General features: G+C 39.1%; 1 non-coding gene and 1 pseudogene across 1 annotated transcript; one reads left to right on the forward strand and one right to left on the reverse strand.

The window, feature by feature from the left end:
- Window positions 1-19,432: 19,432 nt before the first annotated feature.
- On the forward strand, window positions 19,433-19,616 carry LOC116472132 (U2 spliceosomal RNA). The gene has a single exon (XR_004249033.1). It is a non-coding gene; the product is annotated as a U2 spliceosomal RNA (small nuclear RNA).
- A 2,836-nt stretch (window positions 19,617-22,452) lies between these two features.
- LOC116470524 (histone H3.3C-like) lies at window positions 22,453-22,924 on the reverse strand (annotated as a pseudogene).
- Between the last annotated feature and the right edge of the window lie 49,165 nt (window positions 22,925-72,089).

Here is a 72,089-nt window from a genome sequence, read left to right on the forward strand (position 1 = left end):
AGTCTTTACATAGATCAGAAGTTTTGTTCTTTGTTTTGAAATATTTCTTCCACTTGATTAGCACACCATTGATTGGATTCTCAACTGCTTCTTCCCTCTCTTTCCATTTTTTACTGGATGATTTAACTTAAAAACAATGCTTCATAGTCACAGAAAGTCTTATTTATGCTTTAAAAGAATCCTCTTGAGTGGATGCTTATTTATTTGTTTATTATTATTTTAGTTAAAGTTGTCTTTTGTCTCCTCAGCAATGACTATACTAGAAGCTGACCCAATTCTGTCTATTCTTGTTACCACAATGAGACACCACTTTACACCCACTAGGATGGCTAGAATATAAAAGTCAGATAACAAGTGCTGATGAGGTTTTGGAGAAATTGGAACCTTCACACACTGTGTTGGGAATGAAAAACAGTGCAGTCACTTTGGAAAATGTCTGGTAGTTCCTCAAATGATTAAACATAGACTTACCATATGACCCAGTAATTACACCCCTAAGTAGCAACCCAAATAGCAACAACCCAAATGTCCGTCAGCTGTAAATGATAAACAAAATGTGATACATCCATACAATGGAATATTATTTGGCCATAAAAAAGAATGAAGTACTAACACTTGCTATACCTGGGCAACAGAGCAAGACCTCATCTCTACAAATTTTTTTAAATTAATTGAGTGTGGTGGTGCACACCTGTAGTCCTAGTTACTCAGGAGGCTAAGGTAAGAGGATTGTTTGAGCCCAGGAGTTCAAGGCTGCAATGAGCCATGATCACATCACTGCACTCCAGCCTGAGCAACCAAGTGAGACCTTGTCTCAAAAAGAAACTTGCTATAGCACAGATTACTTTGAAAACATTATGCTAAATGTGAAAGAATCCAGTCACAGAAGACCATGTTATATGATTCTAATTATACAAAACATCTGGAATCAGCAAATCTATAAACATAGAAAGTACATTAGCAGTGCATAAAGATGGATGTATTCGTCTGTTTACATTGCTATAAAGGAATACCTGAGACTGGGTAATTTATAAAGAAAAGAGGTTTATTTTGGCTCATGATTCTGCAGGCTGTACAGGAAGCATGACGCCAGTATCTGCTTCTGGTGAGGGCCTCAGGAAGTTTTCACTTACTACAGAAGACGAAAGTGGAGCAGGCATGTCACATTGTGAGAGAGGGAGCAAGGGGGTGGGGGTACTGCGCTCTTAAACAACCAGCTCTTACATGAACTCAGACTGAAAACTCATTCGTTATCATGAGGACAACACTGAGCTGTTCATGAGGGATCCGCCCTCATAACCCAAACACTTCCCATTAGGCCCACCTCCAACGTTAGAGGTCACATTTCAATATGAGATTTAGAGGGGACAAACATCCCAAGCATATCATTTGACCCCCAGGGCCCCAAATCTCATGTTTTTCTCACACAGCAAAATATAATCATCCCTTCCTAATGGTTCCCAAAAGTCTTCACTCCAGCATCACTCAAAAGTGCAAGGTCCAAAGTCTCATTTGAGACTCAAGGCAGGTTTCTTCTACTTATGAGTCTGTAAGACCAAAAACAGTTCTTTATATCCAAGATACAATGGTGGTACAGGCATTGGGTAAACAATGTGGGTCTGGAGTATAAAGGATGGGGGACAAAACCAAATAGCAAAAGGGCACAGGTTTTTTTTTGAGATGGTGAAAATGTTCTGAAATTGACTGTGGCCATGGTTGCATCTGAATATAATAAAAACCATTGGGTTGTACACTTCAAGTAAGTTATATGGTATGTTTATCTCTCAATAAAGCTGCTAAAAGCTATGTTATTCTGAAAAAAAAGAATAATATTGCTAATGATATTGCATAAGAACAAAGATTAAAATAGCTCTAAGCCTGTATAACCAATAAAAGGCAAGCAATATTACTAAGTCTTATACAATAGGCAAAATTATATATAAAGTGCCCCAATTTATTATAAACTATATATATACATATAGCTGTATATATAAAACACATAAAAATCAATCTCTACTATAACTTAAATTTGAGCTAAATATACAGTTGCAAGTTAGCAAATAATAAAACAGAATGCCCAGTTAAATTTTACTTCTACTTGCCTATATGTATACATTTAGAGAAATGAAAAATATTACATAAGACATACTTTACTATAAAAAGAATTTGTTATCTGAAACAAATAATAACCACCTAAATTACATATCCATTTTTAAAATTTTATCACCCTAATGGCTCTCCTTAACAGCTCTTTGTTTTCCAGAATTTACTTATAAAACTCCTTGTGGTTATAATCTATACTCCATTTCCATTTTAACATGTCATCTTTTTTTTTTTTTACAGTGGTCCCATCCAACTAGTTTTATTCTTTTGTGCATTTAACATTTACCAATGACAAAACATGCTCATTATGAGCTGGTATTCTAGGCATGTACTGGCCTAAAATTAAAATCCCAGTAAGTGCTCTTGAAATTTAATTTGTTGAAGAACATACCATCTTTGGTGACATAACTTGCTTTTCTATTCTTGAGGATTATACTGCATCTTGATCAATGACTTTTAAAATGTTGTCCGATGTCAAAAAAGAGCATTGCTATGAAGTTTTATTCCCTTCCTCTTCAACAATACACGTGATGATACCTCTTGTTCCCATGTCAAAAGTGTATTTAGTAATATCTCTATAAAAGAATCAAATTCTTCAAGGGATGGTATCAATTTCAAAACACAGTTATAGTAAGTGCCATAATAATGAACTAATCCAAGTTGGAATTTCTTTTCTTGTTCAAAGTAATGTTGCCACTTTTAAAAACAACTTTTGTAGCTACTCAGGAGGCTGAGGCAGGCGAATGGCTTGAGCTCCCAGAAGGCAGAGGTTGCAGTGAGCTGTGATTGCATCACTGCACTGTAGCCTGGGTGACAGAGTAAGGCCGTGTCTCAAGAAAAGTAAATAAATAAAAACAAAATAAAATTAAAACAACTTTGATAATTAAAGGAATAAATTTTTCAAGTCATTCTCTAATGCATTTAATAATTTCCTTAAACAACTACTTCAAAAACATTGTTCTTTCAATTTGCATAATCTTCTTGCTAAAGGAATTGCAAAATATGAAAAAGAAATAAGTAGCCTTTACTTAATAAACTATTAAGTACTCAACAAGAATTTGGGGGGGGTCGTTCCTTCAGAATTAAAGTATGATTTCATACTGAGGATTCTCCCAAATACGTTCATTAAAAAGAGCCGATAGGTATTGAATCTGATAGAATGGAAAAATGCTGCTTGTAACTACAGTAAGTCCTCACTTTAGGTCCTCCAGAGGTTCTTAGAAACTGTGACTAAGTGAAATTGCATATAATGAAACTAATTCCCCATAGGCTGATTGGTATAAACAAGAGTAGTTTCTATGGCATGTTTCTGGTCACAAAAACATCATCAAATTTCTGAATAAAGACCCAAAACGCTTCTAATACTAAACATTGAAATAAATGTGAGCTATACATACTATTAGGAAAGATTAATACAAACAAGATAATTATTTACCCAATTGTTCCAGTTTAGAGTCAAGGGTGGCTGGAGCCTATCCCGGCAGCTCAGGGCATAGGTGGGAACTCACGCTGGCCAGGATGCCAACTCACTGCAGGGTGCTCTCACACACACCCCTACTGTGACAATTTAGATAACTTTTTTCATCAATGTTACAAGGGAATGATGTCGAACAAAACGATGTTATTTGAGGACCTGCTGCATAAATGCTGAAGTAAGAGAAGAATTTCATAACAATGTCATGACAATATCAGTAGAAGGAACATCATATGCTATTTGAACAGCATTATGCAGAATACAGGCAGGACAGCCAACATCTTCTATAGAATCATCCATGCTTTGCTTCAACTTTGACTCCACATTTTCTGTACCTGTACGCATACATTTACATGGTCCCCACCAAAAGCAATACAATTTATCTCATGAATTCCTAGCTCACTAATAAAGTCCACTAAAATTTTCCATTGTGCCTGAAGTCTCCTCTGGGAGATTTTACTCACAATAGTCTTATAAACAATCCTTTTTCACAGGAAAAATACTGCACAAGAGATAAGAAATTTTTTTCTGATCGTGATTATTTTATTCACACTTGGCTATGCCACAAAAGATGAGGCATTAGATCTTTGATAATGTGGAGAGTAAATGCAGCTATTATATTTTTTATTATTGCTGTAGATTTTGTCCTGGCACTTAAATATTTGCTTGCAGTTTTGGAATCGAAAAATGCTCTGGTAGCAGTACCTTCAAATAGTCATTTGAGCTTTAAGATTGATGATGACATACACTAGGGAAAGCCATTACAATTTCTGTTGCCCAGGCTGGTCTCAAATTCCTAGTTCAAGAGTTCCTACTGCTTTTGTCTCCCAGAATGCTGGGATTACAGGCATGAGCCACATCTGGCCTATAGCTGACTTTTTTTTTTGTGCTGAATGAACAACTTCATTACACAAAGAGCTTGAAGATAACTTGTAAGACACAGTAAGAACTTTGCTTGTAAAATAGTCTGCTGGAGCAAAGCCAGAGTTGATCTTACATAGGTTTTCAGAATCCTGACATTCAGGGACTGCCGGGCTTTCAGAAGTGAAGTGCCTAGAGACTGAAGGATTTTCAGCTACCTTAGTGTGGTCACTGGAGGAAGGCTGCTGTTGACTGGCTGACTCTGGAGCAATGGTACTGGAGGGAGGCCCTTGCTGATTGGCTGTTGTCTGTGAGTGTGGGGCATCTCAAATAACTGAGACTGATTGGCTCTCAGATGCTTTGGGCTCTTATGGATTTGCTCCATTTCAAAATCTTGTAGGGAGGCTGTTTTCTGACTGATTGATGATGAGAAGCATGGCCATAGGAGTGAAGCAATGGCTGTTTGGCTGATTTTCAGAGCCTGTGTGTCGATACAAAGTCATCTGGGAATGAACAATGCTTACTCATTTACAACTTGGAAATGTGGCCAAAAAAATAGTCTTTTACTTTCTTAAATATGAAAAATAAGTACTTTTAATTCTCAGTTTAGTCTTTTGGTCCTCTCTTAGCCAAATCTGCAGAAGAGACAATGAGGGATTGTCCAGATGTTTATTTCCAAAAGAATGATTTTTAGCTGCTGTTGTTATTTAAGTAATTTAAGTACTAATTATGGGGGCAGAAAAATAGCACTAGCTGCTGAATTTTTCTAATTTATTGGGGGAAAAAGCCGAATACAGGGCATTTAATGTATTCTGACAAAGTCAATACGGGACACTGGATATGCCCTGTATGCAAAGAATGCCTGGCAACCCTCCCCAAATACAATATTCTAGTTGTCACAAACATTAAATGTTTTATGTAACAGTAATAAGATTTTCTTTGTAAAGTTTTTTTAAAAATATCATTTGAATGACCTTGGTTTCTCTAAAAATATCAAATTAAATAGAGCTTATTCCTTTTTTTCTGTCTCTCATTTATTCTCCTCAAATTACATAGAAACCTTGAAGATCTATTCTGTTAAGGGGCACTTAGTTTTTCTTTTACTCATTGTGTTGCCGATGATGGTAATAATTTTCCACTAAAAATTCTTAAAATAAGGTCTGACTTAGCATATAACCCTTTTGCATTTGCTTACCTGTTTTGCTTTATTCAAAGCAATTGTGAGATCCTCTGTGAGATCAATTACCATTACCAGGAATGTAGTTAAGGGCTAGTTGTGCATTTTTAAAACAACAAGTTGAAAATTTCATATTTCTTTAGACGTGGCTTAATACAATTTGCAAATCCTAAAGCAAAAGTATTTTTAAGGGGACTTTAAGAAATCTCTCACAGGTCTCCTAATAGAGGTCAAATATAGTTATAATACTGATAAATGTTCTGGACAAATCAGCCCATCCGCTTTCTCTTGGGTACACAAAGCAGTGGGCAGCAGCTGTTTGACTCCCTAGATGGGACCTGGGGATAAAATGACAAAGCAGTGCTACCACATGGCTGTCAGCTTCCAAAGTGGGTGGGAAAACCTCTCACCCAGAAGGCAATGGTTGGAACACCTCCTCTTGGCCACAAGTCCCATCCCACCCCGCATTGGAAGTTATACATCTTTTATCTGTTTATGTCCCTGGAGGCAAGCTGTAGGCAACTGCAGTGGAATCCACAGACCTGTATATACAGAACCACAGATACAAAGATAAGAACACAACTACCAGTCACCAAACATTTGAGGAACACTGTGAAAGTGAGGCACCAAGCTCAACAAACAAGGAAACTCAAACAGGGTAAATAGAACAAACAGAAAAGACTCCAAAATAGTTGTAATTAATACCCTCAGTGTGATAGAAGAGGGACACTGCATATTCATAGGCAACAAGATAGGCAATTAGAAAAAATATTATATAATTTTGGGATTTTTTGGTCTTTATTTTTTGATCACAGAAACTGCAAAACTCAGTAAATAACCCTAATATAAGAATGGACAAATGTAAACATTAATTAGAAGATCTACCTATTCCAAAATTGACCACATAGTTGGAAGTAAAGCTCTCCTCAGCAAATGTAAAAGAACAGAAATTATAACAAACTGTCTCTCAGACCACAGTGCAATCAAACTAGAACTCAGGATTAAGAAACTCACTCAAAACCACTCAACTATATGGAAACTGAACAATCTGCTCCTGAGTGACCACGGGGTACATAACGAAATGAAGGCGGAAATAAAGATGTTCTTTGAAACCAACGAGAACAAAGACACAACATACCAGAATCTCTGGGACACATTCAAAGCAGTGTGTAGAGGGAAATTTATAGCACTAAATGCCCACAAGAGAAAGCAGGAAAGATCCAAAATTGACACCCTAACATCACAACTAAAAGAACTAGAAGAGCAAGAGCAAACACATTCAAAAGCTAGCAGAAGGCAAGAAATAATTAAAATCAGAGCAGAAGTGAAGGAAATAGAGACACAAAAAACCCTTCAAAAAATTAACGAATCCAAGAGTTGGTTTTTTGAAAAGTTCAACAAAATCGATAGACCACTAGCAAGACTAATAAAGAAGAAAAGGGAGAAGAATCAAATAGACACAGTAAAAAATGATAAAGGGGATATCAGCACCGATCCCACAGAAATACAAACTACCATCAGAGAATACTACGAACACCTCTATGCAAATAAACTAGAAAATCTAGAAGAAATGGATAAATTCCTCGACACATACACCCTCCCAAGACTAAACCAGGAAGAAGTTGAATCTCTGAATAGACCAATAACAGGCTCTGAAATTGTGGCAATAATCAATAGCTTACCAACCAAAAAGAGTCCAGGACCAGATGGATTTACAGCCGAATTCTACCAGAGGTACAAGGAGGAGCTGTTACCATTCCTTCTGAAATCATTCCAATCAATAGAAAAAGAGGGAATCCTTCCTAACTCATTTTATGAGGCCAGCATCATCCTGTTACCAAAGCCGGGCAGAGACACAACCAAAAAAGAGAATTTTAGACCAATATCCTTGATGAACATTGATGCAAAAATCCTCAATAAAATACTGGCAAACTGAATCCAGCAGCACATCAAAAAGCTTATCCACCATGATCAAGTGGGCTTCATCCCTGGGATGCAAGGCTGGTTCAACATACGCAAATCAATAAATGTAATCCAGCATATAAACAGAACCAAAGACAAAAACCACATGATTATCTCAATAGATGCAGAAAAGGCCTTTGACAAAATTCAACAACGCTCCATGCTAAAAACTCTCAATAAATTAGGTATTGATGGGACGTATCTCAAAATAATAAGAGCTATCTATGACAAACCCTCAGCCAATATCATACTGAATGGGCAAAAACTGGAAGCATTCCCTTTGAAAACTGCCACAAGACAGGGATGCCCTCTCTCACCACTCCTATTCAACATAGTGTTGGAAGTTCTGGTCAGGGCAATTAGGCAGGAGAAGGAAATAAAGGGTATTCAATTAGGAAAAGAGGAAGTGAAATTGTCCTTGTTGGCAGATGACATGATTGTATATCTAGAAAACCCCATTGTCTCAGCCCCAAATCTCCTTAAGCTGATAAGCAACTTCAGCAAAGTCTCAGGATGCAAAATCAATGTACAAAAATCACAAGCATTCTTATACACCAATAACAGATGAACAGAGGGCCAAATTATGAGTGAACTCCCATTCACAACTGCTTCAAAGAGAATAAAATACCTAGGAATCCAACTTACAAGGGGCGTGAAGGACCTCTTCAAGGAGAACTACAAACCACTGCTCAATGAAATAAAAGAGGATACAAACAAATGGAAGAACATTCCATGCTCATGGGTTGGAAGAATCAATATCATGAAAATGGCCGTACTGCCCAAGGTAATTTATAGATTCAATGCCATCCCCATCAAGCTACCAATGACTTTCTTCACAGAATTGGAAAAAACTACTTTGAAGTTCATATGGAACCAAGAAAGAGCCCGCATTGCCAAGTCAATCCTAAGCCAAAAGAACAAAGCTGGAGGCATCACACTACCTGACTTCAAACTATACTACAAGGCTACAGTAACCAAAACAGCATGGTACTGGTACCAAAACAGAGATATAGATCAATGGAACAGAACAGAGCCCTCAGAAATAACGCTGCATATCTACAACTATCTGATCTTTGACAAACCTGACAAAAACAAGAAATGGGGAAAGGATTCCCTATTTAATAAATGGTGCTGGGAAAACTGGCTAGCCATATGTAGAAAGCTGAAACTGGATCCCTTCCTTACACCTTATACAAAAATTAATTCAAGATGGATTAAAGACTTACATGTTAGACCTAAAAACATAAAAACCCTAGAAGAAAACCTAGGCAATACCATTCAGGACATAGGCATGGGCAAGGACTTCATGTCTAAAACACCAAAAGCAATGGCAACAAAAGCCAAAATTGACAAATGGGATCTCATTAAACTAAAGAGCTTCTGCACAGCAAAAGAAACTACCATCAGAGTGAACAGGCAACCTACAGAATGGGAGAAAATTTTTGCAACCTACTCATCTGACAAAGGGCTAATATCCAGAATCTACAATGAACTCAAACAAGTTTACAAAAAAAAACCAAACAACCCCATTAAAAAGTGGGCAAAGGACATGAACACACACTTCTCAAAAGAAGACATTTATGCAGCCAAAAAACACATGCAAAAATGCTCATCATCACTGGCCATCAGAGAAATGCAAACCAAAACCACAATGAGATACCATCTCACACCAGTTAGAATGGCCATCATTAAAAAGTCAGGAAACAACAGGTGCTGGAGAGGATGTGGAGAAATAGGAACACTTTTACACTGTTGGTGGGACTGTAAACTAGTTCAACCATTGTGGAAGTCAGTGTGGCGATTCCTCAGGGATCTCGAACTAGAAATACCATTTGACCCAGCCATCCCATTACTGGGTATATACCCAAAGGACTATAAATCATGCTGCTCTAAAGATACATGCACACGTATGTTTACTGCGGTACTATTCACAATAGCAAAGACTTGGAACCAATCCAAATGTCCAACAACGATAGACTGGATTAAGAAAATGTGGCACATATACACCATGGAATACTATGCAGCCATAAAAAATGATGAGTTCATGTCCTTTGTAGGGACATGGATGAAACTGGAAATCATCATTCTCAGTAAACTATCGCAAGGTCAAAAAACCAAACACTGCATGTTCTCACTCATAGGTGGGAATTGAACAATGAGAACACATGGACACAGGAAGGGGAACATCGCACTCCGGGGACTGTTGTGGGGTTGGAGGAGTGGGGAGGGATAGCATTAGAAGATTCACCTAATGCTAAATGACGAGTTAATGGCTGCAGCACACCAACATGGCACATGGATACATATGTAACAAACCTGCACATTGTGCACATGTACCCTAAAACTTAAAGTACAATAAAAATAAAAGAAGATGTAGACGAAGAATTTTCTCATAATCTAGCACAATCCAGAAATTCTAATGTCCACCTCAGAGGAGGAGAGGAAGGGAGGGAGAAGAAAGGGAGGGAAGTAACGAGGGAGTGAGAGAGATCAGAGGTAACGGAAAGAAGAAAAGAATGAAAGACAGAAAAAGGGACAAAGGAAGGAAGGATAAAAGGGAGGGAGAAAGGAAGAGAGGCAGGAAGGAAGGAAGAAAAAGGAAGACAGGTTTCCCACATCTAAAGAAAGACAAGTCTTCGAATGAAGGACCCCAATGGGTAAGGGCCCCAAAGGGCCCTAATGGGTAGGATTTTTGAAAAGCACCCATTAGACACATTCAAATTGTATTTTACTATCCATGGATAAAGAGAAAATCCTAAAAGCATCCAGTAAGAAAAAAATCATGATACCTCCAAAGAAACAAAAATCACATTAACTTTGGATTTCTCATCATTAGCTCTGAATGTGAGAAGATAATGGAGTAATAACTTTGAAATCCTGGAAGACAATTTTGAGACTAAAATTTTTGGAGAAGCTAGATTAGCACAAATTCAATTATTTAAGTACAATTAAAACACCTTTAGTCATGGAAGTATTCAAAGCTTTGCCAGCCACAGATTTTTTTTTTTCTGAAAGTATTACTCAGGAATATAATCCAGCAAGACAGAAAATGAATCTAAGAGAGAAAATATTTAGCTTACAGAAGCAATAATAAGCTAAGAAACTGCTAAAGCATATAGTTATGTCTAAATAATCACTCATGCATAATGTAAAAAAATCTAATATCAATATGGAAATAAAATCAAAGACCATTTCAACTAGATGATAAATATGAAGGATTCAGAAGTAAGTGAATACATGCTAAAATGTTTGTTTTGTGTAGGTTGACAAAAAATATAGATTATATCTAGACACAGATAGGTAAACAGAATTTTTTAGGTGAATTGCAACTTTTAGGGTAACCAAAAAAAATGAATGTAGGACTTGTAACTTTCAAATAAATAAGAAAAGAGTGGGCAAAAAAAAATAATGCAACAAAAGAAAAGAGAGGAAAAAACAAGAAAATGATAAAAAGAAAATAGTAAAAGTGAGGCAAGAATAAGAAAAGCCATATCAGATTGACAATTATATAAATTGGTTATATTTCCCCATTAAAAGACAGACATGCTGAGTAGGAAAAAAGAAAAAAATCCAGCTACCTCCTCTTTTGTAAGAGACATAAAGAAAAAAAAGAGAAAAAAAGTACAAGAAAATACTAAACATATGAACAAACCATTAGTATTAATTATTAATGGACAGAATCATTCAATGGGACAAAAGAAATATTTCGTATTGGTGAAAGATATAATTCACCAAAATTATAAAACAATGTAGCTTCTTAATACATAAAGGAAAAATGGATAGAAAACAGATGATTTGACAAATCCACAGTGGTAACATATTTTAATGCTCTTTTCTTGGATCAGAGAGAGAAAAATTAGTAAAGCTATACAAGATTTGAATAACCCAGTTGTAAGCTTGACCATAGGTAATTTGCATTCGTTTCAAATACATGTGGGATATTTATAAAAATTTAACATGCATGAAGCCTCAAAGGGAAATCTCATTTTCTAACCACAATATAATAGGAACAGAAATGAACAAAAAAAAGATTGTCAAAAATAAAAACAAAGAAACAGTAAACTTGAAAGTTAAAAAATTAAAAAAATACTTTTCTAAGTAATCTTGGGTTAAAGTAGAAATAAAAACAAATATTTGCCACTGGTTAAAGATCAATGCTAATGTAAGCACATGTTATCACACTTGTGAGATTGGACTACTGAGAAAAAGTTATGAAAACTGTGTCAGAAATAGTGTGACGAGACAGCAATCTCTGATTCTCTTTGATCTGCCTTTTCCTCATTATTGTGGAGAGTCTTTTTCGAAAAATATTGCATGGTAATGATACTATGAAGTTGTGAAAGATGGGTTATATAAATGAGAGAGAGGGGCATGTTTACCTTTTAGGCATGAATAATGGGTGAGTCTCAAGCAGGGGTGTCCCATATTCTGGCTTCCCTGGGCCACACTGGAAGAAGAATTGTCTTGAGCCACGCAGGAAATACACTGACACTAAAGATAGCTGATAAGCTTGAAAAAAATAGCAAACAAAATCTCGTAATATGTTAAGAAAGCTTACAAATTTGTGTTGGGCCGCATTCAAAGCCCTCCTGGGCTACATGTGGGCTGTGGTCCCTGGGCTGAACAAGCTTGGTCTAGAGCAAATAGGTTTTACCAGCCTTGGCTTTGAGGGACTAATAGGAGTTGGTGAGCTTGGGCAAGTGCTAAGTGCTTTGGCTCCTTGTAGAATGTCCTACAAGCTTTCAGGATATGGAAGTCTTAGAGACGGAAGGATTAAGGGAGCTCAAGAGAAGTGGAGACTCATGGGGAGGATTTTGTATGGAATAAAAAGCAACTCAATGAGGAGAAATATTTTCCAGAATGTCCTCCTCTGCATTCCAAGCTGTTTATGATCAGCTGTGAGTAAGATTACATTCTTTCTGGTTATGTCCTCTACCCATAAATTTTTCCAGATATTGCAGGGCATGAAGGGAAGGATATAGAAGAAAGACTGAAAATAACAAACTAAGCATATCACTCAGGTGATGCTAAAAATAACAAACCCAAAGCAGGCTTGGCGTGATGGCTCATGCCTGTAGTCACTTTGGGAGGCCAAGGCGGGGGGATCCCTTGAGCCCTGGAGTTCGAGATAAGCCTGGGAAACATGGCAAAAACTGCAAAACCTGGTCTCTACAAAAAAGACAAAAATTAGCCGGGTGTGGTGGCATGCGCCTGTAGTCCCAGCTACTTGGGAGGCTGAGGAGGGAGATCTCTTGAGCCTAGGAGTTCGAGGCTGCAGTGAGCCAAGGTCACATCACTGCACTCCAGCCTGGGTGACAGACTGAGACTATGTCTCCAAAAAGGAGAAAAAAAAAAAAAGAATTAAAAGGAAAAAAGAAGATCCTTTTGTAGTTGGTGCAATAAATCTCTCTTTCTTTCTCTCCATACGTGTGTGTGTGTGTGTATGTGTTTGTGTGTGTGTTTACATATATACATAAAATCTCCTGCTAGCTCTGTTCTCTGGTAGAATCCTAACCAAAACATCTGTTCACTATGTGATGGGCACTAAATATTCAATGATAAACACAATAAAGATAGAATTTACAGTTTAATATTGAGAGAACAATAAATAGACAAGTACTTTGCAAGTTGTGGTGTGGGCTAAGAAGGAAAATAAACAGGTGTTATTGAGAGGAAATTACAGGAAGGGACTTAATTTAGATTGGGTGGCCAGGGACCTCTCTAGGTAGATGACATATAGGCTAAGGTGTGGGAAGGCACCAACTTCTAAAAAAATGTAAGGATAAGGGGGTCCCATGTAGAGGGAATAATATATGTGAATGAGTGCTTGACATGTTCTTGGAACTTCCAGAATACTAAAATATGTCCTGATCTCTCCCTTCAACACCCAGCTCTATACCTAATTATCTACTTGACATATCCACATTTATTTGTATAATTCGTTTTTTCTCTGTCTCCCATCCACTAAAATGAAAGTTCCATTAAGCAGGGATTTTGCCTGTTTTGTTTCTCTGCTCTGTCTTTAGAGTGTTGAAAAGTTCCTGGTACTTGGTAGGTCCTCATCAATATTGAATGAATGAATGAATGAACAGTTAGGAACAATTGCAGGAGTCCAGGCATAAGATGATAGTGGCTTGACTCAAGTGAAGGTGGTAGAGATAGAAACAGGTCAACACGTTTGAGGTATATTTTGGAGTTCAGCACTAGTACGTAGATGACAAATGGAGCGTATAAAGAAAAGGAAGATATTAAGAGTGACTCATGGGTTTCCAGCTTGAACAGCTAGGTGGATGGTTGGGCCTTTAACAGAAATGGGACAGCCTATAGGGTAAACATATTGATGTTTCCAGGACCTAGCCTACAAGATTTCTGGCTATTTGATAAATGAATGAATGAAATGGTGAATTTAATCACCGTCGTTGTGTTTAGGCAAAGAACAACTACCTTAATGTGTTTTTCTTTCATACGTTTTCATGATATCTTTGGATACTTCTAGAAGTTTTTTTTTTTTTTTTTTTTGATGCCAGAAAGTAAATATATTAGTAGTAGAATGAAGAACTGTGTTTGGATGACTTAAGGGCCCTTTGGCTGTAGTGAAATCTGCAGGACAGGAATATTCCTTATGCTAGCAATAACACACGTTCTTGGTGCAATAACCATACGGTGGACCTGCGTGTATCACAAGAAGTGGGTTTCTCTTTTCTTGATCTCTTTCTCTGTTTTAAGTCAGATAGTTTTACTTCAAAGTTTAAAATTTCATCTTACTGAAATGCTTTAGTTTTGTAAACTATCCAAGATATTTTTTGCTTTGGAATGGTTTTTCTCAAATAATGCGGCATGGATTATTATTATTTGGGGGATAGAGCCCTGGAGTGAGAACTTGTTAAAAAGTGCACGCTCCTAGATCCTAGTCCAAACTTAAGGAATCAGCAACTTTGGGGGTAGAAACCAAATCAGCATTTTAACTATGCCTCCTAAATGATTGTTAAGCACACTAAAAGTTGAGAACCACTGCTATAGGAGTATAAAAATAGATACACATTTAGAATAAAAATCCAAAGCATAGTTTAATTTTATTTTATTTCTGTTTTTTTAATATAAATTTATGACTTTCAAAACCAGCACTTCTGAAAGTATGGACAAGGGGATGCTTAGGGACCCCCCCAAGTCCTTTTCATAGAGTCCACAAGATCAAAACTGCTTTTGTAATAATACTGAAAAGTTATTTGACTTTTTCCTATTCATTCTCTCATGAATGTGCAGTGGAATTTTCCAGAGGCTAAATGACAAATGCTATCATAACAAACCAAATGCAGAAGCAGATAGGAGGATCCAGCTTTCTTCTATTAAGCATACATTGAAGAGATTATCAGAAGTGTAAAAACGCCACTCCACTCATTACCTTTTTCATTCTAGAAAATATAGCTATTTTTCATTAAAAGATGTTAACATTTAATGAATCTGTTATTTTAAAATAAATATTTTTAGAAATTACATAATTTTAGTTTCCATTACAGTGAATATCAATAGATATAATCCACATAAACAAAAGCTCTTTGGGATGTTCCATAATTTTTAAGAGGGCAAAGTTGTCCTGAGTCCAAAAGTTTGAGAATTTTTGTCCTAGATTTGTTTTTTTTCTCTAAAGAATCCTAAGGGATCTTAGTGGAAACTCTTTTCTGGTTCCTGATCAGCTGCACATTCTGAATCCTTGTGGTTTGTGACCAAACGACTGGTTGACCAAGTGAGCAAATATGCTGTTGAGACTTTGGTGAAGCCCTTTATCTATTCTAAACAGTGATGGTTTCCATGAAGATTAAGTAAAAAACTAGAAAAACAAGCTCTTTAGAATTTCATTCAAGTAGCCAAGTCTAGACAACACCAAAAAAGGAGCAGATAGGGTATTATTAAAACAAAGATGTTTTAGGCATGTGTAATATGACACAGTAAAAACAGCATTGTCCTTGAAGTAAGCTTTCCTGAGTAAATCAATCGTCTCTGGGCCTCAGTTTTTTTCATATAGGGTTTATATTGGAATCTAACATTTATTTATTTATTCATTCATACATACATTTGTTTATTTTATTCTACAAATATTTATTAAATATATTCTTAGCTCCAGACACATTGTTAAGCACTGGAGAAATAGAGGTAAATGACCTAATGTCTGACCCTGAGGTGTTCATAGTCTATAGGAAGCTAAATCTATTTAAAATTTATTTAAATTTACTCTAAAATAGGTCTGCAGTTCTACAACATTTTCTCTATTTCCCCAGTTTAATATTTCTTCACAGCACTCATCATGACCTGACATCTTATGTATGTATGTATATATTTCCTTTGGAGAGAGGGTACTAATTGTCTCAGTAAACTATATATTCTAGGAGGACAGGGCTTTTGTCTTGCTAGTCTTTTCCTGGCACGTGGTTGACACTTGGTAAGAATTTTTTGAGTAGACGAACGAAAATAGGGGGAAAAAGGAGGGCTAAATACATATATGGGGAAAGAGAGAGGAAAAAAGGAAAGAAAAGGAAAAAGAGAAAGAAAACACTTAGGAAAACAAATCAATATATTTATTGATTAAAGAAGGATGAGTTGAAGTTAGGTGAAGTATTAGAGAGCTGGAAAGAAAGAGCATTCCATGCAGAAGGAGGTGCATGTACAAAGACTAAAAATGTAGAATAACATGGGGCTGTAAGTTGTTCAATATAGAGAGCTGCAATGTGTGATCAGTAGGGCAGGGAGAGGGATAGAAGAGATGGGCAGCTGTAACGTTCTGTGAATCTATGAAGGAAAGGATGTGAAGGAGTGAGCGACTTTGTCCATGCCTCCACTTCATGGCCTAAGCAATGTGGACTTCTCTGTGGACTGGTCAGATAGATGTATGGTCAGTGTGGGAAAGCTTTTAGTTATTATCCAACAGTATTGATGGTAGAATTATTATGATTATGGTTAATGTATACTGAGTTCCCAGTAAGTGAAAAGAATCAACATGTATTTTCTCAGTTTCAAACAACCTAATGAGGTAGAGACTATTATTAATTCCTATTTCATAGTTGAGGAACTTGGTGTTCAGAGGGGTTATGGGACTTGCCCAAAGTCAGTGGCAAAGTGGTAGCCAGTCTCCAAGAAGGCCATCAATAACTTTTACCTCCTGATATTCCTGCCCATGTGCAGCATACTCCCATAATGAAAGCAGAGCTGGTCTGCATGTGCTGTGAAATATGGTGGAAGTGATGGCGTGTGAGTTCAGAGGTCAGATCACAAACAACATTTCAGCTTCAACCTTGACCTTTAGAATTGCTCACTCTGAGGGAATCTCAGGGGCTGGCCTAAGGTAGCTTCTCTTTTTCTAGGCAGGGTAATTTGTCTGGGTTCAGGAATTAAAGGTAGAGTAAGGAATGGAAAGCCACTCTTGGAGTTCATGATAAGAATCCTGGAGCAGAGGCAGTAGCAGTAGGCTTCTATTTTTCTAGAGAAGCAGCAGAACTCACTTTAGGGGCCCGACAGCCCTATATAAGCTTTGGGGAATGATGGAGAAGGAGCTGTGTTCAGAGCGTGGCATAAAGTGAACTGAACAGAAAACTACTTGGAAAATGGGAGTTTCCTCCTAGGAAGTTTAGGCTTTGGACTTCCAGAGTGGTATGAGATGATACTGTTCATTATGTATTTATTATGTATTTGCGATGAGACTGTTAATTAATAGGACACTGGAGGATTTGGGAAGGACTGGGATTGCCTTTGCAAAGTCACCTAACGTGTGTCTGGCTTACAGTAAATATCTACATAGGCTTGTTGGATGTGAATCTGCTCATTTGGTCTATATCTGAGATACCAGTTCAAACAAAAACTTATCTAGGATATAAGTCAAAACAACAGGCCTGTCAAACCAAATTGTTCAATTCTCTCTTTTTAAAATCTCTCAATTTTTACACTAAATATTCAGTTGAACTAAAGAGTCAGAAGGAATAAACATGTGTAGACCATCTGGTTTGTGCGAAGCACTGTGCCAGGTACTTTTACATGCACTGTCACCTGCTCCTCCTTGCTGCAATCCTCTCCATATGGGTTTGCTTTGCTCATTTAGCCCAAATAGAAGCCCCACGCGACTTCTGCCTAGTCTTCCCGTGCTGGTCACAGTTGGGGAAGTTCTGCCACTGCAGAGGAGCCAGTCAGCTGGCTCTGAGCCTGTATTTCATAGCCTCACTGTCACAAGGCTGCTAGGTAAGAACTACTGTTTTTCTGATCTATAGTGATTTGCACTTCTCCTCAGTAACTATATTTATGCTTAAAACAATTAATGCCCTCCGTTTAGCCTGTATCTTTCCTCTTACGGAGCTGTAGTGCAAATTAATCTCACCTGACGTAACATTTCATTTAAGGGAGAGGCTGGGCGAAAGTTTTGTAGTTGAGAAACCGAAATAAAGAGGGACTAATACCAAACTACAATTATTTCTTACATTTTTCAATTTTTAAAAATGTCCCAGACCAATGTTTCTTAAATCTAGGAGCTATATTAACCTTGTAAAGGGAAAAAAATTTCATGAAGTCTCAAAACTATGTCTACTTACTTCAGTGGGAAAAATACTACTTTATGGAACAAAAGTCTTATTCTACAAGCAAAGTTTTTCAAATATGAATTGTCAGTGCAAATAATCTTTATAACAGGTGAAGTTATTTTTGTACTATCTTTAAAATGAAAAATTAACATTTAAAATTCCTCACAAAATTTCCAAGTCCCTGAGAATGCAGCCAAGCCTGCCCCACCTAGTTTGAGAAAATCTATACCAGCCACAAGTTTATTTCTATATTATATATTCCCAATTATATATGAGGTCTTTGGAGGCCCTGGCAGTGTAAGGCACCACACCTCTCCTTCTCTTTTTTGAGATGGAGTCTCACTCCATCACCCAGGCTGGAGTGCAGTGGCGTGATCTTGGCTCATTGCAACCTCAGCCTCCCAGGTTCAAGCGATCCTACTGCCTCACCCTCTTGATTAGCTGGGACAACAGGTGTGTACCACCACGCCCAGTTAATTTTTCAGTCTGGTCTCGAACTCCTGACCTCATGTGAGCTGCCCGCCTCGGCCTCCTAAAGTGCTGGGATTATAAGCATGAGCCACCACACCCTGAACACCTATTTCCTTCTGTATGGATTTAAAGGGAAAAAAAAATCAAAGCATATTTCTTTTAATTTGTTCGTGCAATACGTAGTTATCTGCATTCCATTTGTCTGGGTTTGCTGTGTGTGAATAGCTGATGTCATTAGTACCAACAAGGTCTACGAGTTTGTTTTGCACATTCTTTAAGCCCCACTTGTATTCTCAAGTGTCAGGCTCTCTCTGGGGTGGGCTGATGACCATTCTTCCACCTGGAGATGCGCATTTCATCCAGCTACTGGCAGCTGCAAGGGTTTCAAGGCCTAGGAAAAGCTTAGTCCTCTGAGACTGCTGCTTACCCAGAAATACAAGTCATACTTGTGTGATATCTGGTTGCTTGCCATATGGTGTCTCAAGGGGTCTGGGATCATTTATTGCAAGAATTCAGTGGTATCATGTGACAGTGCTCAGGGTCTAAGACAGGCACACAAGAAACACACTACTACTGCATGGCCTTCTTTACCAGCATGTGGAAATGTTGCAAACCATGGGAAGGCGTGGATTAACCCCATAAAGGGGCAAAGCAAGGAAAGAACTGACTGGGATTCCCAACAATCTTGGAGTTCAAAGGACCCATTGTAGGGCTGTTCTGGAGTGTTGGACGGGATGATAATTATTAATAGTTCCATTTGGTTCCTGTAAAAACAATCACTTCAAAAACATTGATTATTAAAAGTCTCATAGAAAATTTATTTTTACCACTTCTCCGCCTGGGTAAGATCAAGTGTAGTATCTATTTATATCAGTTTAATATCTGATACATCCTCTATCGGAGGATAATATATTGAATGGATTTTTGGAGCTAGGAGATGGACTAGTAACTTGCCCCACTCCACCCGTTGACCTGGTATTACAGTACCTCCAGGAATGTTGCATCCTCTTTGGGGTATAGAATGGTTGCAACAAAAAGTAGATCAAGGCTGAGTGTGGTGGTTGATGCTAGAATGTAAGTGTAGACATTCATACTCAGACTGACTGTCTCCACTATCTAATACCCAGGTGGCCCTGGACTAATTTCTAATCTCACTCTACTTCCATTTTTTTCTGTAAATGGGGATTCTATTAATAATGCCTGCTTTCATAAAGCTGTTGTGAGAATTAAATAAGGCAATACAAGCAAAGGTTTAAACAGTGCCTGCCATATAGTAACTACACCCACATTTTGGCTATTGTTACTATTACTGCTATACTTAATTGATTCTAAGACTCACATTTTTCTCTTTCATTTTTAACTGCTTTCTAATTGGGATATATCTCGTAGCTGATGATATGACATGCTTAATGGACAACGCTTTTTATTGTCTTCGTGACTTTGGTGGTTTGATGCAATCAGTCTGAACAGCTGTGCAGTTAGCTTTGCACTGTTTGCAGCCTAGGTCAGAGGCTCTATCCCTTGGGCTATGTGGTATTTTGAACTTGCTGATTACTGCTGTTTATGAAGGCTTTATCCACAGGCCAATAGCTGTCTTTATGAAGACAGACCCGACAAATGCATGGGGTCCACAGTTGCCTTCAGAAGATAGCCATGAGGGGGCTGGTGAGCAAGCAGACACTGGCCTTCCTCTCCTCAACAAAGCTACTGTCCCCCAGTGGGGGCTTTGCTGAGCTGGCTGCTGCCTGTCCTTGGATTACACAGGCATAAATGCTCTGGCCTCTTGGGCTTCTGGACAGATTCTAGTGGGCCTCAAAGGGCTTCATACTGAAAAAGCTAAGGCAGTAGTCCATTTGTAAGGGGGTAGGGGAAAGTCTTTGGACATACTTTAAAAACAGCACACTTTTGGTGCTTTTAAAATGCAATGCAGCTGAAGGGTATTTGTGTGTGTGTGTGTGTGTGTGTGTGCGCGTGCATGTGTGTATGTTGCAGGAAGTTTCAGTTAAGAGTGCCAGACCCTGGGAGGGAGCACTAGATGGGCTGCTCCAATTTCATTCTGCATCCAGGACCAAAGAGTGAGCTGTGAAAGAGCTAACCTTAAATTCATAGGATTTGTACACAGATTCAAGGATCACTCCTCATTGTGTGATCTCAAGATGTCCCAGATTAGAATGCAGAGTTCTCAGGACTACTGACCTGGCAATAAGAGATAGTAGAAACAGCCTCTATGAGCAAAGACAGAAAAAGCCAGACCAGAAAAGAGTATGAATGCTGTGTAACTTGGCGGTGCCTACGTTCAGTTGAATATTGGGGTGCTAGTGAAGGAAGACGTGTGCTCCAATGGAGAACTATGAAACTATGTCACATCTAGACTAGCATAATACACCCTTCATGGTTATCTAATTTCTATTCTATGGGAGCTATTGTCTAACTCTTTAAGTAGGAAAATAACTGATACCAATCAAAATACTTTCTTTGTATTTTGAAATTTTTTTGAAATGATATTTTTTCTGGTGGAGGAACAATACTCCCTCATCTTCTCACCACCCCATGCCCATGCAGAAGCCAGTTTTGCATCCAAATGAGCATTCACATCAACATTTCTTAGTCTATAAAAATTTGTACTTCTATGACTTCTCCTTTGAACCAGTTGCCTGGTTTCTCCACATAATTAATGGGTTACATAACATCTTTAACATGTGCTCATTTTCTATCTATATGAGAGTCATGATTTTGCTTTTTAAAATGTCTTTGAACAGTAGAAACATGGGATTCAAAGAACAAAGAACAATTTAGGAAGTTTTGAATATACTGGATGGGAAAGAAACGGAACTCAAATAAGACTGGGAATGTCCCTAGGTCAGCTCTCTGGGCTTTGCTCAAAGCAGCAGTATCTTAAATGCTCTTTTCTGAGAGGTGACAATATGCGTGGGAGTATTTCTCTCCCCATCTGAAAAGTTAATGGTTCCAAAAATAAACTCTTGCCAAGAGCCATTTCCTAGTTATTGTTAAGCTCCCAGATCATGGCCTATGGACAAGTGGCATAAACTCTGGCATACTGGTGCAGCTCAAACCAAGAAAGTATCTTCTTCCACTCTGCTGCCGAATCTCTGCTGCGGTCTTTGCCAACTGTCTTTGGTTTAGACTAAGTACTGAGTTGGAAGAATATAATTTTGTTCTGGGATAACTGCCCTAGGGACTGGGGATGGAGCAATTTTCTAAATTTGGTAAATGTGGGACCAGTGCTATTAAGTACTACTAATTAACTCTGAACTTTTTCCAAGGGTGGTTCATGAAAGATTTAGCATGAAGTAATACTATGTCTTGAGAACTACACTAATTCTGGTATGGGACAGCTTAAGCTGTAACTGCTGAAAGAATCACATTATCCAAGATGGAGAATCTCTCTCTGAAAACTGAACAAGATAAGAGATTGAGAGGGGCAAATTATGAATTGGTATGTCTTTGGACATTAACACTGAATGGCAAGGGAAACTGATTCTGGACTTTTAATTCCATTGGACAATAATGTTTTTAGAGTCAACTTGTAAGCAGGCTTAGTTGCTCTTGTGAACTCTATTTTTCTTGAGACAGAGTATTGCTCTGCTGCCAGGCTGGGGTGCAGTGGTGTGATCATTGCTCACTATGATTTCAAACTTCTGGGCTCAAGCTCAAGCAGTCCTACATGTATGCACTACCAAACCTGGTAATTTTTTTCCAGAAAAAAAATTAACAGGTTTATTTATAATTATTACAAAGTAGAACTGCTGAAACTTGTTCACTGAAACATTTTGACTTGCATTAACGCTTTACGTCCCTGCATTTATATTAAAAATTCACAAGAACTACCAATAAAAGCAAGAAGATAATTTTTTTTTTGAGAATGAAATGTTTCCCATCATAGTGGGTTCTTGAGCACATTCTCCACGTGTGCAACATGCTAGCTGGATGTCTTTTGGCATAATTGTTACACGTTTGGCATGGATAGTGCACAGGTTGGTGTCTTCAAAAAGGCCAACCAGATAGGCCAGACTTGCCTCCTGCAAAGCACCAATAGCTGCGCTCTGGAGTCCAGATCTGTTTCAAAGTCCTGAGCAATTTCTCCACCAGATGCTGGAAGGGAAGTTTGCGAATCGGAAGTTCAGTGGACTTCTGATAATGTCTAATTTCTGAGTGCCACAGAACCGGCCTGTAACAATGAGGCTTCTTCACCCTTCCGGTAGAGGGCGCACTCTTGCAGGCGGCTTTTGTAGCCACTTGCTTTCTGGGTGCTTCACCACCGGTGGATTTGCAGGCAGTCTGCTTTGTAAGAGCCATGGTATAGAGACCCCCTTACTTACCCCCCTTCTCCTTAGGCTGGAGGTCAGTGAGCGAGAGGTGGTGCTGGCGTTGGAGAGCAACGGCCCACACCTGGTAATTTTTAAAAATTGTTTGTAGAGATGGGATCTTGCTGTATTTCCCAGTCTGGTCTCAGACTCCTGGCCTCAAACAATTCTTGTGAACTGTTAATGGAAGAGAGTTTATATTCGTATTTCTATGCTTGCTGACAATTTTTGTTGGACTATCTTAATATTGAACCTCTAATAGACTATGCTGGCGCAGGAGGCTGCTCAGGACTTGTAATGAGAAACAGAAGAGACAGTCAACTTTTGGAATTGGGTAGAAAGTGGCTTTGGACTTAATTTATCTACTGTACTGTTCCGATGCATTTAACACTCTTCTGGGGGCAAAATCAAAACTGCTCTCTGGTAGTTCCAGGATGATATTCAAAGGGGGAGTTGTTGGTATTGCAGAAGCACCCATGAGGTAGGAGCATGGACCTAGACTGAGAGCCTGCTGATATTTTCCCCCAATGGAGCAGCTGCACCCAAGGGTTAATGGTTAATAAAAAACACAACTAGACAACATGTTTAGGAAACTCTCCTGATGTTTCTTTCCATGTGAAGGACATTGATTATATAACACTGTGTTCACTCCTTTACTTATAAACCCATGAGTTTGGAGGAGAAGTTGGGCATACAAAGTGTAAACTCTTCACTTTTCTTTCCTTCTGACACTGAACTGCCCTACAAAGGATATGTGTCTTCCACCTCTACGTGGAGATGGTGGCCTTGACTAGCACTGCTGGGAGTGGAATCTCTAATTCTGGTTCCAATATCAGGCAGCTTGCTGGTCTACAGATATAAGCTTCCTTCTCCAGTATCAGTTTTATCAATAGTAAAGGTAGTATTTCAATTTTACATCTGTTTCTTTTCTTTTTCTTCTTTTTTTTTTTTTCTTGCTCTGTCACCTAGGCTGGAGTGCAGCAGTGTGATCACTGCTCACTGTAGCCTTGACTTCCTGAGCCCAAACAATCCTTCCACCTTAGCCTCCCAAGTAACTGGGAGCACAGGCATGCTTCACTACCCCAGCTAATTTTTAAATTTTTTGTAGAGAAGAACCAACCCATGCTGGTTCTGAACTCCTGGGCTGAAGCCATCTTGCCGTCTTTCTACCTTGGCCCCTCAAAGTTTTGGGATTATAGGCATGAGCCACCTTACCCAGCCTTGTTCTTTTGATCTTATTTTAAAACTCAACAAGAAGAGAGGTGTCATTTTGGGGCTTCTCTCATGTATCAACATTGTGCATTACTATTTTTCACAGTAAAATAAATGTATGTTATTTTAAATTATCAGCTTAGTTTGGTGGCTCATGCATGTAATCCCAGCTGTTTGGGAGGCAGAGGCAGGAGAATCACTTGAGACCAGGAGTTCAAGACCAGCCCAGTCAACATAGCCAGGCCCTGTATCTATCAAAAAACCTTTAAAAAAAAAAACTAGCACATACTGGTAGTCCCAGCTACTTGGGAGGCTGAGATTGCAGGATCGTTTGAACTAAGCAGTTCAAGGCTGCAGTGAGCTACAATGGTGCCTCTCCATTTCAGCGTGGGTGACAGAGAGAAATCCTGTCTCTTAAAAAAATAAATAAAATAAAAATAAGCAAAATGACCTCTTAATAGGTCAATATAAATTAATCACATTCCATGTCAATTTTATATGCTTTAAACTAATCCCAGAGCCAGTGTGTATACATACACACACACAATAGTTTTCAGCATTTGAATGAGAGCTAATTTACATAGGGAGATATTTTAATAATTTATTCAAGAAAGATAACAGTTTGTGAAAAAAATAAACCTTGTATAAGGTCCCCAGGAGAGGAATTTAAGCTAAATTGATCTAAATTATAATAATTCTATTGGAGTCTCTGTCTCCAAAGATATCATTCACCAAATAACTTCCCCCATAGCAGGATACAACAAATTTCAAATACATACCCACAGTCACACAAGTGCAAGTATAAAAAAATTTTAGTTACATATTCAAAACACTAACAAGCTTCTCAGATTTTTGTTTCTTTCAGCTATTTGATCTACCTTTATTCTCCCACATTCCTGAAGGGAACATATATTCTATATATCTGTATAGCTATAAATCTATGTGTGTATGTGTATATGTATATGTATAGATATAAATGTATGCATATTAATATATATTTATATTTATAATGCACATATAACATATATTTATTCCCTCTTGTCTTCACAATTAATACTTGGATATTACCTTTACATTGGTAGTTATAGATACATTCTTTTTATAATCAGAAAAGAATTTGTGTGTAAAATCTTCAAGTGTTATCCATGTAGATAATAAGGGAAGTAGGATCGCTCAACAATGCACAGCAAAAATCTTAGCTATCCAGATCTTCAAATAAGTCTCAGATCTGGGGTCTCAGGCCCCATTGGCCTGGGGCCACCATGAAAGTAGTACATGGATTTACTGGCTGTCATCTGTCTTCTCTGTTGTGGGATTTTGAGACCTTTCCAAGTCCCTGGGCTGTCTCATGTGTGGCTCACACACAGTATTTTCAGCTGTTATCAAATGTACATATGTTGGGGGCTACCCTCTCCAAGCCTCTTGGACAGATTGCAGATGGAGGTGGTGTAGAAGAGTACAGGAGGAGAGGGAGGAAATGGACCAGGTAGCAGTAACAACTATAATTTCTCAGAAATGCCCTTCTCTCATTCAGTGGCTACTCTCCTGTCACCTTGTATTAGTCTGTTCTCACGCTGCTATAAAGAACTGACCAAGCATGGGTAATTTATAAAGAACAGAGGTTTAATTGACTCAAAGTTCTGCATGGCTGGGGAGGCCTCAGGAAACTTACAATCATGATGGAAGGGGAAGCAAACACATCCTTCACATGGTGGCAGGAGAGAGAAGTGCTGAGCAAAGTGGGAAAGCCCCTTATAAAACCATCAGATATCTGGGAACTCACTCACTGTCACGAGAACAGCATGGGGGATCTGCCCCCATGATCTAATCACCTCACACGAGGTATCTTCCCCAACATGTGAGGGTTACAATTCAACATGAGGTTTGGGTGGGGACACAGAGCTAGACCGTATCACACCTTCTCTTGTAAATCTTTCCTTTTCTTTAGAGGAGGTCCGTCTCAAGGAGCTCTGAAGTCCCTCTCCATGGGCTTTCTTGTTGTGATTACATAGCTGTGAATCCTAGGCCAGGCCTAGCTGGGGTTCAAGCTAAGCCCACCATTATGTTTTCTGATTGGCTGAGTTTCAAATACTGAGACATTTATCCTTTGAAAAACAAAACAAAATTTTAAAAAACAGTTTGGATAGAAATGGAGTTCACTCTTCATTAGGGCTTTAAATGATACCTGAACGTGAATCAAACTTTCTCTAATGATCCAGGGTCAACCTTATGAACATGATAGTTGGCACTGTTCTATGACACAGCTATTTCCTGCTATTGAGCTTTGTAACTGTTTGCTACAACTCCTAAAATGCTATACTTTTGGGGATGCTCTGTCTTCTATTCATGGTTATAGTGTCTTGCTATAGTCAATGTCCTTGTGAGTTAAAAATTAGGAAAGCAATATTGATAAATTTGGTGTAAATAAGAGTAAACTGGCTCTTCTGAGAGTTACTGGAGTTTTCCCATGAATATAACGTATACCCTCAAGAGAATTTGGGAATCTTTATTTTGGCTGCTCTGATGCCTTTGTGATTCGGCTTTTAGGTCACAGCTGATTTCCCGTCTATGACTCTGCATCCTGATTTCTCCAAGGCAACCATAATGTCCTGGAGTAATATAGTGATAGTTTCTGCTTTCATTCTCAAAGGTGTTGCAAACTGGATAATAGATTAACTGGTCACTCTACAGATGAGTGATAGTACCCGCAGGTTTAAAAACTGTAATAGTTTCTTCTCTAAGTGATCTATGTATCAGGATTGTACTCAGGTTCACCAAAAATGAAAAAGAAAACATGAAAATGTACAGTAGAGCTTTATTCTAAAGATTTCCAGATTTGCTTGCCTAATAGAAATCTGAGATGGAATGAGGAAATCTAATATTAAGTACCTACTGTTTACCTTGACCTATGCCAAACACATTCGCATTTATCAAATTTATTTAATCCTCAAAATAGATATAATTCTCTTCTATGTAAAAGGGAGTCAAGTCTCCAAGAATTAGCTTACAAACCTTGAGGTTGACATAAGGAGAAAAGAGAGATGGTTTTAAACCACAGACGGACTTATTTCAAATTCTTTTTTTTCCATTCCTAACTACAATGTTCATTATTATCATACAATATGCTGGAGAACCTCTTCTTGGTAACATTATAACATTGTCTTCACAGTTGGTTAAAAGGAAGAGGTAGGATAGGAAAAAGAACTTAATCTAATTCGGAAATGTTTGGAACGCCTTGGTTTGGAGAAGTTGCTGAATATAATGTCATAGCTTTAGTTTAATTGTAAAGGGTACCTGGCTGATTACTGCTGTAGTTTCTGAGGTCTGTGGCTTTGAACATTTATAACCACGTAATGAGTCAAACGAATGGAAAATCATGGGGGAAACTGTAACTTTAACCATTCTGGGTATATCTGGGAATGCAGCCCTTCATTTTAAAAAGTGAAGGCTTACAGCACAAAATAGTAGGATTCTGAGAAATGTGTGACAGCACCCACCCCATCCATAATCATTTAAAAAAACTGTCTATATGTTAGGGCCCAAGTCTGCCATTTTGATTTATGTATACTCTTTTTTGCTTATGTGTTTAATTTTTCTTTTCTTTCCCTGATTTCCTGTAGGTTACAAGAACATTTTTTGAAAGTCCATATTTATTTATCTGGGATTTTTGAGTCTAATTCTCTTTATAGTCTTTTTTAAAGGTTGTTCAAGTTATTATTTTATACCTACATAAATTATCACAGTGTATTGGTGTTAAGATTAACCAGTTCAAGTGAAGTATAGAACACTTAACCCCACTTAAGTCTCCTTTACCTACTCCCATTTATAATATAATTGTCTTAAATACTTCCTTTATGTACATTGAGAAACATATTGTTAAATTAAGGTTGGCCTATAGCTGTCTCCTTATGTTTTAAGTACTGCCTAAAGCCATCTTAGTGCATAATAAACTGTAACCCAACTTGATGTGTAAATAGACTGTAAACTACTTTAACAAATAGCTGAGGCTCAGCCAATCACAGCAGCTTAACTTCAGCCAATCATAGAAAGCCAGCTGTTCAAACCAGTTTCAAATATGGTAAATGCCCACCTTTAACCAATCCCACTGTTTCTGTACTTCACACCTTCTGTTTTCTGTATATCATTTTTTTTCCTATTTATAAATGTTATCTCACTGTATGGCAACCCTGGAGTCTCTCTGAACAGTTTTTGTCTTTGATTTTTAGAAGTTTGATTATGACGTGTCTTGGTGGGCTTTCATTTATGTTTATCCTATTTTGAATCTTGCAGTTTCTTGACTTTGTAGGTTTATACTTCTTGCCAAATTGGGATATTTTGCAGCTATTATTTTTTGAGTGCTTTTTTATTCTCATGATTTCTCCTCTCCTTCTAGGACTGCAATGACATGGAGTTAGATCTTTTCGTAAGGGTCCATTGGAACTTTAGGCTCTGTTGATTTTTGTTCAGCCTGTATTCTATCTGTAGTTCACATTAGATAATTTCTGTTGCTCTATCTTCAAGTTCATGGATTCTTTCCTCTTTCTTTTTCATCATGCCGTTGATCCCATCCATTAAAATTTTAATTTATATTATTGCATTTTTCAGTTTTAAAATTTCCATTTAGTTCTTTTTTTTTGCGGAGATTTTCTATTTTTTTCATATGTACTTGTAAATTTTACTGAAGCCGTTTTATACTAGCTGTTTTAAAACTCTTGTCTGATGATTTAAACAATATTCCTGTCATCTTTTTGTTGGCATCTGCTAGGGTTTGAATTTGTCCCCTAAAGTTCATGTGTTGGGAACTAGGTTCCTCAATGTGGCAGTGTTGTGAAGTTATATGGTTTGGCTCTGTGTCCCTACCCAAATCTCATCTTGAATTGTAATTCCCACGTGTTGAGGGAGGGACTTGATGGAGGTCATTGAATCATGGGGGCAGTTTTTCCCATGCTGTTCTCATGATAGTGAGTGACTTCTCAAAAGACCTGATGGTTTAAAAGTGTGTGGTGGTTCCTCTCTGTCTCTCTTTTGCTGCCACGTAAGATGTGCCTAGCTTTCCCTTTGCCTTCTGCCATGATTGTAAGTTTCCTGAGTCCTCTCCACCCATGCAGAACTGTGAGTCAAATAAAACTCTTTTCCTTATAAATTAACCAGTCTCAGGTAGTTCTTTTTTTTTTTTTTTTTTTGAGATAGAGTCTCACTGTGTCACCCAGGCTAGAGTGCAGTGGCATGATCTCAGCTCACTGCAACTTCTGCCTCCTAGCTACAAGTGATCCTCCCACCTCAGCCTCCCAAGTAGCTGGGACTACAGGCATGTGCCACCATGCCCAGCTAATTTTTTGTATTTTTAGTAGAGACGGGGTTTCACCATGTTGGCCAGGCTGGTCTTGAACTCCTGATCTCAAGTGATCTGCCCACCTCAGCCTCCCAAAGTGCTGAGATTACAGGCATGAACCACCATCCCCAGCCACAGGTAGTTCTTTATAGCAGTGTAAAAATAGACTAATACAGAAAATTGGTATTTGGAGTTGGGTACTGCTATAAAGAGAACTGAAAATGTGGAAATGACTTTGGAATTTGTAACTGGGTAATGGGCACAGGTTGGAATAGTTTGGATGGCTCAGAAGAAGACAGGAGGATGTAGGAAAGTTTGGAACTTTGTAGAGACTTGTTGAATGGTTTTGACCAAAATGGTTTCAGTGACATGGGCAATGAAATCCAGGCTGAGGTGGTCTTAGATGGAGATGAGGAACTTAGGGGGAACTGGAGTAAAGGTTACTCTTGCTGTGCTTTAGCAAAGAGACTGGCAACATTTTGCCCCTGCCCTAGAGATCTGTGAAACTTTGAATTTGAGAGAGATGATTTAGGGTATCTGACAGAAGAAGTTTCTCAGCAGCAAAGCATTCAAGATGTGATCTGGCTGTTTCTAAAAGCATATAGTCATATGCATTCACAAGGAGATAATCAGAAATTGGAACTTATGTTTAAAAGGGAAGAAGAACACAAAAGTTTGGGAAATTTGCAGCCTGATCATGTGGTAGAACAGAAAAACCCATTTTCTGGGGAGAGCCGTAAACTTTTGGCTGCAGAAATTTGCATAACTAAAATGAAACTGAATGTTAACAGCCAAGACAATGGGGAAAAAGTCTCCAGGGCATTTCAGAGATCTTCACAGCAACCCCTCCTATCAAAGACCTGGAGGCTTAGGAGAGAAAAATGGTTTTGTGGGCCATGCTCAGGGTCCTGCTGCTCTGTGCAGCCCTGGGACATGATGCCCTGTGTCCCAGCCACTCCAGCTCCAGCCATGGCTAAAAGGGGCCAAGATACAGCTTGGGCCATGACTGTAGAGGGTGCAAGCCCCAACCCTTGGTGACTTCCATGTGTTGTTGTATCTGAGGGTGCACAGAAGCCCAGAGTGGAGATTTGGAAACCTCTACCTAGATTTCAGAGGATGTATGGAGATGCCTGGATGTCCAGGCGGAAGTCTGCTGCAGGAGCTGAGCTCTCATGGAGAACCTCCACTAAGGCAATGCTGAGGGGTAATGTTGGGTTGGAGCCCCCATATAGAGTCCGCACTGGGGCACTGACTAGTGGAGCTGTGAAAAAAGGGTCACCATCCTCCAGCCCCAGAATGGTAGATCCATTGACAGCTTGCACTGTGTGCCTGGAAAAGCTTCAGGCACTCAACACCAGCCTGTGAAAGCAGCTGGGGGGGCTTTACCCTGCAGAGCCACGGGGGTGGAGCTGCCTACAGCCTTGGGAGCTCACCCCTTGCATAAGCATGCCCTGGATGTGAGGCATGGAGTCACAGGAGATTATTTCAGACCTTTAAGATTTAATGGCTGTCCTGATGGGTTTCAGATTTGCATGAGGACTGTAGTCCCTTCATGTTGGCAAATTTCTCCCATTTGAAATGGGAACATTTACCCAATGTTGTTGTATCTGAGATGAGACTTTGGACTTTTGCCTTATCTCAGATGAGACTTTGGACTTTTGGGTTAACCCTGGAATGAATTAAGACTTTGGGGGACTGTTGGGAAGCCATGATTGTGTTTTGAAATGTGAGAAGGACATGAAATTTGGGAGGAGGCAGGGGCAGAATGATGGTTTGTCTCTGTGTCTCCACCCAAATCTCATCTTGAATTGTAATGCCCAGGGAGGGCCCTGGTGGGAGGTGACTGGATCATGGGGGTGGGTTTCCCCATGTTGTTCTTGTGATAATGAAGGATTTCTCTTAAGATCTGATTGTTTAAAAGTGTATGGCAGTTCCTCTCTCTTTCTCTCTCTCTCCTGATGCCATGTAAGACATGCCTTGTTTCCCTTTTGCCTTCTGCCATGATTGTAAGTTTCCTGAGGCCTCCCCAGCCATATGGAACTGTGAGTCAGTTAAACCTCTTTTTTAAAATAAATTTCACAATCTCAGCTAGTTCTTCATAGCAGTGTGAAAATAGACTAACATAGGTAATTTTTTTTTTTTTTTTTTTTTTTTTGAGACAGAGTCTCACTATGTCACCCAGGCTGGAGTGCAGTAGTGTGATCTTGGCTCACTGCAAGCTCTACCTCCTGGGTTCATGCCATTCTCCTGCCTCAGCCTACTGAGTAGCTGGGACTACAGGAGCCCACCACCATGCCTTGTTAATTTTTTTGTATTTTTATTAGAGGCAGAGTTTCATCTGTGTTAGCCAAGGTGGTCTTGATCTCCTGACCTCCTGATCCACCTGCCTCAGCTTCCCAAAATGCTGGGATTACAGGCACAAGCCACCGCACCTGGCCCAGGAGGTGAAATCTTTTAAGAGGTGATTAGGCCATGAGAGCTCTGCCCTCATGAATGGATTAATGCTGTCATCACTGGACTGGGTTCATTATTATGGGAGTGGGTTTGTTTTTTTAATTAAACAACTTCAGCCCTCTCTTTCTGCCCCTCTCCTTTCTTACTCTCCCTCTCTTATTCTCTCTTTGCTCTTCCACCATGGGATGACATAGCAAGAAAGCCCTCACCAGATGCTGGCCTCTTGATCTTGGATTTCCCTGCCTCTGGAACCATGAGCCAATAAATTTCTGTTTATTATAAATTACCCAGTCTGTGGTCAGCTGTAGCAGCACAAAACAGACTAAGACAGCATCTGGTTATTGTCTTTTCTCATTGACGTTGAGTTTTTTTGGGGTTTTGGTATGATGAGTAAATTTTAATATTCTGGACATTTGGGGCATTAAATCAGAAGACTCGGGATCTTATTTAAATCTTCTGTTTCAGCAAGCCTCATCTGAAACCACATCAGCATGGAAAGGAAAGTGCTGCCCCATAACTGCCACATGGGAGTAGAGGTTTAGGTTCCCAGTGCAGCTTTCATTGGCACTCTCAGGAGGAAAGAAAGCACCTCATTACATCTGGGTAAAGGTGAAAATATGGCCTTCCCACTTGGCCTTTGCTGATGGGATGAGGGCAGGGCTACAGTTTTCCTCCTAATGTTTGGCTGGAGTTGGGTGGTTATTGTCAAAAATTTTATTTCTGCACTTTGGAGATTTCTCAAGGAACTTAGAACTACCACTTGACCCAGCAATCTCATTACTGGGTATATATTCAAAAGAAAATAAATTATTCTACCAAAAAGACACGTGTACTTGTTTGTACATTGAAGCAGTATTCATAATAGCAAAGACATAGAATCAACCTAGGTGCTTGTCAGTGGTGGACTGCATAAAGAAAGTGTGGTATATATGTACCGTTAAGATACTATGTAGCCATAGAAAGGAAGAAAATCATGTCCTTTGTAGCAACATGGATGCAGCTGAAGGCCATTATCCTAAGCTGTATTAGTCCATTCTCATGCTGCTGTGAAGAAATACCTGAGACTGGGTAATTTATAAAGGAAAGAGATTTAATTAACTCAAGTTCCGTATTGCTGGAGAGGCCTCAGGAAACTTACAATCATGGCAGAAGGCAAAGGAAAAGCATGCACCTTCTTCACAGGGTGGCAGGATGGAGTGAGTACCAAGCGAAGAGGGGAAGCCCCTTATAAAACCATTGGATCTCATGAAAACTCACTCATTATCATAAGAACAGCATAGGAGAAACTGCCCCTATGATTCAATTATCTCCACCTGTTCCACCCTCAACATATGGGGATTATGGGGATTATAATTCAAGGTGAGATTTGGGTGGGGACACAGAGCCTAACCATATCATAAGATAATTAATACAGAAACAGAAAAACAAATACCACATCTTTTCACTTTATAAGTGGGAGCTAAACAGTGGATACTCGTGGACATAAAGATGGAAACAATAGACACTGGAGACTGCTAAAGGGGCAAGGGAAGGGGGAGGGCAAGGGTTAAAAAGCTATTGGGTACTATGATCAGTGTCTGGGTGACAAGGTCAATCATACCCCAAACCTCAGCATCATACAACATACCCAGGTAACAAGCCTACACATTTATTCCTTGACTCTAAGATAAAAGTTGAAATTATTTTTTAAAAGTTGAATTAATTAGATGATTTTTTCTTTTTCACTAGGCTGACCCTTTGACCCTTTCTTGGTTTTCTTGGGGCTTTTTTTTCTTTTATCATTGTATGTTGGTATTTTGGGTTATAGGCTTCTCTAGCATCCAGTATAAAATACATAAGGCATGAGGAAATCTAGAGACCTCAGTGCCATGCTGTTTGTTAAGGTTTCAAAGTCCCTAACTGACCTGTTTTTTTGTCTCCACCTTTCCTAGTATTCTTATTTTGTTTTATGTATGATGTCCAGAGATTTTAGCTATATCTAGAGAAAGGAATAGAGAGACACATCTACTTTATCTTCTAGCCATAATCTTTTAGCCCTTTTGATGCACCCTCAGTGTCCAAATATTTTGAAATAACCATGATCTCCAGAAGGTCCTATAATCAAGATTGATACATGGCTCTCTGTGTCAGCTGTTTTCATCAACTACTTCTATAGGTTTAAGTTGTTATTTGTGACTAGGGATATTAATTTAGGCACAAATGTACATGGATTGACTTACCTTGGTTTAATTTGCCTTTATTGAAATTGCATTCTGTCAGATTATTTTGGCCAAATTTCCTTCTTTAGCCCTGTCATTAGGTTAGTTCTTAGTCCCTAACCTCCTGAGCATAAATTTTTTTCCTAATTTTTTGCTTTGGGCTTATAAATGAAACTTCTTCCTCTAATCTCAAAATTCACTTCATGTATGGAGCTGTTCTGCAGTGAACAGATATATGCAAGTCTCCCCCTCAAAGGCCAAGGAAGCTGGGAAGCCAGAGAAAAGAGGCTGACAAATCCAGTTTCTCAGAAAGAAACATTTGATAGGAACCTATGAACAGAAGCAATGCCTTGGGCAGCTGAGAGACCATAGATTCCCACACCTACCCACCTGAAATATTCTTTTTATAGCAGGCTTTTTTTTTCTTTTTTTTTTTTTTTGGTAAAACATGTAGCTACATTGGACGCAGTCAGAGAAGTGAAAAGGCACATGTCGTTTTCTATCAGGTTGGTGCAATTCCTCCTCTAGCCATTTGCTTTTCATTTCTATTGCTAGCTAAACCTGTGTTGGCAAACAAATGGCCCACAGAAGCAGCCAACCCATTGCAGTGGCTATCCACTGCCCTTCCTTACCACACTGCACCATATGCCTTTCAGTTAATAACCACTCTAGGCCAACTGGCATGTTCAGGGTGTCTCCATACTCACACAGAAGTCCGAATGCATCTAACAGACGTGCCACACCATCCCACATAGACATGGCTGGCCTGGGATTTCCCCTACAGATGCTTCATTCCCCTTTCCTGTCTCTTGGCCTCTTAGCTCCTGACTGACTCACCAAATGTTCTGGGTGAGGCGGTATATGCAGATCTACCCCCAAAAGCCAAGAGAGCTGACAGGCCAAAGAAAGAGGCTGACAAATTCAGTTTCCCCGAAAGAAACATTTATTAGATACTTAACAAACAGAAGCCATGCTTTGAGTAGCCACAAGATGATGGATCCGGCTGGGCGCGGTGACTGACGCTTGTAATCCCAGCACTTTGGGAGGCCGAGGCGGGCGGATCACGAGGTCAGGAGATCGAGACCACGGTGAAACCCCGTCGCTACTAAAAATACAAAAAATTATCCGGGCGTGGTGGCGGGCGCCTGTAGTCCCAGCTACTCGGAGAGGCTGAGGCAGGAGAATGGCGTGAACCTGGGAGGCGGAGCTTGCAGTGAGCCGAGATTGCACCACTGCACTCCAGCCTGGGTGACAGAGCGAGACTCTGTCTTAAAAACAAAACAAAACAAAACAAAAAACAAATGATGGATCCCCACACTCGGCACTCTAGAAAATATCCTTTCTGTAGCAAGCGTTTTTTTTTTTTTTTTTTTGGTAAGACATGCGCTGCTGGTCATGTCTCATGTCTCGGACCCTCTTATGACACTCATGACCACTGGGGAAGTTAGAGAAGCATCTTTATGAGAAGTTATCTATGATATAGGCATTGTTTCTTGACCTTGCTGTGGGAATGCCTGGATATGCAGGAATTAATGACGGTTTCACTTCAAGATGGCATTTTTCTTGCCATGCAACAGGCTGCTTTCCTACAGGAGCCCACTTACAGAGTTCACCTGTGAGGTGTGATTTCTTTTCTTTTTTCTTTTTTTTTCTGAGAGGGAGTCTCGCTCTGTCGCCCAGGCTGGAGTGCAGTGGCGCGATCTTGGCTCACTGCAAGGTCCGCCTCCCGGGTTCACGCCATTCTCCTGCCTCAGCCTCCCGAGTAGCTGGGACTACAGGCGCCCACTACCACGCCTGGCTAAGTTTTTGTATTTTTAGTAGAGACAGGGGTTTCACCGTGTTAGCCAGGATAGTATCTGTCTCCTGTGAGGTGTGATTTCTGAGTAATTTCAGGGTGTTACAAGTTCCTTTGCAAGGGATCATATGTCTTGTTATCAGTACTGTAGAACCGGAGGTAAATTAGTTCCAGGTGGAGGACTTAGAATATATTTTTAGATGGGAGCCTCCAAAGTGGTGGGGAAGACCTCAGGTGATGATAGGGCCAGGGGATGCCAAGGAAAGGGAGAGAAGCATGGGCTATAAGGGGTGAGAGAGTGAAGTGGTGTGGTTGAATCCCCGTATTCAACCTAGAGAAAGCAGAGAGAAAGGAGGCCACCAATCGTGGCATATTTCTGAAAGATAGCCAGCATGACTGACTGCCTATCAGTACAGAACCAGTCAGATATTTTGTTCTCTATCATGATATTTAGATAAAATATGACGGAAATTACAAACTTAGATGTCTACAGGGGGCAGGTTAATGACCTGGTTACAAAAATAAGTTTTCCTTTCTTTTGAACCTACTATAAGAAAAGTAATAACCCTAGCATGATTACAATTAACAACACCCTCCAAAGGCTTCCTATTTCATCCAGTAAATGACAGACTCCCTTCAATAATCTATAAGCCTCCACATCATCTCTACCCTGTTATTTCTCTGATCTCTTCTCTTTTTACTCTGTGCCAAGCTAGATTAGCCTCTTTGCTGTTGGTTGAAGACCCTGGGCTACCTCCCTTGCCTGGAATCTTCTCATGGACTGTCATGTCTGTCTAGAATGCTCTTCTCTGGGTTATATGCATAGCTCACTTCCTCACCTTCTACAGGTTTCCTCCCAAAGTCACCTTTCAGTGAGGACTTCCTGGGATCCATGGCTAACATTTTAGCTCTGGAACTGTCTCTACTTCTTCCTGGCTGTATGTTTTTTTCTTATACTTCTTTCCACCTAATATACTATCTATTCAGCTTATTAACTCTAAATGTCTTTCTCCAATCTCACTAAAATGTAAACTTCATGGTACCCCATGACAATTAGGCAAATGGAACTCATGACAGTTAGGTGTGTTTCCATGTTTAGTCTCCAGTACCTAGAAAGAGGCCATTCATGTATTAGGTTCTCAATAACTAACTTAAATAAATGACAATAAACATGTAATGAATGCTGGGTAAACAGCAGGAAGTATGAAGGCCTGTGGCAAACTTGAAAGGGTATGCCCCTTCTAAAGGACAGCTACTGTCTATCTCCTGTATTTTTGGCAGATAAATATGTAGACCAAATGATGCCAGACATTTTGATTTTCAAGAAATATAGATATCTCAATTTGTATATAAATATGACCAATTTTTAATTTTTCTGCTTTATTGAGGTACACTTGATATAAAATAAATGCGTATATTTAACTTGATGAGATTTGATGAACATGTACATCCATGAAACCGTCACCACAATTAAAATACAGAACATTTTCATTGTCCCGAAAGTTTTTTTATGCCTCTTTGTCGTCCCTCCCTCCCTCTACCCCATCTCTATAAGCCACAACCTTGTTTTCTGTAAGTATAGACTGGTTTTCATTTTCTAGAATATTATATAAATGGAATCAAACAGTGTATACTTTTATTTTCTGGCCTCTTTTACTCAACATAATGACCTTGAGATTCGATTATATTATGTGCCTGATTCATTTATCTTTATTGCTGAATATTCTTTTATTGGATGAATATAGCACAATTTGTTTATCATTCATCAGTTGATGGATATTTGGGTTGTTTCTAGTTTGGGGCAATTATAAAAACGCTGCTGTGAATATTTATGCGCAAGTATTTGTGGGGAAGTACGTTTTCATTTCCCTTTAATTTTCCCAATGTTTAAATACTGCTAACTAATATAAAACATTTTTAACCCAAGTAGGCAAATAGTGAATGCCCTACACGAAACACTACTGCACACCAGATCCAGCCTGTGGCTGGCCAGTTTGCCATGGATATGGAGGTTCTGTGGTTTTCTCTTAGAAACACAAATATTGAGTTATGCTCATTGGCTACCCTGACCCTTTGAGACTTGGTCCCAGATTTCATTCACCATCCAGAGGTTAAGTTATGTGGAGGCCATGATAAGAAGCCATAATTTATGGCCTCCTTTATGCTTCTCTGTCTGGGGATCCTTGGCAGGGCCAATGGTAAAGGTTTGACCTTTCCATAGCAAGGTTGGGCTCTAGGGATGGTGAGAAGGTATGTTGGCACATCTTCTCCAATGGACTAGAGCTGGCAGAACAGTTGTCATAACTCTATTTGGGATGCTTCTGCCTCGGCCCCCATTACTCTATCAAGCAAGCAGATTGGAAGTCAGGCAGGCTTCTGTCATTTCTTCCTGGGTGGTCTAGCTGTTCCCTTAACTGCTCCAGGAAACCTCCTGATAGGGCCTTGCAGTGAGATTTCCAGGAAGGCATGAATACACGGACCCTTTATTCTCTTTGTCCTGAGAAGGAGGAAAAGTTGCATAAATGGTTTGGGAAATTAAGCCCTATTTATCTCTTATCTTTCCTTTCTATCAAAGGCAGAGAAAGGGGAAAACAGTTGGCTCTGGAAGGTAGCAGAATTCTCTGGGATAGCTGCAAAAGAGAAATAATGGAAGGTCAGTTTGGGCCCAGGTAGGGGATGGTAGCCTTGTAAGACCTCCAGTCCCTTGCCTGAGATGCTGGCAGGCACTCACCAGCAGGAATGAGGAGCACTCCTCACTTGCGTGGCCATGTGAAGAGAGCTGCCCCTTGGGGCACTGGCAGGGGGCATCACTGCAGGAGAGGATGGAAATGGAAGACCAGGGCAGTAGACAAAAGAGCTGGTTTCATACACATGGGACACCCCCAACAGACTTCAAAAACAATTTTGAGTGAATTTGAAGGAGCTGGGCTTCTGCAGAACAAGTGTGGATAGATCCAGAAATATACTGCTTTATCATCAGCACTTTGCTTCTATGTTTATTGATTGATTGATTGATTGAGACAGGGTCTCCCTCTCACCCCGGCTGGAGTGCAGTGATGTGATCATAGTTCACTGCAGCCTCGACCTCCTGGGCTCAAGTGATCCTCCCACCTCAGCATCTTGAGTAGCTGGGACCACAGGCATGTGCCACCACACTTGGCTAATGTTTTTCTTAGAGACGGGGTCTCGCTATGTTTCTCAGGCTTGTTTCAAAAAATTGAGCTTTATTTTTTCTGTTATGATAGTAGTACATGCTCATAAAAATTCTCTTATAATTTTTTCTCTTATAATAGTAGTACATGCTTGTAAAAATTCCAGAAAATTCAGAAAAGTATGAATAAGAATATAAAAGTTACCTGAGATTTTTACTGTGTGGAGGTAGCCACTGTTAACTTTTGAATAATAGCTTCCTGAATTTTTAAATATCCAGGGGACATAACACACACACACACACACTCTCTTTCTATATATATGTATACATATATGTATACATATATATATACACACACACATATGTGCATACATAGCTATACATAAACGAATATAATGATAAAGAGAAAATCTTATTCTGTTTACACTCCTCTGAGGGCCAGGCATTGGCTAGCACCAAAGCTTTCAAAGAATCAGGCAGGAGAAAGGCTGAATAGCTATTGGGATGGTGGAAGCCCGAATGATCCTCAAACTCTCAAAGAAGTCAGCAAAAACTCACAAAGGGCTTGCTGGGAATGAATTTATTGTGAAAGGACTGAGTTTTTACATCTGGTTTTGTAAGGTAAAACAAGATCAGCACACAAGTACACAGAAGTCTTGAGGCACATAGAAATGTGAAGAAGAAAACCTCAGGGGAGGGTGTGAATCTAATCCAGTGGTCCCCAATCTTTTTGGCATCAGAAACCAGTTTTGTGGAAGACAATTTTTCCACAGACTAGGGTGGAGGGATGGCTTCAGGGTGATCGGCCTCAGATAATCAGGCATTAGTTAGATTCTCATAAGGAGTGCCTAGATCCCTGGCACTTCACAATAGGATCTGAGCTTCTATGAGAATCTAATGCTGGCCGCTGATCTAACAGGAGGTGGAACTCAAGTGGTAATGCTCACCTGCCCCTCACCTCTTGCTGTGTGACCCAGTTCCTCATGCTACCAGTCCATGACCTGGGGTTTGGGGACCCTTGATCTAATTCACATTTCTTCAACAGTAAAGCCAAATCAACCCCAATGAGGATCTTAGCCACTATCTGGTTTTCTCTTTCTCCCTCTCTCTCATGTGTATATCCATATACATATATTTTAAAAAATTATACAAATTGTATGGGCCAGGCGAGGTGGCTCACGCCTGTAATCCCAGCACTTTGGGAGGCCAAGGTGGGCAGATCACAAGGTTAGGAGTTTGAGACCAGCCTGGCCAACATGGTGAAACCCTATCTCAACTAAAAAATACAAAAAATTAGCCGGCCATGGTGGTGCACGTCTGTAATCCCAGCTACTCAGGAGGCAGAGGCAGAAGAATCACTTGAACGCAGGAGGCAGAGGTTATGGTGAGCGGAGATCGTGCCATTGCACTCCAGCCTGGGCGACAGAGCAAGACTCCATCTCAATAAATAAATAAATAAACAAACAAATTGTATAATGTGCTTTTTTCAAAAGGAAATTATACAAGTTGTGTAATAACTCAAAATTTTTTTCACTTAACTGCATATTATAAATAATTTTCTGTGTCAACAAAAACATATCCAGATTCTATTAATAGCAACATGACATTCTACTGTACAGATGGATCAAAATATTTATCCACTCTTCAACGATTAGTGGATTTAAAACAATTAAAATTTTAAATCAACATTTAGATTGTTTCAGTTTTTCGCTATTATAAACAATGCCACAATAAATGTTTTGCACATGTATTAATTTACATTTTTCTTATACTTTCTAAGGTGAAATTGCTGGGCCATAGAACATGCCCATTTTGAAGGTTTTGTGGCCCATATTACCAAAGCATCCTTCACAAAAAGTGTAGCAATTATCCTCCCACTAATCCTGTATGAGAGCCCATTCTCTTATATGCTTGTTGTTGCTAGATATTAAAATGCTTATATATTTTTGAAAATCTGGCTAACAAGTAAAAAAATTGTTTTAATTATAGCAAGGGTATATGTCTTCCTTTTGAATTGAATTACTGTAAAAATGTAAATTCCTTATCACGTGTATTTTAAATATGTTCTTGCAGTTTTTAATTTTACTTTTGACATAGCTTCTGGGATTTTTTCACAATATGAAAGTTTTTCTCTTTTAACATACTGTGTTATAATTTTTTGCTTCATGATTCCTCCTTTGGTGTTATATTATAAAGACTTTTATTCATACTAATATAATAAAATTATTCACCTATATCCATATTTTTCTTATACTCTTAGTTTAATATTTTAATTTTTAAACGTACCTGATTTTTTGTATGGAAGGCAAAAACCATGATTCAACTTATTTTTTCACAAATAGCCAGTTGACTCAATACTATCATACTATCTGATTTGAAATGTCTGATTTACGACAATCTTATTCTGACCCCAGGCTGGTAGGGGACTGAGAAATGCAAGAAATACCTGTGGAACCTGCCTGTCCATGGCTAATGGTATTCTCATAATATTAAAATTTTATATTCCGGGAGCTGTATTCTACACTAACCCAACTTACTACTTGCTTGCTATTTTTACTATAACCTAGTAGCCTTGCATTATTTTCAGTGTGCTACCCACTGTGTGTTTACTAAGCAGCCAGAAGGCTATGCCCAATTTTTCTTCTAAAAACCAAATTGTCTTGCAACTCTATAAAACAGAAAAACACAAACTACTTTTCTCTATGTTCATACTCAACACAAAACGCTTCTGTGACCAAATATGTGTACAAAAATAAGCAATTTAAAATCAAAGCTGCTCATGCATCAGCAAATGTGCTCAGCTGAGCCAAACAAAGGGTCTTTCAAAGTTAACTTTAGGGGGCCAATATGGCAGACTAGAAGCAGCTCATGTGCACTGCTATCATGGAGATGAAACAAAGGGCTAGTGAACACTGACCCTGCCGGCCAACCATCTGAGAAACCATGTCAGGAGCCGCTAAGGCAGCAGGGGAAGCTGAAAGGAGCAAAGCTGGGCACCAGCCTGTGTGAGATCAGATTGGAGCCAGGAGAACCTCTTCAACATGGGAAAGGGTGAGTAAGTGAAAGCCCCCAGGAGATTGACACTCTCTGCAGGGACCTGAGCAGGACTGAGAATGGTAGAATCTCCCTGCACGCCCTACACCCCTCCCCTCACACTGTGCTTCTAGACTGAGGAAGAGAGCAACCTGGACATATTGTGGGGACAACTGTTGAATCCAAGGGGACCTCTACAAGCCTCGGGCCCCAGAGCAGAACAGCACTGGCACCATAGCTCAATAGCGGATACAGCTGCAGTGCCTGGGAGCAGTAAGGTTGATTAAATGATTGATGGAGCAGGGCTCAGCTACAGTTTCAGCCTAGCAGTCCTGCTTCAGCCCAAACTTGGCTGGCCACTCCAGCCACTCCTGCCAGTGGTAGCTAGGCAGGCAATGCCTGCTAGAGCTTCCAGCTCAGTGGTCCTGGTTCTGTGGAAACTCAGCCAGTAGAGACAGCCTCCTGTTTTCTCAGGGAGCATCCATATGGCAGGGGAGGCATCCCCATCTGCTCCTAGTGCTGGTAGCCAGGCAAGCCACATCTGCCAGAGCTTCTGCCTCAGCTGTCCTAATTCTGCCTGAATTTGCTGAAGGCCATTACCCCCTGCTTCCCTGTAAACACCCAGATGTCAGGGCAGGCAACTCCATCCACCCCTACCTCCTATAGCCAGATGGGTCACACTCAGAGAGCTTCCAACCCAGTGGTTCTACTTCCACTTGAACTCTGTGGACAGGCACAACCCTGTGTTTCCCCAGGAAGCATACAGGCTGACCTGGTAAGAATATGGCTTGCCTGCCAACTGTGGCCACTGCCTGAGGAACACTTATGGACCAGAATACCCAACAAAGGAAAGGCCAGCATGGAGTCAGTAATCAAAGGAGGCTCCTCCAAGACACAGGAGCAGACTAGAATCTAAGCCAGTCAACCTAAGCCACCTTACACCATACTTGAACCCCCAAGGGCATCAAAAACAAAAAAGGCCCCCCCCTCCAAATCCAAAGGACTGCAGCTTCAAAGACTGAAGGAACATCAGCCCACACAAATGAAAAAGAAGAAGCACAAGAACTCTGGCAACTCAAAAAACCAGAGTGCCTTGTTTCCTCCAAATGACCACACTAGTTCCTCAGCAAGTGTTCTTAACCAAGCTGAAATGGCTGAAATGACATAAATGGAATTTGGAATATGGATAGGAATGAAGATCATCAAGATTGAGGAGAATGTCAAAACCCTATCCTAAGAAGCCCAAAATCAAAATAAAACAATAGAAGAGCTGATAGATAAAATAGACATTATGAAAAAGAACCAAACCGATCTGATAGAACTGAAAAAACACACTACAAGAATTTCATACTTGCAATTGCAAGTATTAACAGCAGAATAGACCAAGTTGAGAAAAGAATCTCAGAGTTCAAAGACTGGCTGTCTGAAGTAACTCAGTCAGACAAAACAAATAAGAAAGAATAAAAAAGCCAAAGAACTTGGAGTCTGATATTTGAGTACAGGAAGCATCCAGCATGGGAGAATGATGAGGGCCAGAAGGCTCAGCAAGTCAGCTTCTCCTAACCTTCTTCTGCCTACTTTATTCTAGCCATGCTGGCAGCTGATTGTGTAGTGCCCACCCACATTGAGGGTGGATCTGCCTCTCCCAGTCCACTAAATAAATGTTAATCTCCTTTGGCAACACCCTCACAGACACAACCGGGAACAATACTTTGGATCCTTCAATCCAATCAAGTTGACACTTACTTAATATTAACCTTCACAATGTAATATTCATCCCATTTGTAATTTTTCTTTAATATACAAGCTCCTTGAGAACATGCACCATTTGATCTTGTCTCTCTGTTGTGCTGGGAGGCAGTGGAGAAGAGAAGAGTTAAATGTGTGGGTGTGGAGTAAGACTGCCAGATTTGCATATTGGCTCCCCTACTTATTGGATCTCTGACCTTGAGTAAATTACTTAACATCTTTCTCAGTTTCCTTACCTGTAAATGAGTGGTGACATATATGGAACTTAGAATAAGAGCCAAGCAAGTATTCAATAGAAGCTAATGTTGTTGCTTAAAAAAAAAAAACGAAAACAAAGAATAAACAAAACTTCTGAGAAATATGGAGTTATGTAAAGAGACCAAATGTATTACTCATTGGCATCCCTGAAAGAGATGGGAAGAAAGCAAGCAACCTGGAAAACATATTTCAGGATATTGTCCATGAAAAATTCCCACACCTCACGAGGGAGGCCAACATTCAGCCCAGGGAATGTAGAGAACCCCTGAGATATTATGCAAGAAGACCATCCTCAAGACACAGAATTATCAGATTTTCCAAGGTTAAAATAAATTAAAAAGTGGTGGGCCAGGCATGGTAGCTCATGTCTGTAATCCCAGCACTTTGGAAGGCCAAGGTGGGTGGATCACTTGAGGTCAGGAGTTTGAGACCAGCCTGGCCCACATGGGGAAATCCCATCTCTACTAAAAATACAAAAATTAGCTGGGCGCGGTGGTGTGTGCCTGTAATCCCAGCTACTCAGGAGGCTAAGGTGGGACAATTGCTTGAATCCAGGAGGTGGAGGTTGCAGTGAGCTGAGATCATGTCTTTTCACTCCAACCTGGGTGACAGGGCAAGACTCCATCTCAAAAAAAAAAAAAAACAAAAGAAAAGAAAAGAAAAGAAAAAAAGAAAAGAAAAAATGGCAGCTAGAGAGAAGGGGCAGATCACCTAAATAGGGAACCCCAACAGGCTAACAGTGGACCTTTCAGCAGAAACCCTACAAGTCAGAAGAGATTAGGGGCCTATATTCAGCATTCTTAAAACAATTTCCAACCCTTTTATATTCAGCAAAACTAAACTTCTTAAGTTAAGGAAAATAAAGATCCATTTCAGACAAGCAAATGCTGAGGGAATTTGTTACCACCAGACCTGCCTGACAAATGTTTCTGAAAGGAGCACTAAATATGAAAAGACCGTTACCAGGCACTACAAAAACATATGTAAGTACACAAACTATAAGGCAGTCACACAAACAAGTCTGCATAACAACAAGCTAACAGCATGAAGATGGGATCAAATCTGCACATGCCAATACTAACCGTGAATGTAAATAGGCTAAAACTCTAATTGAAAGGCCCAGAGTGGCAAGCTGGATAAAGAAGCAACACCCAATGGTATGCTGTCTTCAAGAGACCCATCTCACGTGCCGTGACATCCATAGGCTCAAAATAAAGGGATAAAGAAAAAAATCTAATCAAATGGAAAACAGAAAACATCAGGGTTTGCAACTCTAATTTTAGAGAAAATAGACTTTAAAACAACAAAGATCAAAAAAGATAAAGAAGGGCATTATATAATGACAAAAGCTTCAGTTTAACAAGACCTAACTATCTTAAATGTATATGCACCCAACACAGGACCACCCAGATTCATAAAGCAAGTTGTTAGAGACCTATGAAGAGACTTAGATTCCCACACAATAATAGTGGGAGACTTCAACACCCCACTGGCAATATTTGATGGATCATCAAGGCAGAAAATTAACAAAGATATTCAGGACCTGAATTCAACACTTGATTAAATGGATCTAATAGACACCTACAGAATTATCTTCCCCCAAACAACAGAATATACATTCTTCTCATCACCACATGGCACATACTCCAAAATCGACCACACAACTGGACGAAAAAATACTCAGCAAATTTAAAAAAAACAAAATCATACCAACCACACTCTTGGACCACAGTAAAATAAAATAAAATCAATATGAAGAAAATGACTGAAAACTATACAATTACATGGAAATTAAACAATCTACTCCTGAATGACTTCAGGATAAACAATGAAATTAAGACAGAAATGAAGAAATTCTTTGAAATTTATGAGAATAAAGATAAAATGTATCAGAATCTCTGGGATACAGCTAAGGCAGTGTTAAGAGAGAATTTTGTAGCACCCACATTAAAAAATTAGAAAGATCTCAAATTAACAACCTAAAATCACAACTAGAAGAACTAGAGAAGCAAGAATAGACCAACTGCCAAGGTGGCAGAAGACAAGAAATATGCAAAATCAGGATTAAATGGAAAAAAATTGAGACGCACACACAAAACATATACAATATCAACAAATCCAGGAGTTAGTTTTTTGAAGAAATTAATAAGATAGATAGACTGCTAGCTACACTAATAAGGAAAAAAAGAAAGAAGATCCAATTAGAAATGATGAACGGATGTTACCACTGACCCCACAGAAATACAAAACAAACAAACAAATAAACAAAAAACCCAGGACTGCTATAAATACCTCTATGCACACAAACTAGAAAATTTAGAAGAAATGGATAAATTTGTGGACACATACACCCTCCGAAGACTGAAGAGATTGAATCCCTCAACAGACCAGTAACAGGTTACAAAATTGAATTAATTATAAAAAGCCTACCAATCAGAAAAAACCTAGAACCAGATGGATTCACAGCCAAATTCTACCACATACATAAAGAAGAGCTGGTACCATTCCTACTGAAACTATTCCAAAAAATTGAGGAGGGACTCCTCCCCAACTTATTCTACAAGGCCAGCATCATCCTGATACCAAAACCTGGCAGAGATACAACAAGAAAAGAAAACTTCAGGACAATAGCCTTGATGAGCATAGAAGTAAAAATCCTCAAGAAAATACTATCAAACCAAATCCAGCAGCACATGGAAAAGCTAATCCACCATGATCAAGTAGGCTTTGTTCCTGGGATGCAAGATTGATTCAATATATGCAGATCAACAAATGTGATTAATGATATAAACAGAACTGAAAACAAAAACCACATGACTATCTCAATAGATGCAGAAAGGGCTTTCAATAAAATTCAACACCTCTTTCTGTTAAAAACTCAATAAACTAGGCATTGAAGGAACATACTTCAAAATAATTAGCCATCTATGACAAACACATAGCCAACTTCATACTGAATGGGCAAAAGCTGGGAGCATTTCTCCCTTGAAAGCCAGCACAGAGATGCCCTCTCTTACTACTCCTATTCAACATAGTATTGGAAGTACTGGCCAGGGAAATCAGGCAAGAGAAAGAAGTAAATTGCATCCAAATAGGAAGAGAGGAAGTCACTCTATCCCTGTTTGCTGATGACATGATTCTATATCTAGAAAACCCCATGGTCTCAGCCCACAAACTCCTTGATCTGATGAACAAATTCATCAGTTTCAAGATACAACATTAATGTACATAAATCAGTAACATTTCTATACACCAACAACATCCAATATGAGAGCTAAGCTAATAATTAGATGGCTAATTATTTTGCAATTTCATTCACAGTTGCTACAAAAAGAAGAAAATACCTGGGAATACAGATATTAGGGAGCTAAATGATCTCTATAGTGAGAATTACAAAACACTGCTTGAAGAAATCAGAGATGACACAAACAAATGAAAAAACATTTCACACTCATGGATAGGAAGAATCGATATTGTTAAAATGGTGATACTGTCTAAAGCAATTTGTAGATTCAATTCTACTCCCTTCAAATTGCCAATGGCATTCTTCACATAATTTTAAAAAATTATTTTAATATTTATATGGAATCAAAGAAAAGCCTGAATAGCCAAGGCAATCCTAACCAAAAAGAACAAATCTTGAGCCATCACATTACTACAAACTATACTTCAAAGTATACTTCAAACTATTCTACAGAGCTACAGTAACCAAAACAGCATGGTACTGGTATGAAAACAGACACATAGACCAATGGAATGGAATAGAGAGTGCAGAAATAATGCCACACACCTACCACCATCCACTCTTCCACATTGCTTGACAAAAATCAGCAATGGGGAAAGGACTCTTCATTCAGTAAATGGTGCTGGGACAACTGGCTAGCCATACACAGAAGATTGAAACTGGACCTCTACCTTATATGACATATAAAAATCAATTAAAGATGGATTAAAGACTTAAATGTAAAACCTAAAACTAGAAAAACCCTGGAAGATAACCTAGGAAATACCATTCTGGACACAGGAAGGACTTCACAAAGGTTTCATGACAAAGACACCAAAAGCAATTGCAACAAAAGCCAAAATTGACAAATGGGATCTAATTAAAGAGCTTCTGCACAGCAAAAGAAACTATCAACAGAGTAAACAACCTACATAATGAGAGAAGATATTTGCAAACCATGCATCCAAAAAAGGACTAATATCCAGAATCTATAGGGACTTAAACAAATTTACAAGCAAAAACCAAACAACCCATTAAAAAGTGGGCAAAGGACATGAACAGGTACTTTTCAAAAGAAGACATACTTGTGGCCAAGAAGCATATGAAAAAATACTCAACATCCCTAATTATTGGAGAAATACAAATCAAAACCACAATGAGATACCATCCTGCACTAGTTAGAATTGGTATTATAAACAGTCAAAAAACAATAGATGCTGATGAGGTTGCAGAAAAAAGGGAACACTTATGCACTGTTGGTGGAAGTGTAAATTAGTTAAGCCATTGTGAAAAGCAGTGTGGCAATCTCTCAAAGAACTTAGAACAGAATTACCATTTGACCTAGCAATTCCACTATTGGCTGCATACCCAAACGAATATAAATAGTTCTACCATAAAGACACATGAATGTGTATGTTCACAGCAGCACTATTCATAATAGCAAAGACATGGAATCAACCTAAATGCTCATCAATGATAGACTGGATAAAGAAAATGTGGTGTGTGTATGTATATACACGCACACACACACACACACACACACACACACACTATGGAATATTATGTAGGCATAAAAAGAATGAGATCATGTACTTTGCAGCAATATGGATGGAGCTGGAGGTGATACCAGGAGGGAAACAACAGACATCAAGGGCCTGTTTGAGAGTGGAGGGTGGGAGGAGGGAGAGGATCAGAAAAAAATACCTATTGGGTACTATCTTATCACATGGGTAATGAAATTATCTGTACACCAAACCCCTGTGACATGCAGTTTACCTATATAACAAACCTGCACATGTACTCCTGAACCTAAAATAAAAGTTAAAAAAATAAAATTAAAGCTGTTGGAATTTTAAATTATTTTAGGCCTTAATGGAATGTGATTATGGGATTTGAGTCATGTAACAGACATATATAACCTAGGCAGCTATAACCTCTGTTTCTCTAGTTATACATTAGCCTTTTCCTTTACCTATATTATTTTGTAAAATGTTGTTAAAGACTAAAGGGTTCCAGGAAAGACTCATTTACTCTTAACTATTGATCTTCATTATAGATTAATTTCCCTCTTTCTTAGGCAAAGACCTCATGACTATCACATTGTCTAAAATGGAATGTTAAATATACTCTTTAAAATGGTGGGGGTGGGGAGGGGAACAAGCTGTAACGAATCAAATTGCTGTAACTCATAAACCAGCCTTGTATGGAAATTTATTCCTGTTAAATTTCCTTGTTTTCTGCTCATATAAGTAAAACCTTGCCTTTTCAATTTCTGAGCACTGACCCCATTTCTTTGGAGTCTGTATTTTCCAAATGGCCATCCTCAGTTTTGCACTTGAATAAACTCATTTAAACTAGATTCTTACCCTTTCCGTTATTTCAGATTGACATATTGGTGACCCAGATGGGACCCACAGTGAGCTTCCTACATTGACTCTTTCTACTTTCTTTACAGACCAGCATGCTTGTACCAACATGAACTGTTTCCATCCAACTGACTTTTGCTGGAGTTTGTGGGAGCCCTTGGTAAGGCTCCTCTCTGGTTTCAACTTCTCCCTGGCTTAGGTGAAATGCAGACTGTATTCAAGCAACCTGATTCCATACTGGATGGAGCTGGAATTGAAGCTTACCTTTAAAGCTTTAAGGTAGTAGTTTCATTTTTTTTATCTGTCTAGAGATTCTGTTGTTTGCAAGTTTGTGGTTTCAATCATCTTTGAGGTTAAGATTTTGTTCGTCTTACTGGCTAAAGTTTGCAACCTTTTCTCTAGTTCAAAATCTGGTTTCTCTTTAACAGGAGAAAGTAAATGTCTATGGATTAAGCAAAATTGTGATTCAAACTAGTGAAGTTTTGAAGTTTGGTTCCATTTGGCAAATTAGAATTCTTCTTTTGAGTGACCAATAATTAACAAAAGACCTTTATTAGGATGTGATAAGTCCTGCAGGCAAGGGACACTGTTCCTCCCAGCCAAAGGCACCTTAGGCAACCAAGCACTTGTGCAAGTTTCAGAGCTTATCACTAGAGACAAGAAATGGTCCCATAGAGAATTCCCAAAGAAGAAAATACAGGGAAATTTGCTTAAACTTGTGGGCACATATAACGGACTGATCTCGCGGTGCCTTAAGCACACCGAATTCCTAGTTTTCATTGAGATACATAAAAGGGAAGAACCAACCCAAGGGTGACAGCTTGGGGAGCTAGTCCCTTAAGCAGTACACTCAGTCCAAAACACCTTTCCCTTTTAGCTTTTAGTCCTTAACAGAAAAATGCAAATGATGGACAATGAGCCATCTAAAACTAAGTCTTCCTTGAGGAAAAATCCACCTTTAGAGACTCCAGCTAGATTCATGTACAATACTTACAGTACCACACGTTGTCATTATTTTTTAAAAATGGTCCCATATAACTTGTGAAGAACCAAAACTTCAATGGCTGAAATGGGATACCTTTGAAAAACTTCGACTAATTTACTGGCATTTTCAAATTTTAAAAAGCCGACTAGAATAAAACAGAGTAATTGGGAATGTCATTTTCAGTGGTATTTGAATGCATCCAAAAGAGGTTCTGATAAAGTTATTTGTTTGCAGGAAAAAAAACCAAAAGATTGTCTAAAACAATTTCCAAATTTAAAAAGGCTGCTGAAGCTTCTCCTCCCTCAGAAGCTTTCCCTTCTCCTCCCTCAGGTCCTTTTTCTCTTTATCCTTTACTATCTAAATTACCTTGCCCTGCTATGGAATTTAAGTATTTGAGCTTATGACCCTGGTATTTCTGATTTATATCAACTTGTTTACATGTTAGCTTCAAAAACAAGGCTTGGATAGATAAAGCCCATTGGCAAAACCCCTAGAGGATTTCCATAAATGTTCAAAAGAAGACTGCAGGAGTGCCCGTGACACTGAAAGGCTCTACTTGCAACCATTTCTTTAGTCTTCTAAAAGGGAGTTGATTTGAATAAAATACAGCGATGAGTCAGTGGTGTTATATTTTGAAAGATTTGAAAAGACTTTTAGACAATATTCAGGTTTATCTGAGGTGAGTTCTGCTAATCATCAAAATGAGACTCTCCTGAACTCCAAGTTTATAAATGGGCTACACAAAAAATTAGCTCTAATAGTAAAGATACATTGCCCTAGCTGGGCTACTTCTCACACTCACAATTTGATTAATCTTGCTGAAAAGTTATCTTGTACTTTAATTAAAAATGAAAAAGGGAAAGAGACTAGACCAAAAAATAAAGCTGAGAAGATTAGGAATCTGCAGCTAAAATAATTATTCACCCAGTCTAGACTGCCAAAATATACCCAATAAACCTCTGAACAGATCTAATCCTCCAAGTTGCAATTATTGAAAAAAAATGGCCAGTTTAAAAAAAGGCTGCTGAAAATTAACACAGAAGGAAAAACAACAGCCAAAGGAGGAAAAGATAAAATAGGAGTGCTCGAAGGAACTTAGAGGGATCTTTACTTATCTCCTTACTAATACTCTGGGAGAAACATAAATCTCATCTTATTACAAGGTCTCATTCCTCAGAGTAAACACTTGGTCCAAATGATAGGTGTTACAAATACTCCTATCAACAAACAAGTCTCAACCTGTAGCTTTTCAACCACATCCCTTGCAAGTGACTCATATTTTCCTTTTGGTTCCATGAGCCACCATCCCTGTAATGGAAAGATACTTCCTGGAACTGTATAAATACTCGTATTTATTTTTCCTTAAAGGAGGAACCGTATTGCGAATTAGATGGTGTGGTATGCACAAGAGACTACATTATTTATCTACTCTAGTCTTTTAAAAATGATTTCACTTTCTATCTTTTCCAAGCCATAAAGAAGTTGCTTCTTTTGAGCCAACTTATGAAAGATAATAAGCTACATCACGTTTTAATGACACTCTTTTGGCTTTTGCGAGCCAGCAGTGAAGAATTGTTTCTCAGGACCTTGAATCTGTTGTTAGTCTCGGAACTATACGGGCATCTTCATTAACCTGAGCCTCTGGATCTGACTTGTGATAGTGTCCTCTTTGTTTAAATTTTAAGATTCTTGTTCTTAAGGGCAACCACAAGGCTCCAGGGGAAAGGAGAACCTTCTATCTGGAGACTGTTTACTAACTTGTTTTATTCTGTTACACATTAAAATTATTTGCCCAGAAGCTAGATACTGAACAAATCATTTTGGAGATTGTGGACCCATAATTATATCCTAACTTATATTATAGTTATTTGTGTAGTTAACTCCCTTACTAAATTATATAGTCCTGGAGGGCAGAACCTTTGTCTTTTACATATGTGTCTTCTCCTTTAGCACCTAGTATAGAGGTGGGAACACAGAAAAGCAATGTCCTTATTACAAGTTTGGGCTTTAACCAGATGGGGAGTAGAAATCTGACTCCATCACCAATTGGCTGTAGGACTGTTGTCTTAGTTGCCTATCTGCAAAGTGGGGAGCAAATTCTCCTCTTCCCTTCTCCCGTCCCTCCCATCCTTTTTTCCTTTAACAAACACTTACTGAAGCCCTACTAAGTTCTTGGCACCATGGGATACAAGATAAAATAATGAATCACAAGGAAACGGTTGTTGTATTGGACCCCTATTGACTCCAGTAGGGATGACACTATGTCTGAGAGGATGAAGAAGAGACAGTGAACAAGACATAGGGTTTACTGGGGGGATTTACATACAGGTATGGTCCTTTGGTGGCAGGCTGGTCAGGCAAATCGCTACTGTTTGTAAAATGCAGACAATTTATATAGCATTTTCACTTAGCACCCTCCACCTAGCTACCTCAATCCAACCCAAAACAAATGGCTTTGATCCCCTGCGTGGCCTGCATTGCAAGGGATAAGCCAGGGGCTCAGATGTCCTTCATAGATAAGGAGTGAATCTGGATTGGCCACTCGTAGATTCCTTAGATTGGGACACTGAGCAAATTCTTCCTAGACCATAGGGTCATTTTCAGGATGTGCTGAAGTTACTGCTATCGGGCCTGTCTGCCATACAATGGTCTTTGTTCCTTTGGAATTGTTTTAAGATTAAGAAAGATGATGAAAATGAGCACCAATGAAGTACGATGTGAGATAGATAGAGAGATAGAGAAGTAGATACGATTGAATAGGTATTGTTTGATTAATTAATGCTGATGGGGAGAGACAAAGGGAATATAATACTTTTAAAAATATATGATTGATTACCAATAAAAGAGAAAGAGAAAACAAAGAAAGAAAGAGCTAGGAAAGGAATTCAAAGAAAACTGGAGATATGGATGCAAAAGAAAATTAAATGAGAAGAAAGGGGATATGAAGAACAGGCAGAAACTTAACCTAGTAGGTTGGCTGTGATGTATCTAGAATATCATCAGGACATAAAAATGTCATTAAATTGTAACCAAAAATATCTTGCAGTACTCCCCTCTCACTCACTGATGGATCCTGAGAACTGCCTTTGGCTTACAGTTTAGTGCTCAGGTGTTAAGGGAGAGGAGAAAACAAGGATAACTTGGAGATTGTGAGCTTGTGTAGCTAGAAATGATGACACCATTCATATAAATAAAGTGAGGCATATAAATTAGTTAGGTCTCGAGTTTGGTTTAAAACTGATGAAGTTTCAGGTCTAAATGGCTTATCTATGTAGATATGACCAATGGCTACTGGAGGTTGGAATGCAAATTGGGGGAATAATCCCTTTGTAAAAACACACCTAAACAATGCACAGTGAAGCCACAAAATGGATAACTCTTGAGGGAAACGACAGAGACAAAGCCAAAGAGAACATAGTGAATTTTAAGAGTCTTTTCCTGGATGGTAACCTTCAGGAAATAAAAGAAGGAAATGCTTCAATCAAAGAAAACTAGAGTTGGAGCAAGGTGGAGCAAGGTGGCAAAATAGAAAGCTCCACAGATTGCAACCCTGTGCGAAGACACCAAGTTAACATCTATCTACACAGAAAAAAAAAACATCTTCGTGAGAACCAACAATCAGATGAGCATTCACAGTACCTGGTTTTAACTTCATATTGCTGAAAGAGGCACTGAAGAGATAGAAAAAGCAGTCCCAAATTGCTGACACCATCCCTCCCTGCTGCCTCTGGCAGCAGCGTTGTGGTGTGGAGATCACCTCCAGCTAGGGAGGGAGAACACAGCAATTGTGAGGCATTGAACTCAGTGCCATGTTTGAACAGAAAGGAAAACCAAACCAAACTCAGCTGAAGCCCACCCATGGAGGGAGCATTTAAGCCAGCCCCAGCCAGAGGGGAATCATTAATCCCAGTGCCTGCAAACCTTGCCACCAAGGGCTACAGCACTCTGTGTATACAAGAAAGCTTGAAAGGCAGTCTAGGCCATAAGGACTGAAATTCTTAAGTGAGTCCTAGTGCTGAAGTAGGCCAAGAGATAGTGTACTGGGGAGGGCACATGGCATACTGAGACAACGGCTGGGACAGGCAAGGGATTGCTGGCATCACCCATTCCCTAACTCCAGGCTGCACAGCTCAGGCCTCCAAAAAAGACTCCTTTCTTATGCTTGAGGATAGGAGAGGGAAGAGTGGGGAGGACCTTGTCTTGCATCGTAAATATCAGCCCAGCCACAGCAGGATAGAATACCAATCAGAGTTGTCAGGTCCTTGTTCCAGGCCCTAGCTGCCAGATGACATTTCTAGACACACCCTGAGCCAGAAGGGAACCCACTGCCTTGAAGGAAAGGACACTGTCCTGCAGCATTAATCACCTGCTAATTGAAGAACTCTTGGGTTCTGAATAACCAGCAGTGATACCTAGGTACTACATAGAGTTCCTTGGGTGAGCCTCTGAGACTTGCTGGCTTCAGGTGAGACTCAGCACTTTACCAGCTGTGCTGGCTATAGGAGGAAACTCCCTCTGTTTGAAAAAAGCAGAGGGAAAAGTAAAGGGGTCTTTGTCTGATACCTTAGGTACGACAGCATGGCCACAGATGGGTAGAGCTCGACTTGACTCTTACCATTTCAGAACCTGCCCAGAGCCAGAGGGGAGCCCACTTCCCTGAAAGGTGAGTCCTAGGCCAGGCAGCATTCATGACAAATTGACTTAAGAGAACTTGGACCTTAAGGGATCATCAATAATAGTCTTACAGTACTCCTCACTGCCTGGGGTGGTGGTGGCTATGGGGTGAGTCTCCTGCTTTTGGAAAAAACAGGGAAGAGTGGGAAGAACTGCACTGTGTGGTTTGAGTGCCAGAACAGCCATAATTTAATAGAACACCAGGTAAATTTCTAAGGTTTTTGACTGTAGTCCCCAACTCCTGGATGGCACCTCTGGACCCACCTGGGGCCTGGGATAGTTTACTGCCCTAAAGGGAAGGACACAGGCCTGGCTGGCCTTGACATCTGTTAATTGTAGAGCCTGTGGGCCTTCAGTGAACATAGAGAGTAGCCAGGGAGTGGTTACGGTAGATCCAGCGCTGTGCTGCCTTCAGTTCTGAGCCAGTGCAGTCATAGTGATTGTAGCCACAGGGGTCCTTGTGTTATTCCACCCCAAGCTTTAGATAGCTCAGAACAGAGAGAAACCCGGTATGTTTGAGAGAAAGTAAGGGATGAGAACAAGAGTCTCTGCCTGGTAATCCAGAGAATTCTCCTAGATCTTGTCCAAGACCATCAATATGGTATCTCCACAAGTCTGCAAGAACCACAGCATTACTGGATTTGCAGTACTCCCTAAAGCAGATAGAGCCTAGATCACAACACCCATGTCCTTTCAAATATTTAGAAAGCCTTCCCAAGAATAACTTCTACAAATAAACCAAGACAGTGAAGACTCCAATAAACTTCAGTGCCCAGACACTGAAGATCATCTACTAGCATCAACACTACCAAAGAAAATATAACCACACCAAAGGAACTGCATAACTCATCAGGGGCCAATCCTGGAGAAAGAGAGACATGTGACCTTTCAGACAGGAATTCAAAATAGCTGTTTAGAGGAAACTCAGAGAAATTAAAAATAAGACAGAGAGGGGGAGGGAGCCAAGATGGCCGAATAGGAACAGCTCTGGTCTGCAGCTCCCAGCGTGAGTGATGCAGAAGATGGGTGATTTCTGCATTTCCATCTGAGGTACCGGGTTCATCTCACTAGGGAGTGCCAGACATTGGGTGCAGGACAGTGGGTGCAGCGCACTGTGCGCCAGCCGAAGCAGGGCAAGGCATTGCCTCACCTGGGAAGTGCAAGGGGTCAGGGAGTTCCCTTTCCTAGTCAAAGAAAGGGGTGATAGACTGCACCTGGAAAATGAGGTCACTCCCAACCGAATACTGTGCTTTTCTGATGGGCTTAAAAAACAGCACACCAGGAGATTATATCCCGCACCTGGCTCCAAGGGTCCTATGCCCACGGGGTCTTGCTGATTGCTAGCACAGCAGTTTGAGATCAAACTGCAAGGTGGCAGCCAGGCTGGGGAAGGGGCGCCCGCCATTTCCCAGGCTTGCTTAGGTAAACAAAGCAGCCAGGAAGCTTGAACTGGGTGGAGCCCACCACAGCTCAAAGAGGCCTGCCTGCCTCTGTAGGCTCCACCTCTGGGGGCAGGGCACAGACAAAGAAAAAGACAGCAGTAACCTCTGCAGACTTAAATGTCCCTGTCTGACAGCTTTGAAGAGAGTAGTGGTTCTCCCAGCACGCAGCTGGAGATCTGAGAATGGGCAGACTGCCTCCTCAAGTGGGTCCATGACCCCTGACCCTTGAGCAGCCTAACTGGGAGGCACCCCCAAGTAGGGGCAGACTGACACCTCACACGGCCAGGTACTCCTCTGAGACAAAACTTCCAGAGGAACGATAAGGCAGCAGCATTCGTGGTTCACAAAAATCTGCTGTTCTGCAGCCTCTGCTGCTGATACCCAGGCAAACAGGATCTGGAGTGGACCTCTAGCAAACTCCAGCAGACCTGCAGCTGAGGGTCCTGTCTGTTAGAAGGAAAACTAACAAACAGAAAGGATATCCACACCAAAAACCCATCTGTACATCATCATCATCAAAGACCAAAAGTAGATAAAACCACAAAGATGGGGAAAAAACGAGCAGAAAAACTGGAAATTCTAAAAAGCAGAGCGCCTCTCCTCCTCAAAAGGAACGCAGTTCCTCACCAGCAACGGAACAAAGCTGGATGGAGAATGACTTTGACGAGTTGAGAGAAGAAGGCTTCAGACGATCAGACTACTCCGAGCTACAGGAGGAAATTCAAACCAAGGCAAAGAAGTTAAAAACTTAGAAAAAAATTTAGACGAATGTATAACCAGAATAAAGAACACAGAGAAGTGCTTAAAGGAGATTATGGAGCTGAAAGCCAAGGCTCGAGAACTATGTGAAGAATGCAGAAGCCTCAGGAACCGATGCAATCAACTGGGAGAAAGGGTGTCAGTGATGGAAGATGAAATGAATGAAATGAAGTGAGAAGGGAAGTCTAGAGAAAAAAGAATAAAAAGAAATGAACAAAGCCTCCAAGAAATATGGGACTATGTGAAAAGACCAAATCTACATCTGATTGGTGTACCTGACAGTGACGGGGAGAATGGAACCAAGTTGGAAAACACTCTGCAGGATATTATCCAGGAGAACTTCCCCAATCTAGCAAGGCAGGCCAACATTCAGATTCAGGAAATACAGAGAACACCACAAAGATACTCCTCGAGAAGAGCAACTCCAAGACACATAATTGTCAGATTCACCAAAGTTGAAATGAAGGAAAAAATGTTAAGAGCAGCCATAGAGAAAGGTCAGGTTACCCACAAAGGGAAGCCCATCAGACTAACAGCTGATCTCTCAGCAGAAACTCTGCAAGCCAGAAGAGAGTGGGGGTCAATATTCAACATTCTTAAAGAATTTTCAACCCAGCATTTCATATCCAGCCAAGCTAAGCTTCATAAGTGAAGGAGAAATAAAACCCTTTATAAACAAGCAAATGCTGAGGGATCTTGTCACCACCAGGCCTGCCTTACAAGAGCTCCTGAAGGAAGCACTAAATATGGAAAACAAAAACCAGTACCAGCCATTGCAAAAACATGCCAAATTGTAAAGACCATTGAGGCTAGGAAGAAACTGCATCAACTAATGAGCAAAATAACCAACTAACATCATAATGACAGGATCAAATTGACACATAACAATATTAACTTTAAATGTAAGTGGACTAAATGCTCCAATTAAAAGACACAGACTGGCAAATTGGAAAAAGAGACAAGACTCATCAGTGTGCTGTATTCAGGAAACCCATCTCATATGCAGAGACACACATAGGCTCAAAATAAAAGGATGGAGGAAGATCTACCAAGCAAATGGAAAACAAAAAAAGGCAGGGTTTGCAATCCTAGTCTCTGATAAAACAGACTTTAAACCAACAAAGATCAAAAGAGACAAAGAAGGCCATTACATAATGGTAAAGGGATCAATTCAACAAGAAGAGCTAACTATCCTAAATATATATGCACCCAATACAGGACCACCCAGATTCATAAAGCAAGTCCTGAGTGACCTACAAAGAGACTTAGACTCCCACACAATAATAATGGGAGACTTCAACACCGCACTGTCAACATTAGACAGATCAACGAGACAGAAAGTTAACAAGGATACCCAGGAAGTGAACTCAGCTCTGCGCCAAGCGGACCTAATAGACATCTACAGAACTCTCCACCCCAAATCAACAGAATATACATTTTTTTCAGCACCACACCACATCTATTCCAAAATTGACCACATAGGTGGAAGTAAAGCTCTCCTCAGCAAATGTGAAAGAACAGAAATTATAACAAACTGTTTCTAAGACCACAGTGCAATCAAACTAGAACTCAGGATTAAGAAACTCACTCAAAACCGCTCAACTACATGGAAACTGAACAACCTGCTCCTGAATGACTACTGGGTACATAACGAAATGAAGGCGGAAATAAAGATGTTCTTTGAAACCAACGAGAACAAAGACACAACATACCAGAATCTCTGGGACACATTCAAAGCAGTGTGTAGAGGGAAATTTATAGCACTAAATGCCCACAAGAGAAAGCAGGAAAGATCCAAAATTGACACCCTAACATCACAATTAAAAGAACTAGAAAAGCAAGAGCAAACACATTCAAAAGCTAGCAGAAGGCAAGAAATAACTAAAATCAGAGCAGAACTGAAGGAAATAGAGACACAAAAAAACCCTTCAAAAAATTAATGAATCCAGGAGTTGGTTTTTTGAAAAGATCAACAAAATTGATAGACCGCTAGCAAGACTAATAAAGAAGAAAAGAGAGAAGAATCAAATAGACACAATAAAAAATGATAAAGGGGGTATCACCACGGATCCCACAGAAATACAAACTACCATCAGAGAATACTACAAACACCTCTACACAAATAAACTAGAAAATCTAGAAGAAATGGATAAATTCCTCGACACATACACCCTCCCAAGACTAAATCAGGAAGAAGTTGAATCTCTGAATAGACCAATAACAGGCTCTGAAATTGTGGCAATAATCAATAGCTTACCAACCAAAAAGAGTCGAGAACCAGATGGATTCACAGCCGAATTCTACTGGAGGTACAAGGAGGAACTGGTACCATTCCTTCTGAAACTATTCCAATCAATAGAAAAAGAGGGAATCCTCCCTAACTCATTTTATGAGGCCAGCATCATCCTGATACCGAAGCCGGGCAGAGACACAACCAAAAAAGAGAATTTTAGACCAATATCTTTGATGAACATTGATGCAAAAATCCTCAATAAAATACTGGCAAACCGAATCCAGCAGCACATCAAAAAGCTTATCCACCATGATCAAGTGGGCTTCATCCCTGGGATGCAAGGCTGGTTCAACATACGCAAATCAATAAATGTAATCCAGCATATAAACAGAACCAAAGGCAAAAACCACATGGTTATCTCAATAGATGCAGAAAAGGCCTTTGACAAAATTCAACAACCCTTCATGCTAAAAACTCTCAATAAATTAGGTATTGATTGGACGTTATCTCAAAATAATAAGAGCTATCTATGACAAACCCACAGCCAATATCATACTGAATGGGCAAAAACCAGAAGCATTCCCTTTGAAAACTGGCACAAGACAGGGATGCCCTCTCTCACCACTCCTATTCAACATAGTGTTGGAAGTTCTGGCCAGGACAATTAGGCAGGAGAAGGAAATAAAGGGTATTCAATTAGGAAAAGAAGAAGTCAAATTGTCCCTGTTTGCAGATGACATGATTGTCTATCTAGAAAACCCCATTGTCTCAGCCCAAAATCTCCTTAAGCTGATAAGCAACTTCAGCAAAGTCTCAGGATACAAAATCAATGTACAAAAATCACAAGCATTCTTATACACCAATAACAGACAAACAGAGAGCCAAATCATGAGTGAACTCCCATTCACAGTTGCTTCAAAGAGAATAGAATACCTAGGAATCTAACTTACAAGGGACGTGAAGGACCTCTTCAAGGAGAACTATAAACCACTGCTCAATGAAATCAAAGAGGATACAAACAAATGGAAGAACCTTCCATGCTCATGGGTTGGAAGAATCAACATCATGAAAATGGCCATACTGCCCAAGGTAATTTATAGATTCAATGCCATCCCCATGAAGCTACCAATGACTTTCTTCACAGAATTGGAAAAAACTACTTTAAAGTTTTTAAGTTTAAAAAAAATTCTTTAAAGTTTTTAAGTTTAAAAAAAATACTTTACAGTTCATATGGAACCAAAAAAGAGCCCGCATCACCAAGTCAATCTTAAGCCAAAAGAACAAACCTGGAGGCATCATGCTACCTGACTTCAAAGTATACTACAAGGCTACAGTAACCAAAACAGCATGGTACTGGTACCAAAATAGAGATATAGATCAATGGAACAGAACAGAGCCCTCAGAAATAATGCCACTTATCTACAACTATCTGATCTTTGACAAACCTGACAAAAAAAGCAATGGGGAAAAGATTCCCTATTTAATAAATGGTGGTGGGAAAACTGGCTAGCCATATGTAGAAAGCTGAAACTGGATTCCTTCCTTACACCTTATACAAAAATTAATTCAAGATGGATTAAAGACTTACATGTTAGACCTAAAACCATTAAAAACCCTAGAAGAAAGCCTAGATATTACCATTCAGGACATTGGCATGGGCAAGGACTCCATGTCTAAAACACCAAAAGCAATGGCAACAAAAGCCAAAATTGACAAGTGGGATCTAATTAAACTAAAGAGCTTCTGCACAGCAAAGGAAACTACCATCAGAGTGAGCAGGCAACCTACACAATGGGAGAAAATTTTCACAACCTACTCATCTGACAAAGGACTAATATCCAGAATCTACAATGAACTCAAACAAATTTACAAGAAAAAAACAAACAACCCCTTCAAAAAGTGGGTGAAGGACATGAACAGACACTTCTCAAAAGAAGAAATTTATGCAGCCAAAAAATACATGCAAAAATGCTCATCATCACTGGCCATCAGAAAAATGCAAATCAAAACCACAATGAGATACCATCTCACACCAGTTAGAATGGCCATCATTAAAAAGTCAGGAAACAACAGGTGCTGGAGAAGATGTGGAGAAAGAGGAACACTTTTACACTGTTAGTGGGACTGTAAACTAGTTCAACCATTGTGGAAGTCAGTGTGTCGATTCCTCAGGGATCTAGAACTAGAAATACCATCTGACCCAGCCATTCCATTACTGGGTATATACCCAAAGGACTATAAATCATGCTTCTCTAAAGACACATGCACATGGGTGTTTATTGTGGCACTATTCTCAATAGCAAAGACCAAATGTCCAACAACGATAGACCGGATTAAGAAAATGTGGCACATATATACCATGGAATACTATGCAGCCATAAAAAATGATGAGTTCATGTCCTTTGTAGGGACATGGATGAAACTGGAAATCATCATTCTCAGCAAACTATCACAAGGAAAAACAACCAAACACCACATGTTCTCACTCATAGGTGGAAATTGAACAATGAGAACTCATGGACACAGGAAGGGGAACATCACACACCAGGGCCTGTTGTGGGGTAGGTGGAGGGGGGAGGGATAGCATTAGGAGATATACCTAATGTTAAATGACGAGTTAGTGGGTGCAGCACACCAACATGGCACATGGATACATATGTAACAAACCTGCACATTGTGCACATGTACCCTAAAACTTAAAGTATAATAATAATAAAAAAAAAGACAGAGAATAAATTCAGAATTCTATCAGGTAAATTTAACAAAGTGATTTAAATAATTAAAAAGAATCAAGCAGAAATTCTGAAGCTGCAAATTGCAATTGTCATATTTAAGAATGCATTAGATGCCTTTAATAGCAGAAATAATCAAACGGAAGAAAGAATTAGTGAGCTTGAAGACAGGTTATTTGAAAATACACAGTCAGAGGAGACAAAACCAAAAAGAATAAAAAACAATGAAGCATGCCTACAGAATATATTATAGAAAATAATCTCAAAAGGGCACATTTAAGAGTTATTGGTCTTAAAGAGGAGGTAGAGAAAGAGATAGGGGCAGAAAGTTTAATGCAAAGGGATAATTACAGAGAATTTTTCAAACACAGAAAAAGATATCTATATCCAAATATAGGAAGGTTGTAGAACACCAAGAAGTTTTCACCCAAAGAAGATAAACTCAAAGCATTTAATAATCCAACTCCCAATGGTCAAGGACAAGGAAAGGATCCTGAACGCAGCAAGAGAAAAGAAGCAAATAACATACAGTGGAGCTCCAACACATCTGGCAACAGACTTTCCAGTGGAAACCTTACAGGCCAGGAGAGAGGTGGCATTATATATTTAAAGCGTTGAAGGAAAAAAAAAAACTTTTACTCTCGAATAGTATAAATGGTGAAAATATTCTTCAAACTTGAGGGAGAAATACTTCCCCAGATAAGCAAAAGCTGAAGGATTTCATCAATACCAGACCTGTCCTACAAGAAATGCTAAAGGAAGTACTTCAATCAGAAAGAAAAGGACATTAATCAGCAATAAATAATCACCTGAAGGTACAAAACTTACTGGTAAGTACATAGAAAAACACAGAGTATTATAACACTGTGTTTCTACTTATCCTAAGTAGAAAGACTGAACAATGAACCAATAAAAATAATAACTACCACAACTTTTAAAGACATAGTCTGAACAAAAATTTATAAATAAATAGAAAAAAACAAAAAGTTAAAAAGTAAGGGGATGAAGTTAAGGTTAGAGTTTTTATTAGTTTTCTTTTTCTTGTTTATTTATGCAAATAGTGTTAAGTTGTTATCAGGTTAAAATGATGAGTTATAAGACAGTATTTGCAGACCTCATGGTAGCCTCAAACAATCAAACAAAAAACATACAATGGATATACAAAAAATAAAAAGCAAGAAACTGGATCATATTACCAGAGAAAATTACCTTCACTAGAAGAATATAGGAAGGAAAGAAAGAAGGAAGGAAGAGAAGACCATAAAACAACCAGAAAACAGATAACAAAATGACAGGACTAAGTCCTTACTTATCAATTATAACATTGAACGTAAAAGGACTAAACTCTCCAATCAAAATACATAGACTGGTTGAATGGATGAAGAAAACAAGACCCAATGATCTGTTGCCTACAAGAAACACACTTCATCTGTAAAGACACACATAGACTGAATATAAAAGGATGGAAAAAATCTATGCCAGTGTGAACCAAAAAGGAGCAGGTGTCACTACACTTATGTGAGACAAAATAGATTTGAAGACAGAAAACTATGAAAAGAAACAAAGAAGTTCCCTGTATAATGATAAAGGGGTCAATTCAGCAAGAGGATATAGCAATTTTAAATATATGTATGTGCCTAACACAGGAGCACACAGATATATAAAGCAAATATTATTAGAGCTACAGAGAGAGATAGGCCCCAGTACAATACTAGCTGAGGACTTCAACACCCCTCATTCAGCATTGGACAGATCTTCCAGAGAGAAAATCAACAAAGAAACATCAGACTTAATCTGCACTATAGACCAGTGGATCTAATAGATAGTGACAGAACAATTCCTCCAATGGCTGCAGAATACACATTCTTTTCCTCAGCACATGGATAATTCTCAAGGATAGACTACATATTAGGTCACAAAATAAAATATTCAAAAAAAATTGAAATAATATCAGGCATTTTCTCTGACCACAATGGAGCAAAATTAGAAATCAATAACAGGAGGAATTTTGGAACCTATACAAATACATAGAAATTTAACAATGTGCTCCTGAATGACCAGTGGGTCAATGAAAGAATCAAGAAGGAAATTGGAAAATGTCTTCAAACAAGCAATGGAAACACACATACCAAAACCTATGGGATACAGCAAAAGCAGTTCTGAGGGAATTTTATAGCTATAAGTGCCATAATGTCAAATAAACCATCTAAAATAAACATCTTAAAGAACTAGAAAAGCAAGAGCAAACTAAACCCAAAGTTAGTAGAAGAAAAGAAATAATAAAAATCAGAGCAGAAATAAAGGAAGTTGAAATGAAAAAAACATACAAAACATCAATGAACAAAAGTTTGTTATTTGAAAAGTTAAACAAAATTGACAAACCTTTCACCAAAAAAAAAAGAGAGAGAGAGAGATGATCCAATTAAATAAAATCAGAAATGGAAAAAGAGACATTACAAGTGATACTGCAGCAAGTCAAAGGATTACTAGTGGCTACTATGAGCAACTATATGCCAATAAATTGGAAAATCTAAAAGAAATGGACAAATTCCTAGATACATACAACATACTAAGATTAAAACAGGAAGAAATCCAAACCCCGAACATACCAATAACAAGTAATGAGACTGAAGCCATAATAAAAAGTCTCCCTGCAAATTAAAGCTCACAACCTGATGACTTCACTGCTGAATTCTACCAAACATTTAAATAAGAACTATTACCAATCCTACTCAAACTATTCCAAAAAATAGAGGAGAGGTAATACTTCCAAACTCATTCTATGAGGCCAGTATTACCCTGATACCAAAACCAAAAACACATTGAAACAAAATAAAACAAAAAACTACAGACTAATAGCTTTGATGAATATTGATGCCAAAAATCCTCAATAGAGTACTACTAAACCAAATCCAACAATACATTAGAAAGATCATTCATCATGAGCAAGTAGGATTTATCCCAGGCATGCAAGGATGGTTCAACATAAAAAAATAAATCCACATAATACATCATATCAACAGAATGAAGGATAAAAATGATCAATTGATCTTTTCAATTGATGCTGAAAAAGCATTTGATGAAATTCAACACTCCTTCATAATAAAACTCTCAAAAAATGGGGATAGAAGGAACATAATAGAAGCCATAAATGACAGACCCACAGGTATTAAATAATATCATACTGTATGGGGAAAAACTGAACCCTTTCCTCTATGATTGGGAGCATAACACAGATGCCCACTGTCACCATTGTTATTCATCATAGTACTGGAAGCCCTAGTTAGAGTAATCAGACAAGGTTGAAACAAGGGCATCTGAATTGAAAAGGAAGAAGCCAAATTGTGCTTTTTTGCAGATGACATAATCTTGTGTTTAAAAAAACTAAACCTAAAGATTTCACAAGAAAGTTACTAGAACTGATAAACAAATTCAGTAAAGTAGCAGGATACAAAATCAACACACAAAAATCAGAGTATTTCTATATGCCAAGAGTGAACAATGTAAAAAATAAAAATTAAAAAGTAATTCCATCAACAATAGCCACAGATAAAAGCAAATATATAGAAATTAAGTTAACCAAAGAAGTGAAGGATCTCTATAATGAAAACAATGAAACACTCATGAAAGAAATTGAAGAGAACACCAAAAAATGGAAAGATATTTCATCATCATGGATTGGAAGAATCAATATTGTTACAATGTCCATGCTACCTAAATCAATCTACAGATTCAATGCAATCTCTGTCAAAATGCCAATGACATTCTTTACAGAAATAGAAAGAACAATCCTAAAATTTATATGGAACTACTTTTGTGGACCGAGAATAGCTTAAGCTATTCTTAGCAAAAAGAACAAAACTAGAAGAATCACATTACCTCACTTCAAATTATACTACAGAGATATAGTAACCAAAACAGCACAGTACTGGTATAAAAACAGACCTATAGCTCAATGTAAGAGAATAGAGGACCCAGAAACAAATCCACACACCTACAGTGAACTCATTTTTGACAAAGGTGCGAAGAACATATACTGGGGAAAAGACAGTCTCTTCAATAAGTGGTGCTGGAAAACTGGATATCCATATGAAGAAGAATGAAACTAGACCCTGTGTCTTGTCATATACTAAAATCAAATCAAATAAAAATGGATTAAAGACTTAAATCTAGGACTTCAAACTATGAAACTACTACAAGAAAACACTAGGGATATGCTCCAGGACATTGGTCTGGGCAAAGATCTGTTGAACAATACCCCACAAGCACAGAAAACCAAAGCAAAAATGGGCAAATGGGATCACATCAAGTTAAAAAGCTTTTGCACAGCAAATGATACAATAAACAAAGTGAAGAGAAAATACACAGAACGGGAGAAAATATTTGCAAACTACCAATCTGACAAGAGATTAATAAGCAGAATATACCAGCAGTTCAAACAAATCTATAGTTAAAAAATCCAATAATCTGATAAATAAATGGGCAAAATATTTGAATAGACATTTCTCAAAAGAAGACATATAAATTGTAAACAGTTATATGAAAAGTTACTCAACATCATTGATCATCAGAGAAATGCAAATCAAAACTACAATGAGATATCTCACCCCAGTTAAAATGGCTTATATCCAAAGACAGACAATAACAAATGCTGGTGAGGGTGTGGAGAAAAGGGAACCCTCGTTTACTGCTGGTGGGAATGTAAATTAGTTCAACTTCTATGGAGAACAATTTAGAGGTTCCTCAGGAAACTAAAAATAGAGACCATAAGATTCATAATCTCACAACTCAGAAGGGCCCTCAACACTCTTGGAACTGTACACCCATTAGAAACCTTAAAGTAAAGCTAATCAGTGAAGTTTCTCCCCAGAAGCACTGGCATCCGTGATGTGGACAGCTTTCTTCCAAAATCACAGATTGAGAGTTCTCCGCTATCATGAGACTCGTATCTTTCCATGTGTTTCCTTGCTTATGCCTCTGTGAACAATGGAAGTGAAAAGGGGGTCTGTTGTGTGTATTCATGGGGTATACTTCTATTTATGAAAGATTTTGCAGCCAGCCTTATACACAGACAAGCTCATGTTGTGATAGATGCAAGATGAAGGATCAATGTAGGTAAGAAATTTTAATGGTATATTTGTTGCCTAATAATCAGTCAGAAATGAAACTTTGGTCCACTCCTCTTAAACTACATCATGTGTTAAAGAGAACATTGCCAGGCCAGGTGTGGTGTCTCACACCTGTAATCCCAGCACTTTGGGAGGCTGAAGTGAGTAGATTTCGAGCTCAGGAGTTTTAGACCAGCCTGGGCAACATGGTGAAATCCAGTCTCTAACAAAAAATTAGCCGGGCACGGTGGCATGAACCTGTAGTCCCAGCTACTCAGGAGGCTGATGTGGGAGGATTGCTTGAGCCTGGGAGGCAGAGGTGGCAGTGAGCTGAGATTGTGCCACTGCATTCCAGCCTGGGTGACAGAGAAAGACCCTGTCTTGAAAAAAGAGAGAGAGAGAGAGAAAATTGCCAGGACGTCTTCATTCTTCTGGATGAGCATCATTTTTAGGTCTTCTTTTTCACGATTTAGAGTAAATTAGGTAATGATTAAAAATTAATCTCTCATGATAGCATCTCTAGCAGATTCTATTGTAAAGGCTATGGTTACATAACAGACTTTAAATTCTCTTGTGAAAGTTATGCTAAATATTAAAATTGCTCTAGATTACTTACTGGCTAAACGGAGAAGTATCCATGCAGTTGCTGGCATGTCTTGTTGCCCATGGAGAAATAAATTGTATACTATGGGGATTCAGTTGTAGGGGATTAATGAACAGACTGCTTGGTTAAAGTAAATAGACTCTTTACCCCGCTGATTTTTTGATCTGTTTAATTTTAGTTGCTTTGGTTAATGGGTATCCTGGCTAAAGAGCATACTCCAAACCCTTGGTATTATTCTCCTGATAGTCATAGTAGTCTCCCTGGTGTGTTGTATTCTCTTAAAAGCCTTAAATGTTTGCATGCAGCCATCTCTAGAATGTCAAATCATCTGTTTTCAACTGGAATGACAAGAGCTGAAAGAAATGTGTGACCATGAGGGCACTGGAACCTATGAATGATATGCTGACACTGAAAACCCAAAATGACAGTAAGAGTGGCACTAAGGCCCTAAGTTTTGGTCATACTCTCAACTAAATGAGAACTTGACAAGAAGGGAAGAATTTTTTAAACAAAATTGTGGGAGGCCATTGTTTTGGATTGAGCTCATGCAGTAGGCCCGAACAGATCAGACCAAACCAAAATAGTCACTCATGCTAAATGTGATATAATCAAACTAAGGCTTTAAAGAAATAGGTTCTAGAGGAGACCAGGTCTTGTTTTTCTCCTGTAAACAGGACATTCCAGCATAAGGAAGTACCCTCTACTCTAACGCTTACAAAAATAACCTGAAGTTCTTGTTCCCACCTTACAAATCCCACTGTTCTGCTATTTCCTAGTGGATTTCGAGACCAAATACTCACATTTACAATGGTGATAGTGACTTCAATAACTAAACTTTTGGTCAATCTCCCAAAATTGAGAGACAATGACCAAAAGGGGAAAATTTTTAAATCAGGTTTAGTCTAAAACTACCTCCTCACATATTTTAAGTTCAGCCTAAACGTTTCTCTGTACATAGTGAACTATAACCTAAATGGAGATGCAAATAGGCTGTAACCTACTTTTGTGCCAATCACCCAGTTTTGGCCAGTAAAAGGGGGCCAGTTGTTTAAACTATGTTCAGATAAGGCAAATGCTGAGCTGTAACCAATCTGGCTATTTCTGTAACTCACTTCTCTTTTCTGTGAGTCACTTTCCATAAGTCGCTTTCCATTTTCTGTCCATAAATCTTTTTCTACCATGTGGCTGTGCTGGAATCTCTCTGAACTTATTCTGGCTCAAGAGACTTCCCAATTCATGAATTGTTTTTTGTCTAATTAAACCCTGTTAATTTAATTTGGCTAAGGATTTTCTGTTAACAGGGTGATTGGTAGGGAAAGAAAGTTGATGGAGTAGTAACTTGAGGTGACAACACATTGAAAGAAGGGTTTTTCAGAAGAGGGATGATGTACATAGGGTTTTAGTCAGAAAGAAAGGGACAGGAGGAGAGAAAGACATTCAAAAGGAGAAAAGAAAGTTGATGAAGAAAGGAAGTGGATGGAATTAGGAGTCAAGGCAAGAATGGGATGTGGGGATAAGGATTATACAGACCAGGAAAAGAGAAGCTTCTTCCTCTGCCAGAAGGAAGGAGGATGCAGGGAATGAAAATGAAATCAGAGGAATTCTGAGGCAGAATAGGATGGTCACAGAAAGTGGAGGAAAGATGGTTGTTTTCTTACTGCATAACCTTGAGGACAGGGACTGGCCTAGTGTCCTATTTTTGGACCACCCAAAACCATTGCTATACCTCAATAATAATTCATGGAAGGATAGCAGGTAAACGGGGTCAGCCTCAGCAAATGCAGCATAATCCATCACCTGCGGTCATAGTTTCTGGGGCACTGGAAAAAGACTTAACCCAAAATAATTTCTTCAAGCCTTTAAAAAATGTTCATGTTAAATGGCTTTATTGAATCTTAAGTCATATTTTTAGATAATCTCACTCTCACCTGTGGCTTCTTTAGCATGGAAGGCCGTACCAAAATGAAGTTTTCCTGTAAATAATATTAATTTAGCATTCAAGCTATGTGTATGGGCAAATAGTCATTTGCAAACTTGTTTTATAGATAAACAAAAAGGAATGAAAGAGGTGCAAGGTAAAAAGAACTCTGAAGAGTTGTTTTACGGAAAATAAAAATACAATTTATTTAGTTTTTCCTTTTGTAAGGTCAGGCCTACTACATAATTAGAGCTTGTGTGTATTCACGATATCACAAGAATACAGAATTGCAAAGCATCTCTACTGTTGCGATGGGTGTGACAAAAAGGTACAAAAATTTTAGAACAATCTGCAGGCCAGATGCTGCTGCTTAATGTTTGATTTGCAAAAGAAAACCACAAAGAGCTTTCATTAAAAAAAGATTGGCATCCTTTGAAAACTTTGCTTAAAAGGAGAAACATCATAAGAATTTGTGAAGGTGACACAGCCATTCTTCCCTTTACACTTTTTTCTTTGTGTTCTTAAAAGCAGAAACAATCTTTTATCCAGAGCTTTTTAAAGAACATAAAGTTCCTATGTCTACCCATCAACCCATATTTAAATATGCGTGGGTAAGAGCATAATTACTGGAAACTGTGTGTTGGCAGTATATAGGAGAACCTGCTAGAGGTGAAGGAAAAGTACAGAAAAGAGAAATCTTGTACACCAAAGAGAAATGTCTCTTGTTTCAAAATTTTCTTAGGATTACTGTAAAATAAAATTCCCTTCAATTGATGTAAATTTAATATTAAGTCATATGAATGACCTGACTGCTATTTGAAAAGTCATTTTGAAAATTATTGTAACTTTTTAACCATGGTTTTCATTTTTACTAATATGAAAGTTCAATTTTCCATTACTCACTTGGAGTTGAGCTTGAAAACATACTTCTTTTTCCCTTTATTTTTATTATAACTGATTGTGCAATAAAGCTGAGACAGAATGTACTCTTTAGAGTAGACGGGGTTTGAGAATTTTCTTGAATCCAGTGCAAATGTAGGGAGTTGACTGAAATATCAGAATCTCACAGTTTGTCAAACACATAATCACCCCATTTCTTCTTGGAAGTCACAGTGCTCCCACCTATTTTCATTTTACAACAAAACTGATTTGATGCAATTTCACAGTTGAGATTTTTCACATATGTTGAAGTTGAGAAATCTTAACTCATTCTCACCTATTTGGCTTCAGTTTAAAATATTGCTATAATTTAGGCAAATAATTGCAGAAAATAATACACCATGGAAAGGCTAAGCAATAGTAGCTATGGCAACCTGCCTTTGACTCTCTCAGTCTTGTAGGGAACGGTGCTTCTGTCTACACTTCACAGCAGTCTCTTTGCCAGCACTCCCTGCCACCACAGATCTCTTCCTCAGGGGAGTTTTAGTGAACAGTATGGGCAGTTCACTCAAATGGAAAATTCCTGTCCTCCACATGTGCCAGCAGGTCGGTGGGGTTTCAAATGCCCGTGACAGCTTGTTGTCCTGAAAGTTTGCTGAGACAGAAAATTATGCCTTGAGCATCCCAGAATTGCTATTTTTCTTTTGCTGCTCTGGTTGAAAGATAGAACATGTGTGGACTAGGATAGCAGGGTTTTTACAATGTTCGGGTGATCTCAATCACTGTGCAAGAAAACAGCTCACTAGTATCTGTCTCCCCTCAGCTTCAAGCAGCCAAATAAAGATCACTCATCTCCGGAGTCCAGAATCAAGGCCTTTCTTGCCTTGTAGTAGAGTGACTTCACTGTGGTGGGGCAAGCAGACCATCTCTTTGACCATGAGTGGCTGCTTGAAGGGAGAATGGCAGCATTTGAGGTCTCTCTTCTCTGAAGGATTCTAGCCAGAGTGTGCAAGCTCAAAGGTCTACAGGGAATAAACAAGTGATGAAATTGA

The sequence above is a fragment of the Hylobates moloch genome, unplaced genomic scaffold (genome assembly GCF_009828535.3).
Source record: "Hylobates moloch isolate HMO894 unplaced genomic scaffold, HMol_V3 SCAFFOLD_6, whole genome shotgun sequence".
Taxonomy (NCBI): domain Eukaryota; kingdom Metazoa; phylum Chordata; class Mammalia; order Primates; family Hylobatidae; genus Hylobates; species Hylobates moloch.